This window comes from Mustelus asterias, unplaced genomic scaffold, assembly GCF_964213995.1.
Source record: "Mustelus asterias unplaced genomic scaffold, sMusAst1.hap1.1 HAP1_SCAFFOLD_441, whole genome shotgun sequence".
Lineage (NCBI taxonomy): Eukaryota > Metazoa > Chordata > Chondrichthyes > Carcharhiniformes > Triakidae > Mustelus > Mustelus asterias.
The window spans coordinates 293,533-365,621 of NW_027590394.1; the positions used below are offsets into that span (position 1 = coordinate 293,533).

At 47.2% G+C, this 72,089-nt stretch overlaps 1 pseudogene; it reads left to right on the top strand.

The window, feature by feature from the left end:
* The first annotated feature begins 9,680 nt into the window (after nt 1–9,680).
* Nucleotides 9,681–52,447, top strand: LOC144486741 (SWI/SNF-related matrix-associated actin-dependent regulator of chromatin subfamily A member 5-like; annotated as a pseudogene).
* Nucleotides 52,448–72,089: the final 19,642 nt, after the last annotated feature.

Genomic DNA, 72,089 nt, shown 5'->3' on the forward strand with positions numbered 1-72,089 from the left:
TGTTAACCCACTGTGCCACCGTGTCACTGTGAGGCAGCACTGGTAACCCACTGTGTCACCGTGTCATGATGAGGGAGCAGTGTTAACCCACTGTGCCACCGTGTCACTGTGAGGCAGCAGTGTTAACCCACTGTGCTACCGTGTCACTGTGAGGCAGCAGTGTTAACCCACTGTGTCACCGTGTCACTGTGAGACAGCAGTGTTAACCCACTGTGTCACCGTGAGACAGCAGTGTTAACCCACTGTGCTACCGTGTCACTGTGAGGCAGCAGTGCTAACCCACTGTGTCACCGTGAGACAGCAGTGTTAACCACTGTGTCACCGTGTCACTGTGAGACAGCAGTGTTAACCCACTGTGCTACCGTGTCACTGTGAGGCAGCAGTGTTAACCACTGTGTCACCGTGTCACTGTGAGACAGCAGTGTTAACCCACTGTGTCACTGTGAGGGAGCAGTGTTAACCCACTGTGCCACCGTGTCACTGTGAGACAGCAGTGTTAACCCACTGTGTCACCGTGTCACTGAGAGGCAGCAGTGTTAACCCACTGTGTCACCGTGTCACTGGGAGACAGCAGTGTTAACCCACTGTGTCACCGTGTCACTGTGAGGGAGCAGTGTTAACCCACTGTGTCACCGTGTCACTGTGAGACAGCAGTGTTAACCCACTGTGTCACTGTGAGGCAGCAGTGTTAACCCACTGTGTCACCGTGTCACTGTGAGGCAGCAGTGTTGACCCACTGTGTCACCGTGTCACTGTGAGACAGCAGTGTTAACCCACTGTGTCGTCGTGTCACTGTGTGGCAGCAGTGTTAACCCACTGTGTCACCGTGTCACTGTGAGGCAGCAGCGTTAACCCACTGTGTCACCGTGAGGCAGCAGTGTTAACCCACTGTGTCACTGTGTCACTGTGAGGCAGCAGTGTTAACCCACTGTGTCACCGTGTCACTGTGAGGCAGCAGTGTTAACCCACTGTGTCACCATGTCACTGTGAGGCAGCAGTGTTAACCCACTGTGTCATCGTGACACTGTGAGGCAGCAGTGTTAACCCACTGTGTCACCGTGTCACTGTGAGGCAGCAGTGTTAACCCACTGTTTCACCGTGTCACTGTGAGACAGCAGTGTCAACCCACTGTGTCACCGTGTCACTGTGAGGCAGCAGTGTTAACCCACTGTGTCAGCGTGTCACTGTGAGGCAGCAGTGTTAACCCACTGTGTCACCGTGTCACTGTGAGACAGCAGTTTTAACCCACTGTGTCACCGTCTCACTGTGAGGCAGCAGTGTTAACCCACTGTGTCACCGTGTCGCTGTGAGACAGCAGTGTTAACCCACTGTGTCACCGTGTCGCTGTGAAGCAGCAGTGTTAACCCACTGTGTCACCGTCTCACTGTGAGGGAGCAGTGTTAACCCACTGTGTCACCGTGTCAACCCACTGTGTCACCGTGTCACTGTGAGACAGCAGTGTTAACCCACTGTGTCACCGTGTCACTGTGACACAGCAATGTTAACCCACTGTGTCACCGTGTCACTGTGAGGCAGCAGTGTTAACCCACTGTGTCACCGTGTCACTGTGAGGCAGCAGTGTTAACCCACTGTGTCATCGTGACACTGTGAGGCAGCAGTGTTAACCCACTGTGTCACCGTGTCACTGTGAGGCAGCAGTGTTAACCCACTGTTTCACCGTGTCACTGTGAGACAGCAGTGTCAACCCACTGTGTCACCGTGTCACTGTGAGGCAGCAGTGTTAACCCACTGTGTCAGCGTGTCACTGTGAGGCAGCAGTGTTAACCCACTGTGTCACCGTGTCACTGTGAGACAGCAGTGTTAACCCACTGTGTCACCGTCTCACTGTGAGGCAGCAGTGTTAACCCACTGTGTCACCGTGTCGCTGTGAGACAGCAGTGTTAACCCACTGTGTCACCGTGTCGCTGTGAGGCAGCAGTGTTAACCCACTGTGTCACCGTCTCACTGTGAGGCAGCAGTGTTAACCCACTTGTCACCGTGTCAACCCACTGTGTCACCGTGTCACTGTGAGACAGCAGTGTTAACCCACTGTGTCACCGTGTCACTGTGACACAGCAGTGTTAACCCACTGTGTCACCGTGTCACTGTGAGGCAGCTGTGTTAACCCACTGTGTCACTGTGAGGGAGCAGTGTTAACCCACTGTTTCACCGTGTCGCTGTGAGGCAGCAGTGTTAACCCACTGTGTCACCGTGTCACTGTGAGGCAGCGGTGTTAACCCACTGTGTCACGGTGAGGGAGCAGTGTTAACCCACTGTGCCACCGTGTCACTGTGAGACAGCAGTGTTAACCCACTGTGTCACCGTGTCACTGTGAGAGAGCAGTGTTAACCCACTGTGCCACCGTGTCACTGTGAGACAGCAGTGTAAACCCGCTGTGTCACCGTTTAACTGTGAGGCAGCAGTGTTAACCCAATGTGCCACCGTGTCACTGTGAGGCAGCAGTGTTAACCACTGTGTCACCGTGTCACTGTGAGGCGGCAGTGTTAACCCACTGTGTCACCGTGTCGCTGTGAGACAGCAGTGTTAACCCACTGTGTCACCGTGTCACTGTGAGACAGCAGTGTTAACCCACTGTGTCACCGTGTCACTGTGAGGCAGCAGTGTTAACCCACTGTGTCACCGTGTCACTGTGAGGCAGCAGTGTTAACCCACTGTGTCACCGTGTCACTGTGAGGCAGCAGTGTTAACCCACTGTGTCACCGTGTCACTGTGAGGCAGCAGTGTTAACCCACTGTGTCACCGTGTCACTGTGAGGCAGCAGTGTTAACCCACTGTGTCACCGTGTCACTGTGAGGCAGCAGTGTTAACCCACTGTGTCACCGTGTCACTGTGAGGCAGCAGTGTTAACCCACTGTGTCACCATGTCACTGTGAGGCAGCAGTGTTAACCCACTGTGTCATCGTGACACTGTGAGGCAGCAGTGTTAACCCACTGTGTCACCGTGTCACTGTGAGGCAGCAGTGTTAACCCACTGTTTCACCGTGTCACTGTGAGACAGCAGTGTCAACCCACTGTGTCACCGTGTCACTGTGAGACAGCAGTGTTAACCCACTGTGTCACCGTGTCACTGTGACACAGCAATGTTAACCCACTGTGTCACCGTGTCACTGTGAGGCAGCAGTGTTAACCCACTGTGTCACCGTGTCACTGTGAGGCAGCAGTGTTAACCCACTGTGTCATCGTGACACTGTGAGGCAGCAGTGTTAACCCACTGTGTCACCGTGTCACTGTGAGGCAGCAGTGTTAACCCACTGTTTCACCGTGTCACTGTGAGACAGCAGTGTCAACCCACTGTGTCACCGTGTCACTGTGAGGCAGCAGTGTTAACCCACTGTGTCAGCGTGTCACTGTGAGGCAGCAGTGTTAACCCACTGTGTCACCGTGTCACTGTGAGACAGCAGTGTTAACCCACTGTGTCACCGTCTCACTGTGAGGCAGCAGTGTTAACCCACTGTGTCACCGTGTCGCTGTGAGACAGCAGTGTTAACCCACTGTGTCACCGTGTCGCTGTGAGGCAGCAGTGTTAACCCACTGTGTCACCGTCTCACTGTGAGGCAGCAGTGTTAACCCACTGTGTCACCGTGTCAACCCACTGTGTCACCGTGTCACTGTGAGACAGCAGTGTTAACCCACTGTGTCACCGTGTCACTGTGACACAGCAGTGTTAACCCACTGTGTCACCGTGTCACTGTGAGGCAGCTGTGTTAACCCACTGTGTCACTGTGAGGGAGCAGTGTTAACCCACTGTTTCACCGTGTCGCTGTGAGGCAGCAGTGTTAACCCACTGTGTCACCGTGTCACTGTGAGGCAGCGGTGTTAACCCACTGTGTCACGGTGAGGGAGCAGTGTTAACCCACTGTGCCACCGTGTCACTGTGAGACAGCAGTGTTAACCCACTGTGTCACCGTGTCACTGTGAGAGAGCAGTGTTAACCCACTGTGCCACCGTGTCACTGTGAGACAGCAGTGTAAACCCGCTGTGTCACCGTTTAACTGTGAGGCAGCAGTGTTAACCCAATGTGCCACCGTGTCACTGTGAGGCAGCAGTGTTAACCACTGTGTCACCGTGTCACTGTGAGGCGGCAGTGTTAACCCACTGTGTCACCGTGTCGCTGTGAGACAGCAGTGTTAACCCACTGTGTCACCGTGTCACTGTGAGACAGCAGTGTTAACCCACTGTGTCACCGTGTCACTGTGAGGCAGCAGTGTTAACCCACTGTGTCACCGTGTCACTGTGAGGCAGCAGTGTTAACCCACTGTGGCACCGTGTCACTGTGAGGCAGCAGTGTTAACCCACTGTGTCACCGTGTCACTGTGAGGCAGCAGTGTTAACCCACTGTGTCACCGTGTCACTGTGAGGCAGCAGTGTTAACCCACTGTGTCACCGTGTCACTGTGAGGCAGCAGTGTTAACCCACTGTGTCACCGTGTCACTGTGAGGCAGCAGTGTTAACCCACTGTGTCACCATGTCACTGTGAGGCAGCAGTGTTAACCCACTGTGTCATCGTGACACTGTGAGGCAGCAGTGTTAACCCACTGTGTCACCGTGTCACTGTGAGGCAGCAGTGTTAACCCACTGTTTCACCGTGTCACTGTGAGACAGCAGTGTCAACCCACTGTGTCACCGTGTCACTGTGAGGCAGCAGTGTTAACCCACTGTGTCAGCGTGTCACTGTGAGGCAGCAGTGTTAACCCACTGTGTCACCGTGTCACTGTGAGACAGCAGTTTTAACCCACTGTGTCACCGTCTCACTGTGAGGCAGCAGTGTTAACCCACTGTGTCACCGTGTCGCTGTGAGACAGCAGTGTTAACCCACTGTGTCACCGTGTCGCTGTGAGGCAGCAGTGTTAACCCACTGTGTCACCGTCTCACTGTGAGGCAGCTGTGTTAACCCACTGTGTCACCGTGTCAACCCACTGTGTCACCGTGTCACTGTGAGACAGCAGTGTTAACCCACTGTATCACCGTGTCACTGTGACACAGCAATGTTAAACCACTGTGTCACCGTGTCACTGTGAGGCAGCAGTGTTAACCCACTGTGTCACCGTGTCACTGTGAGGCAGCAGTGTTAACCCACTGTGTCATCGTGACACTGTGAGGCAGCAGTGTTAACCCACTGTGTCACCGTGTCACTGTGAGGCAGCAGTGTTAACCCACTGTTTCACCGTGTCACTGTGAGACAGCAGTGTCAACCCACTGTGTCACCGTGTCACTGTGAGGCAGCAGTGTTAACCCACTGTGTCAGCGTGTCACTGTGAGGCAGCAGTGTTAACCCACTGTGTCACCGTGTCACTGTGAGACAGCAGTGTTAACCCACTGTGTCACCGTCTCACTGTGAGGCAGCAGTGTTAACCCACTGTGTCACCGTGTCGCTGTGAGACAGCAGTGTTAACCCACTGTGTCACCGTGTCGCTGTGAGGCAGCAGTGTTAACCCACTGTGTCACCGTCTCACTGTGAGGCAGCAGTGTTAACCCACTGTGTCACCGTGTCAACCCACTGTGTCACCGTGTCACTGTGAGACAGCAGTGTTAACCCACTGTGTCACCGTGTCACTGTGACACAGCAGTGTTAACCCACTGTGTCACCGTGTCACTGTGAGGCAGCTGTGTTAACCCACTGTGTCACTGTGAGGGAGCAGTGTTAACCCACTGTTTCACCGTGTCGCTGTGAGGCAGCAGTGTTAACCCACTGTGTCACCGTGTCACTGTGAGGCAGCGGTGTTAACCCACTGTGTCACGGTGAGGGAGCAGTGTTAACCCACTGTGCCACCGTGTCACTGTGAGACAGCAGTCTTAACCCACTGTGTCACCGTGTCACTGTGAGAGAGCAGTGTTAACCCACTGTGCCACCGTGTCACTGTGAGACAGCAGTGTAAACCCACTGTGTCACCGTTTAACTGTGAGGCAGCAGTGTTAACCCACTGTGCCACCGTGTCACTGTGAGGCAGCAGTGTTAACCACTGTGTCACCGTGTCACTGTGAGGCGGCAGTGTTAACCCACTGTGTCACCGTGTCGCTGTGAGACAGCAGTGTTAACCCACTGTGTCACCGTGTCACTGTGAGACAGCAGTGTTAACCCACTGTGTCACCGTGTCACTGTGAGGCAGCAGTGTTAACCCACTGTGTCACCGTGTCACTGTGAGGCAGCAGTGTTAACCCACTGTGTCACCGTGTCACTGTGAGGCAGCAGTGTTAACCCACTGTGTCACCGTGTCACTGTGAGGCAGCAGTGTTAACCCACTGTGTCACCGTGTCACTGTGAGGCAGCAGTGTTAACCCACTGTGTCACCGTGTCACTGTGAGGCAGCAGTGTTAACCCACTGTGTCACCGTGTCACTGTGAGGCAGCAGTGTTAACCCACTGTGTCACCGTGTCACTGTGAGGCAGCAGTGTTAACCCACTGTGTCAGCGTGTCACTGTGAGGCAGCAGTGTTAACCCACTGTGTCACCGTGTCGCTGTGAGGCAGCAGTGTTAACCCACTGTGTCACCGTGTCACTGTGAGGCAGCAGTGTTAACCCACTGTGTCACCGTGTCAACCCACTGTGTCACCGTGTCACTGTGAGACAGCAGTGTTAACCCACTTTGTCACCGTGTCACTGTGAGAAAGCAGTGTTAACCCACTGTGTCACCGTGTCACTGTGAGGCAGCTGTGTTAACCAACTGTGTCACTGTGAGGGAGCAGTGTTAACCCACTGTGTCACCGTGTCGCTGTGAGGCAGCAGTGTTAACCCACTGTGTCACCGTGTCACTGTGAGGCAGCAGTGTTAACCCACTGTGTCACTGTGAGGGAGCAGTGTTAACCCACTGTGTCACCGTGTCGCTGTGAGGCAGCAGTGTTAACCACTGTGTCACCGTGTCGCTGTGAGGCAGCAGTGTTAACCCACTGTGTCACCGTGTCACTGTGAGACAGCAGTGTTAACCCACTGTGTCACCGTGTCGCTGTGAGGCAGCAGTGTTAACCCACTGTGTCACCGTGTCACTGTGAGGCAGCAGTGTTAACCCACTGTGTCGCTGTGAGACAGCAGTGTTAACCCACTGTGTCACCGTGTCACTGTGAGGCAGCAGTGTTAACCATTGTGTCACCGTGTCACCGTGAGGCAGCAGTGTTAACCCACTGTGTCACCGTGTCACTGTGAGGCAGCAGTGTTAACCCACTGTGTCACCGTGTCACTGTGAGGCAGCAGTGTTAACCCACTGGGTCACCGTGACACTGTGAGGCAGCAGTGTTAACCCACTGTGTCACCGTGTCACTGTGAGGCAGCAGTGTTAACCCACTGTGTCACCCGTGTCACTGTGAGGCAGCAGTGTTAACCCACTGTGCCCTTGAACAAAATGGCTTGCTATGCAATTTGGGAGGACAGTTAAGAGTCAGACATGTTGCTGTGGCTCTGGAATGGCATGTAGACCAGACCAGGTAAGGACGGCAGATTTCCGTCTCTGAAGGGCATGAGTGAAGCAGGGGGAGGATGAAGGTGTGGAGAGAGAAATTGAGAGTGCGTGGGAGTGATGGTGAAGAGAGTGATGGGGACAGGAAAGAGTGCGAGGGAACACAAGAAATTGATTGAAAGCAAAGCAAAGCAAGGGGGGGGGGGGGGGGGCGGTGCAGTGAAAAAAGACACAGAGTCTCCAGTGTGAGCTCAGTTCTCAGCTCCCACTCTTTGGAAAAAAGCCTCAGCCACAACCCACTGGGATTCCTGAATCATAGAAATAAACAAATGAATGGTGGGAGGCTGATTTCCAGACCAGACCACAGCCTGGTAAATCTTTTCTATTCCCTCTCCAAAGCCTCCACATCCTTCTGGTAGTGTGGCGACCAGAATTGAACACTATATTCCAAGTGCGGTCTAACTAAGCTTCTATGAAGCTGCAACACGACTTGCCAATTTTTAAACTCAATGCCCCGGCCGATGAAGGCAAGCATGCCGTATGCCTTCTTGACTACCTTCTCCCCCTGCATTGCCACTTTCAGTGACCTGTGTACCTGTACACCCAGATCCCTCTGCCTATCAATACTCTGAAGGGTTCTGCCATTTACTGTAAGTTTCCTATCTGTGTTAGACCTTCCAAAATGCATGACTTCACATTTGTCCGGACGAAACTCCATCTGCCACCTCTCTGCCCAAGTCTTGGACTGATCGATATCCTGCTGTATCCTCTGATGGTCCTCATCGCTATCCACAAATCCACCAACCTTTGTGTCATCAGCAAACTTACCTTCCCCCACCACCCCTCATCCCTTGCCCCCCGCAACCCCTCACCCCCTCCCCACAACCTCTCACACCCTTCAACCCCCCACAACCCCGCATCCCCTCCCCACAACCTCTCGCACCCTTCAACCCCTCCCCCTTGCCCCACTTCCCCCCACAACTCGCCCCCTCAATACCAATTGAGTCCAATCAATGTACTTGGACTATCAGCGACGATACCTTGTGTATTGATGTGTTTGTCCAGAAGCTTCTTCAATCAGAGAGTCCCTGCCTCCAGCAGCCACTCAGGCAGCGAGTTCCAGATTTGCAACACAGTCTGCTCAACATTCTGTCATGATGTGGAGATGCCGGCGTTGGACTGGGGAAAACACAGTCAGAAGTTTAACAACACCAGGTTAAAGTCCAACAGGTTTATTTGGTAGCAAAAGCCACACAAGCCTTCGGAGCTGCAAGCCCCTTCTTCAGCCCCCCTCAACATTGTCCCCACATCCCCTCTGAAACACTCTCACCTTTAACCTCTGCCCTTTGGTCAAACCCAGACCAAGATGGCACTGGGCATGCGCTCTCCTGACATTGCCCCTCACAAACATGGCACTGGGCATACGCTCACTTCACATTGCCCCTCACAAAGATGGCGGCAGCACAGGCGCACAGCCCCGCTGGAAACATGGCGGCGGTGAACTCGGGGCAGAAACGGGGAACAATACTGGGCTCCCGCTGGGTCCAAACGGGGAACCGGCGATTTCATTCTCTGAGTTTCCGCTGTACACAAACCTGGTTATGAATCCTCTCCGCCCACCCGCCGGATCCATCGCGCCCCCCGAGCCGCCATTCCACTCACTGACATCAAATCACCCATCGCTATCCCGCACACTGCGCATGCTCCACTCCCAGCCCCGCCTCTCATTCACTCCGATTGGTTGGAGGACCAGCCCCTCCTTCCTCATTACAGGAAGGATGTGGAAAAGATTGAAAGGGTGCAGAGGAGATTTACAAGGATGTTGCCTGGATTGAGTGGCATGCCTTATGAGGATAGGCTGAGGGAGCTCGGTCTTTTCTCCTTGGAGAGACGTAGGATGAGAGGAGACCTAATAGAGGTATATAAGGTGTTGAGAGGCATAGATCGGGTGGACTCTCAGAGGCTTTTTCCCAGGGTGGAAATGGTTGCTACGAGAGGACACAGGTTTAAGGTGCTGCGGGGGTAGGTACAGGAGAAATATTAGGGGGAAGTTTTTCACACAGAGGGTGGTGGGCCAGTGGAATCGGCTGCCATCAGTGGTAGTGGAGGCAAACTCAATAGGGTCTTTTAAGAGACTCCTGGATGAGTACATGGGACTTAATAGGATGGAGGGTTATAGGTAGCCTAAAAGGTAGGGATATGTTCGGCACAACTTGTGGGGCCGAAGGGCCTGTTTTGTGCTGTAGTTTTCTATGTTTCTATGTTTCTAAGCATGAACAGTGCTAAATTTGAGGCTGTCACGTATAGTACTATACACATTTGGGTACTATCCTGTATGTAGAAATATAGGTTGTGTTTGAAGAGCATTTTTGAATTTACTAGCACAAAGTGATATCTCAATTACAGAGGGAATGATTTAATAGCCCCAGAGCAGAGAGGGTTGTTTTTATTCTTCTTTCCCCACCTCACCCAAATGTTACTCAGTTGCCCAATTTACAAAGTAATACCAGGTGAAAGGCTGTTTTCCAAAGACACGTACTATTACGCCTCAATAAAAACAAATCTGCAGCCCCCACAAGGAGAACTGTAGATTGACTGTAGATTAAATGAGATGTGTTTGCACACTCTTGTCACGTTAATTCTCAATGCTTTATTTTCTTATGAACATTTATTTTTCTTGTTCGACAGATTTGATTATCTGCTGCAACAGACCGAGCTTTTTGCCCACTTTATCCAACCTACTGCACAGAAAACTCCAACGTCTCCTTTAAAGATGAAACCCGGGCGCCCACGATTAAAGAAAGATGAGAAACTACGCTTCTGTCGGTTGGACAGTAAGATATATTCCAGGCAATGTATTTTTGGATTCATGATGCAAATTCTGAGAGATTTCAACTTGGAAAGTGTTCCTGGTGTTTGAAGGCCAAAGAGGCGTTAATGTTGGGATCAAAGTAGAATGGTGGAAGTAAAGCTTTCATTCCTCCTTGAGGTTTTGGGGCCTCGGCTTTCAGTGATTTGGATATAACTCTTTACTGCTTCATCCAGATTTGCAGACTAGGTTAGGAGCAACCACAAATTGGGATCATATGATGGAGTTGCAAAGAGGGCATAGCCCAATGAGTGGGCAAAGCTGTGGCAAATGTAGTTCAGTGTGGAGAAGTGTGAGGCCACCCACTTTGGAACTGAGAAAGACAAATCTAAGTGTTTTCGACAAGAGAGATTATTGTGGAGGAGCAAAAGAGATTTGAGTTTCCATATATACAAATAACACGATATTACTGCACTGTTACAAAAGATAATGGAATATGCTAAGAGGAAGATGGCATTTATCTCAAAATAGTTTGGGATGAAAAAATGAGGAAGTTGTACAGAGCCTTGGTCAAACCTCAGCTGGAGAACTGCCTTTGGTTCTGGGCAACGAACCTCAGGAAAGTAATATTGGTCTGGCAGCGGGATGCTATCTGGTCTTAGTGTCAGGTTATGAGAACATAACATGTTCCGTAAATTTGGCTTTCATTCCGTTAAGCTTAGTGTATTAAAGAGTGACCAAATTGAGGTGTTTAAAATGATTAGGGGATTTGATAGGGTAGATACAGAGACTAATTTCTTTTGAGGGAAATCTGGTTCAAGGGGGCACATCTTAATATTAGAACGAGGTTCGTTAGGATTGAAAGTGAGGGCTATTTCGTTCCACTTGGTGGAAAGGTCTGCCCCAAATGGCTGTGGGTGTTAAATTTTCTGAATGGATTTTTTTCTTTGTTGGCTGCACTATCAAGTGATATGAAGCAACAGCAGGCATGATTTAATTGAATAAACAGATGTCTGAGGTTGCATGGCCTACACCTTTTCTCTGCCTTTTTAAAGTTGAAACAGCATCTTAGTCACCAAGTGTTCAAATATCCTGCATCCGTATAACAGGTGTGGAATTCCTGTCAACCTTGCATTCAAAACACTGATGTTATGAAATGTGTCACATGTATGATTAAAGAGTCTGTTGACAACCATTGGCACACAAGATTATACATGTGTAATTACCTAATTAAATGAAAAAGTACTAATATGTTGTGTAATCTACCAGGGTCTTGGGAGAGTATTTACATAACAGTAGATTTCAAAGTTTATGTTTGGAATCAACTTTAAATTAAAACAATGGCCACCTGCATGAATTGCAATTTTGAATCTTACTTCAATAACATGCTGTACGTAGGGCATGGTGGCACAGTAGTTAGGGTGGCAGTGTGGCAGTGGTTAGCACTGCTGCCCCACAGCGCCAGGGACCCAGGTTCGAGTCCCGGCTTGGGTCACTGTCTGTATAGTGTTTGCACATTCTCCCCGTGTCTGCGTGGGTTTCCTCCGGGTGCTCCGGTTTCATCCCGCAGTCCAAAGATTAGGGTTAGGTGAATTGGCCATGCTAAATTGCCCCTTAGTGTCAGGGGAACTAGCGAGGGTACATGCATGGCATTATGGGGATAGGGTCTGGGTGGGATTGAGGCCGGTGCAGACTCCATGGGCCAAATGGCCTCTTTCTGCACTTTAGGATTCTATGTCCTAATCTTCACCACAAAAGTGATGCACAATCTCCAAAATAATTTGTATGGTGCTGTTTATTCTGAAGTGATTGTGGATTTGAAATTGACTGCAGTAACAGCTCTTTTAAAATGGTTTGGAAAGTAATAGTAACCCCTCGCACAAAACTATTCACTTTTAATTCTCAGCTATCGGCATCGTCGTACGGAACAGGAAGAGGATGAAGAGCTACTGTCAGAAAACAGCAAGACAACCAATGTCTGCACAAGGTTTGAAGAATCCACATCATGTGTGTAAAGCCATTTTATTCATTATTTCATACATGAGCTCAGTTTTCACTCCCTTTTCCCAATTGCTTTCACATTTTCAGTCACCATTCATCGATGTGCAGTGTTCAATTTTGTCAAAATTAGACTTGTGGGACATTTGAGACTGATGGAATTAAATCTCCAAAAACAACACCTCCCGTTCTCCTGGTTTAATTGGCTGTGTTTATTTGCATAAGGGGTCTTTTTAATGGAACAATCTACTAATGTTGACAGACACCACGGACTCACTCCAGCCTAACTTGTAATCTGACATCATATTTTCTGACTGGATATTGTCGATATTGAGTATTTTGAGGTCAGATTCAGCATGAATAAAATGCAGGGTAAAGCTGAAAGATCTCCCTCATGCCAGTATGACATGTGTTTCATATATCAGCCTTTCACCTTGCTCTTTGTTTTGTTCAGCTTTGCCCTCTCAAAAAGTGCTCCCAAGGAACTGAGTTGAAACTGCTCCAACTTATTTTTCATGGGGTCCTAGCAGCCATTTTAACATGTTAGTGTGCGCCACATGAAAAGGAACCATCTGCTTTCATGAGGAATAATTGGATTATCATACAGATTGCATACATGTAACATGCTGTCCTTTTGGTGTTGAGAATCATGTATAATCAGTTCCTTACCCTATGAAATGGTGAGCTGAATGATCTGTTCTCCCAAATGGCATTTCCCCAATCAAAGAACAAAGAAAAGTCCAGCACAAGACAGGCCCTCCAGCCCTCCCAGCCTGTGCCAATCATGATGCCCTTACTAAAATAAAGAAAAACCCTTCTGTCCTTATTTGGGTCTGTATCCCTCTATTCCCTCCCTATTCATTTACCCGCTGAGATGCCTCTTAAATGTTGCCAATGTGCCTGCTTCCACCACCTCCCCTGGGAGTGCATTCCAGGCACCCACCACTCTGTGAAAAACTTCCCCCACACATCTCCCTTAAATTTTATCCCTCTCACCTTGAACCTGCGCCCCCTTGTAATTAACACTTCCACCCTTGGAAAAAAGCTTCTGACTATCCACCCTGCCTATGCCTCTCATCATTGTGTCCACCTCTATCAGGTCTGTCCTCAGCCTCTGTCTTTCCAATGAAAACAGTCCTAGTTTATTCAACCTCTCCTCATAGCCAACACTCTTGAGACCAGGCAACATCTTGGTGAACCTTCTTTGCACTCTCTCCAAAGCTTCCACGTCCTTCTGGTAGTTTGATGACCAGAACGGCACGCAATGCTCCAAATACTCATAACATATTCAAAATCCCAGTAATGTCCATGCAATGATTTCTCACAAAGCAGTCAAAGCCCAGGAACCTGGTTCCTCACCATCATTCCTTCTCTCTGCCCTCCCAATCTTGCTCATACTTGCCTTAGTGAAGTTTAGGTGCTCTGTTTAACAGTTTATGTTTCTTTATATACTTTGGCCTTGTTTTATTGGTCAATTTAGTTGCTATAGAATGGTAGTAGTCGTGGTGAAAATCACCACCTTCGTTTTGGAGCCTGCGTCTGAACGCTGACATTCTTTATGCAAACATTGAGACCCTAATACTAAATGGATTGTGCTGCTTGCTTTTTGTTGTCTCAAGCTATCATGTTGCTTTCAGTTCAATGGTTCCTGAAACAGTAATACTTTTCCTTTTGGTCATGGCACTGATTTCATTTCCCCTTGAGCTGTATTCTGTACAGACTCTTGCAACGGTTGAAGGCTCTAAATGTTTGGGGTCTCGTCCACAGATGTAAAAGGAGGGAAACTCCGCGACTATCAGATCCGTGGACTGAATTGGCTGATTTCTTTATCTGAGAATGGCATTAATGGTATCCTGGCAGATGAAACGGTATGAATACACATTGATTGTAGACATAACAAATGTTTGGTGTAGGCATGTGAGATGTTTAGTTTAAAGGATTTAATAAGATAAATGTCTCTGTAATGCACTGGTTATCACGTTCGCCTCACGTGAAAGGTTCCCGGTTCAAAACGGGGTGAAGCATTCATTATATGTATTCAAGAGGCGGCTCGGTAAAGCACTTGGGGTGAATGGGATCAAAGGTTATTGGAGGGGAGGGGGGAAGCAGGATGAGGCTATTGAGTTGGATGATCCGCCATGATCGTAATGAATGGCGGAGCAGGCTCGAAGGGCCAAATGGCCTCCTCCTGCTCCTCTCTTCGATGTTTCTCAATAGGGAACAAGTATCTTCTCCCCGATGTTCGAGGGTGTACCATTCAAAGATTAGCGGAAACCTGGAACGTTTGTTTTCTCCTCCTTCCTGCCAAAACCTAGCTTTTTATTTTATGGAAAACTTGAGGTATGGTTAGTCTGGACATGTCAAAACTGAGACGAAGGTTTTTGTTAGATTAGTGTGAAGGGAAATGGAACCAAGGCAGATAAATGGAGTTACGATGTAGATAAGCTATGATCGAATTAAATTGCAGAACAAACTTGATGGGCCGAATGGTTTCTTCCAGTACCTTTCAGAAATGCTTCAGGACAACAATGATGAAAAAAGTCTTTGATTCTAAGAGAATTAATTGTTTTACTTTGTTTAACAGGGTCTCGGGAAGACTTTGCAAATTATTGCTCTTCTTGGGTACATGAAACACGATAGAAACATTCCTGGACGTCACATGGTTCTAGTCCCCAAGTCTACACTGCACAACTGGATGCTTGAGTTCAAAAGATGGATACCGACTCTTCGAGCTATTTGTTTAATTGGTGACAAGGATCAAAGGGTAAGAACTGTGTTTTATGTTTCCAAAAATACTGTTGGAAAATACAACTGATGCATGGAGTTTAGTTTGAAAATGCATTGCACGTTGTGGAAGTAATCCGTGCAGTGCTTGTTGGATCTCCTGCCACATGTTGGCCGACCCCAGTGGGAAAGTACAAAGGCCGAATGGCCTCTTCCTGCACTGTAGGGATTCTATGGTTTGGAGAGTTGCCAAGAGCCAATTGCCCTTTGGCCCCTCTCCACCTTTGCCCGTCATGCCCTTGACGCTGCTCACTGCTGGCGGGGCTGGAAAACCCCAACGTCAGTGTTTTATTCAGTTAAATTTGTCTGATTCATGCCTGTGATCAGATCTGTTTCTGCTGCATCCCAATTGTCTTCTAGAAAAATAAATTTCTGGTGTTTGGAAAACTGAAATGTAACCCACTTCTTACTTTATCAGGCAGCTTTCATCAGAGATGTCCTCCTTCCTGGAGAGTGGGACGTTTGTGTGACGTCGTATGAAATGCTCATCAGGGAGAAACCTGTTTTCAAAATATTTAATTGGCGATATGGTTATGGATGAAGCCGAAAGGATCAAAAATGGGAAACCCAAGGTAAGTGTGTTTTCCCTTCATTTTCTCTGCTCTCTTCCCCATCCCGTCCATTACCACCAGAGTTAATGGCTACCATTGTAGTGAATGCTACATTTTCTGCCTCATCTTCAGGTGAATTGGGGAGAAACGCAGGCTTGATTTGTAGCATGGGGGCATGAGGAGGGGGCGACATGGTAGCTCGGTGGTTCGCACTGCTGCCTCACAGCGCCAGTGACCCATGTTCGATTCCCAGCTTGGGTCATCGTCTGTGTGGAGTTTACACGTTCTCCCCGTGTTTGTGTGGGTTTCCTCCGAGTGCTCCGGTTTCCTACCACGGTCCAAAAAAATTGCTGGTTACGTACGTTGGCCGTGTTAAATTCTCAGTGGACCGAAGTGTGGCGACTAGGGGATTTTCAGAGTAACTTCATTGCAGTGTATTTTTGAGCAAGGTGCAGTTATGTGTGGGACCAGACAGAAAATGAGGCACAGAAGTTTGCTGCACACTGTTCCCCTGGAGAGGGGAATGCAAAGACGGGGTAAGACGGAGTGGCAAAGAACAGTAAAAAATAATTCAGTGTGGATGGAAGTGACTGTTCTCTGGTGAATGAGATAACGAAGGACAGGAAGATTGGAACAAAAGTTTGGAGGGAAATCCAGGAATAGAGATTTTGAAATGAAGGAAAATGATACATTTTGAGTACTAATGGTTAATATAATTGTTATTTGCTGCTTTCACTGTTCCTTCACACTTCCGTCAAAGCTTTAAGAGCTAAATTAAAAGGGTTATTTATTGTCACAGATGGAATGCGAATCTTGAGGAAAAGAGCGCTTTAATCTCACAATCCAATGCAGACAATCATTTTTAAAGTTTAAGTTTATCAGTGTCACAAGTAGGCTTACATTAACACTGTAATGAAGCTACTGTGAAAATCCCCGGGTCGCCACACTCTGGCGCCTGTTCGGGTACACTGAGAGAGAATTTAGCACAGCCAATGCACCCTAACCAGCATGTCTTTCGGACTGTGTGAGGAAACCGGAGCACCCGGAGGAAACCCACACAGACATGGCGAGAACATGCGGACTCCACACAGTTACCCAAGCCGGAAATCAAACACTGGTCCCTGTTGCTGTGAGGCAGCAATGCGCACCGCTGTGCCACATTCAACCAAATTACTCCAGGGGTTCAGAAACTTCTGGGAAAGTTATTGCACCATCAATTATTGAGGCTCGATAGTTAATCTCTGGGTTTTAACACTGGTGGAAGAGTGGAGTGGAAATATTTGAATTGAAAATCAAAGATCAGATCTGCTTATTCAGACCGCAGTGTGCTCTTGTTTTAAAAGCTTTTTAACCAGCTGCCCCTTCCACAACCATTGCTTTTTAACCAGCTGCTCCTTCCACAACCATTGCTTTTTAACCAGCTGCTCCTGCCACAACCATTGCTTTTTAACCAGCTGCTCCTTCCACAACCATTGCTTCGATTTGAAAGAAATACCATTCAATTGTGGACGACTCTGGAAGTTTCCATATTCCCGTCTTGCAAGTTATAGATAACCGTTTGTAATCTTGATGTACTATTACTACACTTGCTTTTTGCTTCCTAATGCAAAGCATTTGGTGCCACTATATCTGAATTCATTGGAGAAATGACAGACACGAATACACACCTAAAAGATCAGCGAACTTTTAACTGCAGTCTGAATCTACAGTTGTGCCAGTCGTATAATTCGAACTTGTACCCAGTTTGTCCAGTCATGCTTTTAAATCTGCTAAATTTACAGCTCTCTGAAATAGTGAGAGAATTTAAAACAACAAATGGATTATTGCTCACGGGTTCACCACTTCAGAACAACCTGCACGAACTCTGGGCTCTGCTCAACTTCCTCCTCCTGGATGTCTTCAATTCGTCTGCAGTAAGTAATGAGAAAAGCAGCTTGACAGTGACTGTACCGTTTGTCTAAGGTTCAATGACAGTGTTTCAACCTATTTCTTTTTGGAAGGCATGAGAGAAAGCTGCAAAGTTGTGTCTTTTTCATTTTTGAAGCTAGTGTCCGGGGAAGCTGTCCAACTTGCTGGAGGGTGTTGTGTGACACCATTGTTCCTTGCATTGGGAGCAGCCAGGTCGCTAAATGGCCGCAGTCTGTGTATTAATTTGTCCACCTGCCCACATTTTGTGAGCACTATATTCACCAGATGTGTGCCGATGCAGAGTCCAATTGGTGATGTCTGCTCCTCTAACCCTTCAAACTGCTATTGACCATTCCTGATGCTCAGTGTCACATCTGCCTTACACTGCGAAGCGGATTTAACATGCTTGATGTTTCCTTCAGCAAAACTGTCACCTTGTGTCACAATTCTAAACTTACATTAAAAGCTTGCTGGGGTGAGAGCTTTTTCCATATCTATCTCAATCCACAAATTAGCTATCAGAAGTATTTTAGTATTTATTTTTGTTAAAGTAAGAAAAGCTATGTTTCGAACTGAATGCCTAACTGCCCATTCTTCCTGTGTGGGTGTCCTGTAGCTTGTTACAGAGATGGGAGTAGGTGGTCCAAGGGAAAAAAATGATTTTTTTCCATGTTAAGTTGCTCACATGCCGACCAGCTGAAACTGATTTGCAATTGTTATGAGCAGCTGTGCATCTGTTTTCTGATATAATTTGTGAACGATCTAATTTGGATGCTACCTTTTTTAAATTGCCATTCTTGTTCTTCTAGTGATAAACAATGTAATAATAGAAACCATTGGATGTGGCGTTGATGGAAGTAACACAATATGCTAAAACGTTTGGGGTTGGCATGAGTCGAGCCGCTTGTTGTTCTTTGCAGGTCTTTGATTCTTGGTTTGACACAAACAACTGCTTCGGGGACCAGATGCTGGTTGAGCGATTGCACATGGTAAGCTTCTTATCTTATCTGTATTCTGATGCTGGGACGTCATTAAAATGCAAAGTTATTTCGAGCCCATCGCCCTCAGAAATATTATTCACAAAGTTGTATATTTGTGTGATGAAGTGATGTGCCTTGAGAGTGTTTGGGGCTAATTTGAAGAAACAGCAAGGTTTCTTTTCTTCATTTACTGGGTGTGGATGTCGTTGACTAGACCAGCATTTATTGGCCATCCCGAGTTGCCCTTCAGAAGGTGGTGGTGAGCTGCCTTCTTGAACCACTGCAGTCCCTGAAGTTCCAGGTACATCCACAGTGCTGTTAGGGGAGGAGTTCCAGGCTTTTTGACCCAATGACGGTGAACAAGCAGCGATATGTTTCCAAAGTCAGGATGATGAGTGACTTGGAGGGAAACCTCCAGGTGGTGGTGTCCCCAGGTACCTGCTGCTCTTGCCCTTCTAGGTGGCAGTGGCTGAGAGTTTGGAAGGTGCTGCCTAAGGAACCCTGATGAATTCCTGCAGTGCATCTTGTAGATGGTACACACGGCTGTCACTGTTCATCGGTGGTGGAGGGAGTGAATGTTTGTGGAAGGGGCAGCAATCAAGTGGGCTGCTTTGTCCTGGATGGTGTTGAACTTCATGACTGTTGTTGGAGCTGCACTCATCCAGGCAAATGGAGAGTATCCATCACACCCTTGACTTATGCTTTGTATCTGGCGGAGAAGCTTTGGGGAGTAAGGAGGCGAGTTACTCACCGCAGGATTCCTGGCCTTTCACTTGCCCTGGTAGATTTAGAACTGTCAATTTATAGATTAAAAATGTGATGGCAAAAACTGAGGATCTATGTTCTACTAAATGTTTATCCGAGCAGTGTTAAATTTTGAGTTACTGCGTGTGAATTACAAATTAATTTGACTTTTATGAAGTGATAAAGAACATAAGAACATCAGAAATAGGAGCAGGAGTAGGCCATCTAGCCCCTCGAGCCTGCCCCGCCATTCAATAAGATCATGGCTGATCTGAAGCGAATCAGTTCCACTTACCCGCCTGATCCCTATAACCCCTAATTCCCTTACCGATCAGGAATCCAGCTATCCGTGATTTAAACATATTCAATGAGGTAGCCTCCACCACTTCAGTGGGCAGAGAATTCCAGAGATTCACCACCCTCTGAGAGAAGAAGTTCCTCCTCAACTCTGTCCGAAACTGACCCCCTTTGTTTTGAGGCTGTGCTGTCTAGCTTTCTTTCGAAGTGGAAAGAATCTCTCCACCTCTACCCTATCCAGCCCCTTCATTATCTTATAGGTCTCTATAACATCCCCCCTCAGCCTTCTAAATTCCAACGAGTACAAACCCAATCTGCTCAATCTCTCCTCATAATCAACACCCCTCATCTTTGCTATCAACCTGGTGAACCTTCTCTGCACTCCCTGCAAGGCCAATATATCCTTCCACAATTAAGGGGACCAATACTGCACACAGTATTCCAGCTGCGGCCTCACCAATGTCCTGTACAGATGCAGCAAGACACCTCTGCTTTTATATTCTATCCCCCTCGCAATATAGGCCAACATCCCATTTGCCTTCTTGATCACCTGTTGCACCTGCAGACTGGGTTTTTGCGTCTCATGCACAACAAGGACCCCCAGGTCCCTTTGCGCAGTAGCATGTTGTAAATTTTTCCATTTAGATAATAATCCAATTTGCTATTATTTCCTCCAAAGTGAATAACCTCGCATTTGTCAACGTTATACTGCATCTGCCAGATCCTCGCCCACTCACTCAGCCTGTCCAAATCTCTCCGCAGAACTTCTATGCCCTCCACACGATACGCTTTTCCACTTATCTTTGTGTCGTCAGCAAACTTTGTTCCCCTACACTCAGTCCCCTCCTCCAGATCGTCTATATAAATGCTAAACAGTTGAGGCCCCAGTACCGATCCCTGTGGCACGCCACTAGTTACCATCTGCCAACCAGAAAAGCACCCATTTATTCCGACTCTCTGCTTCCTGTCGGATAACCAATCCCCAATCCACGCAAACACCCTCCCCCCAACTCCGTGTGACACAATCTTCTTCAGCAAACTATTGTGAGGCACCTTAACAAACACCTTTTGGAAATCCAAAAACACCGCATCCACCGGTTCCCCTCCGTCAACCGCACTAGTCACATCTTCATAAAACTCCAACAAGTTCGTCAAGCACGACTTTCCCCTCATGAATCCATGCTGCGTCTGCTTAATCGAACTATTCTTATCCAGATGGCCTGCTATTTCTTCTTTAATGATGGATTCCAGCATTTTCTAGTTGGCACCGCTTCTTGCAGACATGACTTACCTGCGATCCACTGGAATTAAGTGGTGGCTCTATTCGTGTAACGAGAATGGTTTCTGAACAGTCCAGCTGCATCCCACTTAGAATGGATTAGAAATGTTAAAGGGCACAAAGCTCAATGAACATTTACCAGGTGTTCTTGCATTCAGTAAACAGTGCTTGAAGTAAACATGGCATTTAAGGTGCTGGAATAGGCAACTTAGAAATTGATGACACGAATAGATAATTATTGCCTTTCACTCGATGTAGGCAACTACCACAGGTGTTTTTAATTAGGGTGGACATTTTACCCAGATCTGAATAATTTGAATCACTTCAGATATTACATAATATGGTGAAGGGGGAGAGATTTCTTTCGCTTCATTTACTCTCAATTATTTTTTCTGTGGCCATATATTGAACTCCTCAGTTGACCTTGGTAACAAGGCCCATTCAGCATCCCCACGGCCTGTTCCAATTGCTGATACCGACCTTGATAAGAGCATTTCAATTGATGCTGGATCTCGAGTAGAACTGCTTCCTGATCAGGAAGACTTGCTAAATTAAAGTGTTTTTATCACATTTTGGGAGGTGCAGGGTAAGGGAAATAGAATATTTTTTGTTTGCTTCAATGTCTATCCCCTATTTGAGAAGCTGAAATGGGTTGGGGAAGAGGAGGAATGGTAGGTTACAATTACTCGGATTTATCTCCTCTTCTGTTCACACTACAAGCTCCATTTCCTAACCATTCACTCCAAACCTCTGTCTGGTTCCTGTCTGTCTGAGGCTTCACCAAACTCTTTGCAATTGTGATATCCTAATTGAGCCTGAACTACATTTCCAACCCCATATTCTCAATATTACCAATACCAGGACCATAATATCGCCCGCCCTTGTTCAATCCCTTAATTAGCACTAGGTTTTCCGAAACAGCCTCCCACCTTGCACCACGTGGAAGATTCGATTCATCAGAACTGCTGCTGACATGAACCAAGTTCTGTCCACTGCTCCATTTGTGCATCGCTGTTGGTCAACCTTCAGCTGTTTAGCCAAAGCACTGGAATTCTTTCCCTAAATCTCTCTGCCTCTCGAGCTCATCCTTATTGGACGGCACGGTAGCACAGTGGTTAGCACTGCTGCTTCACAGCTCCAGGGTCCTGGTTTCGATTCCCGGCTCGGGTCACTGTCTGTGTGGAGTTTACACATTCTCCTCGTGTCTGCGTGGGTTTCCTCCGGGTGCTCCGGTTTCCTCCCACAGTCCAAAGATGTGCGGGTTAGGTTGATTGGCCAGGTTAAATATTGCCTCTTAGAGTCCTGGGATGTGTAGGTTAGAGGGATTAGCGGGTAAATATGTGGGGGTAGGTCCTGGGTGGGATTGTGGTCGGTGTAGACTCGATGGGCCGAATGGCCTCCTTCTGCACTGTAGGGTTTCTATGATGATGATTTAAGAAACTGCTTTAAAAACTCCTTGGTCACCTCTCAATGGGTTTTTTGGTAGCTCGGTGTGAAATTTGTCTGATAATTGCCCCTGTGATGATCCTGTAGACATCTTATTATCATAGAATCCCGACAGTGCAGAAGGAGGCCATTTGGCCCATCAAGTCTGCACCAACCCCACATATTTACCCCGCCAATCCCACTGACACCAAAGGTTTATTTAGCATAGCCAATCAACCGAACCGCACATCTTTGGAATGTGGGAGGAAACCGGAGCAGACACGGGGAGAATGCACAAACTCCACACAGAGAGTGACCCGAGGCCAGAATTGAACCTGGGTTCCTGGCGCTGTGAGACAGGAGTGCCAACCACTGTGCCACCATGCCACCTATGTTAAAGGTGTTGTAGAAATGTACATTGTTGAGGAATGAGGAAAGTGAATTTAAGGTTACTGCATTTCTTTCTCATAAAGGGTTGGATTCCAAGGTCTGATCTGTTCTGTTGCAGAATAAAGCTGTTGACAATCTAATCTGAAGTTGTAGGTGTTTTCATCAAGTGAACATTCAGCCCACACCTGTAGATGTGCTTCAACCCATGGCTTGTTCAGCTGTTTTTGTTGAACCTGTGCTTCAGTCCACAGAACTGTTCAGTGCAGCTTTTGTAACATTGCATTATTTTGCTTGAACTTCTTGGGCATCATCAGTGTGTAAAAAGCATGTATTCTCACCTGAATTAGGTATTGAGACCCTTCCTCCTCCCACATATTAAAGCTGAGGTAGAAAAGAGCCTGCAGCCAAAAAAGGAAGTCAAAATGTATGTGGGCCTGAGCAAAATGCAACGGGAATGGTGAGTGCACAACTTGTGAATCTTAATGTGTTGCATTGTGAAGTACGGCATCATCTTGCAACAACTCATTGAAATTGTGCTGCACTTCAATCAACAATTAGAGCATTTGTAGAACTAAGGGAATAGATTCACCAGTGTAAGCGAGTGTGATTTTACCCAATGCACCAATAATAGGCTGACTCCCTACTATTGACCATCTTGCTTCCGTCTGATCTGTAAGATTTTTGTGTTTGGAATTCTAACTTCCCTCAATCATTTCCATTATTTTTTTCCCGAAACAGAAGATCATCATTGAATTCAGACTGGACGATTGCCATTCAAGTGTGATTATTACAGTGCTTTCAAACTACTTTGCTCTCAGCTTTGGGCTTTCTTCTTTCAAACCCCAATGCAGCCCATTATTGATACCCACCTGATCAGGTACTAGTGAGGTGTCCCCTCCAAACCTATTCACCATGTCGATCTAGTTGGTCAAGGAGAACGCTGCAAAGCCCTTCAAAATGAATCTGTACCCGATGCAACACAATGTCATTGCCTCACGGTGATGCCAGGATCGCTGCCATAAATATAAAATAGTCACTCATAAATCAAACAGGAATTTAGGAGAAGATTCAAAAAAGAAAGTGGCAGAGTGGTTCCTGTGGAACTCAATACCACAAGGAAAGGCATGACATTGATGCATTTTAGGGAAGTTTGTTAAACATAGAATGGAAAAAGAAATCGAAGGTGTGAGGAGACTCTTATCATGAACACTGATCTGGAATTGTTGATCGAAACGGCCTGTTTCTGCGTTACAAATACTTAATCCCAGAGTACTTCATATTACTCGCATCCAAATGACATGAAAAGGAATATTCCCATCCCTTCAAACCCTGGCCACCTGGAATGAATTGTACTTTATATCAAAGAACAAAATGTTGAGTGTGTATTAGTCGTAAGATATGGGTTTCTATCTCTGTGAGGCTTAGATGGAGCACCCTGTTCCCTGGTAGGTGAGAGTGGTTGGAATGTGGATCCTAGACTTTGTCCGAGGCACCTAGAGAACAAAGCATTCATTTTAGGTTGTAATTGCTTTCTGTTGAGCTCCATTAAAAAAATGAATTTATCTCCAATTTGTTGTGATGAGATTTAATTCTGGCCTTGCTGACAGGTACACCAGGATATTAATGAAGGATATTGACATCCTGAACTCCTCAGGGAAAATGGACAAAATGCGTCTATTGAATATCCTGATGCAACTGCGCAAGTGCTGCAACCACCCCTATCTGTTTGACGGAGCTGAACCTGGCCCACCTTACACCACTGACACTCACCTGGTAGTTAACAGTGGCAAAATGGTGGTACTGGACAAACTGCTGCGGAAAGTGAAGGAGCAAGGTCAGCCGCAGGCCTGGTCAAGGCTTTTGTTTCCCTTTCTGTCTTTCAATCTTTCTATAGGAAGGAGACATGGAGTGATTTGATAGTTTCGTGGATACTTGAGTAGCTCGGACGGGGTGGGGTGTGGCCAACATAAGGCATAAGGCCCAAATTAACGATTGCCAGGCCGTAAAGGGAAATTAATTGAAAATATTCCAAAATGTGTTATAAATTAATATGCAATAAACTCTGGAATCAGCAATGGTTTTAGTTATAGTAGGACAGGCAAAGAAGCTTACTGAGATATCCTTGAGGAGAGAACCAAACTAAAACACAATGCAAATTAGGTTTTTAGAATATGTTCAACAAATCTGTGATTAGAGAGTAAATATAGTAATAAAGTTCACGCTTTGTGAAATAGATGACATTGTCTCAATGGATTAAGAATTAGCGTAATGTTAAAGTTCCTATTTTGGGAGGATGTCGGTTTGGATTCTGATTCGATTGGAAATTCAAAGAGCATGCCAGTCACTCGAACTCGAATCCATGACCAAATTAGTTGAGACTCTGGAGACCAGGAGGAATTGAACAAAAACTACTGTGCAGTCCGATCCATATAGAAGGAAATCGGGTGGAGTGGAAAATCAAACATCCTGGTGTATAGATTGGCTGTAAACAACCGCCTGCATGGTTATTTGTGCATTTCCGAGTCCGATGTCAGACTTTGTCATGCTCTGGAGGACTCCTGTACCTGTGCTGCAGACTGATCAAAAATAGAACAGGATTTTTAGTAAATGAAAGGGGTTTGTGATGTTTAGCCTTCGTAAGCATGCAAGGATTTCCACGACGATGTCTGCAAAAGAATTTGAAAATGATGACTGATGACACCATGACAGCATTTGACCTGTGCAGCAAGGTACAGCAGATTGCATGCTGTGATGTTTTGGGTTACAAATCAGCACAGGTTTTAATGAGTTAAAAACAGCTGAAAATACTCAACTAATCTGGTAGCATCAGCGAAGGGTCAACTATGACTCTTCAGAACTCCCCTCTCCACAGATGCTGCCTGACCTGCTGAGTATTTCCAGAACTTTGCTTCCATCTATATAGCTTTTATTTCACAAGTTTTAGTGACTGTTTAAAACAATAGAGTGTCTTGATCTGAAATAGCATCCCGTTTTAGTTGTTCTGGCCTGCCACACGCCATCCACTGGGGCTGGGGGCTCCCAGAAACTGGCCGATTTACCATCAACTATTCTTCATGAGGAGAGTTGGATCACAGGCCTCTGCAATGCGTGATGGGCCCCATCCTCCTTCCGGGGGAATAGTTACAGGAGCCACATATTCTGAAAATTGGGGGCTAACGTGTTGGGAGAAGGTGAATGGAATAATTACATGGTTTGGGATTGCAGCTATTTTTTGATTAGGGTTTAGGTTTTGCTGCCCAAACTGCAGCACCGTCTGGAATCCAGCTGGAATATAAACCCTTTGAAATCATTCCCATCAATCAAGGCAGCTGGGTCACATGGACAGTTCACATTGTATGAATTATAAAATTGGAGTTGGTTGTGTGTGTTCATTTATGCCTCCTGTACTATCACTAGTTTACTAGATGACTCTACATCCTGCAAGTTACCAGTGAAATTTGGTTTCCATTATCCACATCAGTCGATGTAGATTTTTGAAGCATTTGTGTATCTGCGCTGTGTTCTTGGCTACCGATCAACCGATCACCCTGTTGAATGATCTTCTTTTCCACAGGTTCTCGGGTGTTGATCTTCAGCCAGATGACCAGGGTGCTGGATATCTGGGAAGATTATTATATGTGGAGAAACTACGAGGATTGTAGACTGGATGGACAGACACCGCATGAGGAGAGACAAGTATGTTTCTTGCCCTGTGCTTTCAAAACTGAGCTTGTTTGAGGAAAGTTCCAACCTCTTAAATTGATCTGAGGCTCTATTATCTAAGTAAGAATTCGAGACTTAAGGTTACAAAACTGACTCAAGGTTTTCAAACAAGAAATATGAATATTCAATTTGAATCTAGCATCTATTTGTATTTTTAAAAATGAAACTTTCCAACAATTAGTAAAAAGATTGGTCCCAATCGCTTGTTCAATTCTGGCTTAACTTTTCTTTCTCATCCCTCCAGGATTCTATTTCTGCTTTCAATAGTCCTGGGAGCTCAACGTTTATCTTCATGTTAAGCACACGCGCTGGGGGTCTTGGTATAAATCTAGCCACGGCAGATGTAGTAATCCTATAGGACTCAGACTGGAACCCTCAGGTAGACCTCCAAGCTGTGGTAAGTTACTGAGCGATTAGTTATTTGTGTTCTGAAAGCCACGTACAGTTGAATATATAACTATTGTAGCTGGTTTTAACATCCAAGTGCACTGATCAAGCGACATTTGGTATTTTACTGCCACTGATACCCCCTCAAATCTTCCGTGTGTTGCTCCCATGGTTTCTTTAAAACTCCACTCGACTGAACTGGTGGAAATATTTCAGCAAAGGCCTTCAGTTTGCTTCTCTTTATGTGAATGGAGCGTGCGGTTGTTTTCAGAATTGGCGTGGGATGATTTCAGCTGACTGGGCATCTTGTTCCTCACCAATTAACTTCCAAATCCAATTGAGAGTTTGGAAATGAAATCCATTTCAAGTTTCAGTAATGCTGAGGTGTCACTGTCAGGAACTGCCTTCCGTGATTCAGTTTCACACAAATCAACTGATGCACGGATTTTAATAAGTGCTTCGTGATTGCCTCGTGCACCAAGGGCTTATGAATTCAAATCTCACTCATTTGCGAAGTTTGAATTAAAGTTTATAGTGAGCAGCAAAAGGGAGCAGGGCTCCCCAGTTGTTCAGGTGCTTCACTAATATGCTTCAGGGAAGAGCATCTGTCAGTACTTGACTCCAATCCACAAACACAGCGGTGATTCTAATTCCCCTCCAGTGTGAAGTGGCAAGTTTCTCAATTGCTTCATTGATCCACCAGCCAGTTACCGGATTGCAATCAATGCATCTGAGAAATAATTAAATAGGTCCAGGTGCTTCCTTTGTTTTCTCGGCCCTCAGTGGGCAGAGAATTCCAGAGATTCACCACCCTCTGAGAGAAAAAGTTCCTCCTCAACTCTGTCCTAAACTGACCCCCCTTTATTTTGAGGCTGTGCTGTCTAGTTCTAGATTCCTTTCCAAGTGGAAAGAATCTCTCCACCTCTACCCTATCCAGACCCTTCATTATCTTATAGGTCTCTATAACATCCCCCCTCAGCCTTCTAAATTCTAACGAGTACAAACCCAATCTGCTCAGTCTCTCCTCATAATCAACACCCCTCATCTTTGCTATCAACCTGGTGAACCTTCTCTGCACTCCCTCCAAGGCCAATATATCCTTCCACAATTAAGGGGACCAATACTGCACACAGTATTCCATCTGCGGCCTCACCAATGTCCTGTACAGATGCAGCAAGGCATCTCTGCTTTTATATTCCATCCCCCTTGCGATATAGGCCAACATCCCAATTGCCTTCTTGATCACCTGTTGCACCTGCAGACTGGGTTTTTGCGTCTAATGCACAAGGACCCCCTGGTCCCTTTGCACAGTATCATGTTGCAATCTTTTTCCATTTGGATAATAATCCAATTTGCTATTATTTCCTCCAAAGTGAATAACCTTGCATTTGTCCACCTTCAGTCCCGTTAGTCTACCAAGCACTGCCTCCCTGGTAACATTAATTGTATTGATTACCTCGCCTCCTACCAACCCTCTATCGTTACTATTCGGTAAACTATTTGTGTCTTCCACCGTGAAGACCGACACAAAAAACTATTTAAAGTTTCAGCCATTTCCTCATTTCCCACTATTAAATCCCCCTTCTCGTCCTCCAAGGGTCCAACATTCACTCGAGCCACTCTATTCCTTTTTATACATTTGTAAATGCTTTTACTGTCATTTTTTTAATATTGAGAGCTAGCCTAGCTTCATAACCTATCTTTCCTTTCTTTATTGCTTTCTTAGTCGTTCTTTGTTGTTTCTTAAAGTTTTCCCAGTATATTTCCTCAGTGTATTTCGGTGCTTTGAGGTATTAACTTTAAATGGCAGCGTTGAACCTTTGGGGTCCCATGAGAAGTGTTAATCATTCCCAGCCTTCACTCCAGAATTTTATCTTGCATTCTTTTCTCTGACCGAGTTATGGCACGGATGTTAAAGCTTTGTGTTGGGGATTGTGAATACATTGGATCCTCCCTCAGTAACCTGTTCTTTTTCAAATACCGCAGAACATTTTAAAATTAAACTTCAATATTTTCACAGCTAACTTCTCGAATCGTCAATGATTTTAAAATGAATTATCATTACAATAGATTGGGACCTACCACCTGGAACTGTGCAATCTGGCATATGTGTTCCGGACTTTTGGTGAAATAGTCCTAAAAAATGCAAAAATGAACAGGAAACCCTCTGCAATCTTCCACAGAGTGTGAACAGCCAGTTAAAGTACGCTGTGCAACAAAGTGGGCTCAATAGTTTCCACTATCGCCCTTGTGTGTCTATTTATTCACATGTGAACCCGTCTCTTGCATTACTAAAAGTTTAATGCCCTCCATACCAGGATGTTGCCTGGTATGGAGGGCATTAGCTATGAGGAGAGGTTGGAGAAACTTGGTTTGTTCTCACTGGAACGACGGAGGTTGAGGGGCGACCTGATAGAATTCTACAAGATTATGAGGGGCATGGACAGAAGGGATAGTCAGAAGCTTTTTCCCCAGGGTGGAAGAGTCAATTACTCGGGGGCATAGGTTTAAGGTGTGAGGGGCAAGGTTCAAAGGAGATGTATGAGGCAAGTGTTTTACACAGAGGGTGGTGGGTGCCTGGAACTCGCTGCCAGGGAAGTGATGCACGTCAATCGAACTCAAGACACAAGGCTTCGGTAACTGAAGGCTTTTATTGCCTAACAATGGAACTACTAGAACGTAGGTACACCACCCCAGACTGACGAGGTCCCGCCCGAGCAGGGGGTCTTATACCTCTCCCAGGAGGCGGAGCCCGACTGGGATGTGCCACAACAGTAACAACCACAGGTGTATTAATCCCACCCTAGCCCAACAACAACATTAGAACAATCCCACACTGTGAACACCCTAGCCCAACAATAACATTAGAACAACCCCACAGTGGGAACCAACGATGGTTCACCACGTTCACCCCTCCATTGAGAACAAAGGCCGGCGGGGTGCGAAAACAGACTAAAAAAAAGTCAACAGATTATAAGTCCAGACGGTCTGGAGGACCGCACCATCGTTGTGACCTCCTCAATACCGGCGGTGACACCGGAGTAGGTGCTTGCGGTGGCTTTCTCTCCAAAACAGCGTCCGGCTGTCCTCTCGCGGACTCACAGGCCGGTTGACCCTGATGAAGCGGTAGTGCAGGGGATCCCGGTACATTCTCCGATGGCGCCGATCTCCGGGTCTCAGGCAAGCTGTACAGTGGAGTATAACTGTTATGCACTGGTCCCGGTGCTGACCGCGCCACGTCCGGGGAAGAAATAAGGGATAAGGGATTCGTCACTGGGGGTATGGGAGCGACAGGAGTTGCTCCGTCCCCTGCGGGCGCCAGGTCTCGGATCGAGACTGTGTCCTCTCGCCCGTCAGGATATGCCACATAGGCATACTGAGGGTTGGCGTGGAGGAGGTGGACCTGTTCGACCAAGGGGTCGGACTTGCGGGCCCTTACATGTCGCCGCAGAAGGACGGGTCCTGGGTATGTCAACCAGGCTGGTAAAGATATCCCCGAGGACGACTTCCGAGGGAATGAGAACATCCTCTCGTGGGGAGTAGCATTGGTTGCCGTACACAGGAGGGAGCGAATGGAGTGAAGCGCATTTGGGAGGACCTCCTGCCAATGGGAGACTGGAAGGCCTTTGGACTTCAGCGCCAATAGGACAGCCTTCCAGTCTGTAGCATTCTCTCTTTCCACCTGTCCATTGCCCCTAGGGTTGTAACTCGTGGGCCTACTAGAGGCAATCCCGTATGAGAGCAGGAATTGCCTCAAGTCATTACTCATGAACGACGAGCCCCTGTCGCTATGTATATAGCTGGGGTACCCGAACAGGGTAAAAAGATCACGGAATGCCTTGTTCACCGTGGCAGTCGACGTGTCCGCGCAGGGGACAACAAACGGGAACCGGGAGTACTCGTCTATGATGTTAAGAAAGTACACGTTCCGATCTGTTGAGGGAAGGGGGCCCTTAAAATCCACACTCAGCCTCTCGAAGGGGCGAGTGGCCTTGACCAAATGTGCTCGGTCAGGTCGGTAAAAGTGCGGTTTGCATTCTGCGCAAATCCGACAACTCCTTGTCACTGACCTGACGTCCTCCACCGAGTAAAGCAGGTTGCGGGCTTTGATAAAGTGGTAGAGCCGAGTGACCCCAGGATGGCACAGGTCATTATGGAGGGTGTTCAAGCGATCCTCCTGCATAGTAGCGCATGTTCCGCGCGAGAGGGCATCCGAGGGCTCATTGAGTTTCCCTGGACGATACATGATATCGTAATTATAGGTGGAGAGCTCAATTCTCCACCGCAAGATCTTGTCATTCTTGATCTTGCCCCTCTGCGTGTTATTGAACATGAACGCCACGGACCGCTGGTCCGTGATCAGGGTGAACCGCTTCCCCGCCAGGTAATGGCGCCAGTGTCTGACGGCCTCCACAATGGCCTGGGCCTCCGTTTCCACCGCTGAATGCCGAATTTCGGGACCTTGGAGGGTGCGGGAAAAAAACGCGACGGGCCTGCCTGCCTGGTTTAGTGTGGCGGCCAGGGCGAAATCAGATGCATCGCTTTCCACCTGAAAAGGGATGGATTCGTCTACCGCGTGCATCGTGGCTTTCGCAATGTCGTGTTTAAATGCCTTGAAGGCCAATTGGGCCTCTGGCATGAGTGGAAAAGTCGTGGACTTAATAAGCGGACGGGCTTTGTCCGCGTAGTTGGGGACCCACTGCGCATAATAGGAGAAGAAGCCTAGGCATCTCCTCAGTGCTTTTGCGCTAGCGGGCAATGGAAGTTCAGCAAAGGGGCGCATACGGTCGGGATCAGGGCCAATGACCCCGTTTTCCACTACGTATCCCAGGATGGCTAACCGGCACGTACGGAATACACACTTCTCCCTGTTGTAGGTCAAATTCAGGCGAGATGCAGTGCGTAAAAAGTTCTGGAGATTTGTGTCATGGTCCTGCTGATCACGGCCGCAGATGGTGACATTATCCAGGTACGGGAACGTAGCCCGCAGCCCGTTCTGGTCCACCATTCGGTCCATAGCACGCTGGAAGACCGAGACCCCATTGGTGACACCAAATGGAACCCTAAGAAACTGATACAGACGACCATCCGCCTCAAAAGCCGCGTAGTGTCGGTCCTCTGGGCGGATGGGGAGTTGGTGGTAGGCGGACTTAAGGTCTATGGTGGAGAACACCCGGTACTGCGCAATCTGATTGACCATATCAGATATGCGCGGGAGAGGATACGCATCCAGCTGCGTATATCGATTAATGGTCTGACTGTAATCAATGACCATCCGGGGTTTGTTCCCGCTCTTAACCACCACGACCTGTGCTCTCCACGGACTAACACTGGGCTGTATGATCCCTTCTTTGAGGAGCCGGTGAACCTCAGATCTGATTAAGGTCCGATCTTCAGTGCTGTAACGCCTACTTTTAGTAGCGATGGGCTTGCAGCCTGGTACCAGATTCTTGAATAAAGAGGGTGTGGTGATCTTTAATGTAGAAAGATTGCATGCGGGGCACTTTGGACAATTTGGAGACTGCAGCTGGTCCCCTACAGTCAGCGAAGGGAGTGGCCCACCGTACTGTAGGATCACACTCTTCATGTGGACCATAAAGTTTAGTCCGAGGAGAATTGGTGCGCAAAGATGTGGCAACACAAGGAGCCTGAATCGCTCGTAAATTGTGCCCTGCACTTTCAGAGTTACCACACAACGCCCTTGAACAGGGACAGACCGGGACCGTGATGCCATAGAGATTGTCTGTTTGGCAGGTTGAACCTGGAGTCCACACCTCTTTACAGTGTCAGGGTGAATAAAGCTCTCAGTGCTCCCGCTGTCAAACAGACAATAAATTGCACGACCATTTACCTTTCTGTCCATCATTGAACAGTCAAGCCTGTGGTGCTTCGCCTGGTTCAGGGTGATCGACGCCACCGTTGGCCCTTGAACATCACTGCAGGCAGCTGAGGTCGATGCTGAGGACCCCTGCTGGTCGCTCCTGGTCGTCGTCGACCAAAATGGCCGTCCGCATGAATCGCACATGGTTGAGGGCGCCAAGCGTAGCGACTCCTGGTGGTCATCCTCCTCCGACTCCGTCGACCACAATGGCGTCGTCCTGGACTCGCACGTGGACGAACCCCGTGGGTACTTCGACGTCGATGGTGATGATCCCCGTTCTGAAGGGTCACAGGCTGCACTGCCGTTCTTGGGCTAAGATCTGCACACCTTCACGTAGTGCCCCTTTTTACCGCATTGATTACAGACCACCGCTTTAGCAGGACACTTTTGTCGTGGATGCTTGGCGCCTCTGCAGAAGTAGCACCGCGGGCCGCATGGGGCTGCCGCCGTCGTCGGGTCTACATGGGAGCACGCCATAACACTGCACCTCGAGCCCGTGGGGCGAGGAGAGATTTGTGACTCCTCCTGCCACGTTGACTCCACGTGGTCCTCCGGATACAGGACCAAGCTCTTCGAAGCCGCCTCAAGCATTTCAGCCATCTCCATAGCTTGGGTCAGGTTGAGATTCCCCTTTTCCAGCAACTTGAGACGGATGTACGAAGACCCTACCCCTGCCACAAACGCATCTCGGGCGAGGTAATACATATACTGCTCAGCCGACACAGCTTTGCAGTCGCAGCCCCTGGGAAGCTGCAAGAGCTCATTGGCGTAATCCTCCATGGTTTCGCCCGACTGCCGACGTCGTGTAGCGAGGAGGTAACGAGCGTGGATCTCGTTGGGACGTCTCGTGTAGCGCTTTTTTAAAAGCTCGAGGGCCCTCGGGTCGGTGGTGGCCGCACGGATCGCGAGGTAGACAGTGTCGGTTACCCTCGCATGGAGGACCCGGAGTCTGTCGTCATCTGTGATGACCGCTGCAGAGGCTGCCAGGTAGTCCTCAAAACACTTCAGCCAGTGGTCGAAGGTGTTAGAGGCGCCCACCACACGTGGATCCAGCGTCAGACGCTCTGGCTTTAAGATTTGTTCCATACTCTCCTTTCCGTCGAGAGCTTAGTGTTAGGCAATAAAATTGATGCACGTCAATCGAACTCAAGACACAAGGCTTCGGTAACTGAAGGCTTTTATTGCCTAACAATGGAATTACTAGAACGTAAGTACACCACCCCAGACTGACGAGGTCCCGCCCGAGCAGGGGGTCTTATACCTCTCCCAGGAGGCGGAGCCCGACTGGGATGTGCCACAACAGTAACAACCACAGGTGTATTAATCCCACCCTAGCCCAACAACAACATTAGAACAATCCCACAGTGTGAACACCCTAGCCCAACAATAACATTAGAACAACCCCACAGTGGGAACCAACGATGGTTCACCACAGGAAGGTAGTGGAAGCAGATATGGTAGTGAGTTTTAAGGGGCGTCCAGACAAATCCATGAATAGGTTGGGAATAGAGGGATCTGGTCCCCGGATGGGTAGGGGGTTTAGTTCAGTCGGGGCAGCATGGTCAGGCAGGCTTGGAGGGGCCGAAGGGCCTGTTCCTGTGCTGTAATTTTCTTTGTTCTTTACAATTTCTTAACATCGAGACTGAATTCTTTCAGGAAGGTTAGTCGATCAGAATCTCAAGAAGCTGGGGAAAGATGAAATGCTGCAGATGATTCGTCACGGTGCTACCCACGTATTTGCTTCTAAAGAGAGCGACATTACAGACGAAGATATTGATGCGATATTAGTCAGGGGTGAAAGATAGGTAAAACGAACATCAGGAACGGGAGTGCCCCTTGCTCTGCGATTCCAATCCTGCAACTTCATGGCTCACCTGTTCAATACTCTTCTTACAATGCTGCTGCAACATTTTCATCGGCACAATAAGTCTCACTTAATCTGCATCTCAGAAAGTTCTGCAAACTGACTATCAAAAGCTCATTGCATTAAATGCATTGTCCTGTTATGGTTTTGTTCAGTCTCTTTTACTTCATACCATTGTCATTGTGCCAAGAGGAGATGATGAAACAATTGGATTCAACCCTTAATTTCAGCTTTGGAATTGTTTGTGTTTACAGCAAAATGTTTTTTTTTAAAGCCTTTATTGTGGGTTTTGACAAAACGATTGAACTGAGTTCATCTGTCTTGGTGAAGTTAATGCCATTGAATCAATCTTGCTATGCTAATGTGAAGTGTTTAGCTGGCAGCTAATACCCAAGTACAAATGTATATTCTGAAATGGTTGTCATCGGCTTCACACATCAATATCTTTGTTGCTAAACAAATAATTTTGGTGTTTATATCCATTGCATCACTGGAACTAGTTTTCTATGTAATAGGAATTACACTATCTAAAAGCAAAACTAAAGTCCCATTATTTGAAATCTCCTTGGTTTTAAATACGATGCTATTGCAGCTTCTGAAGGCCTGTGTAATATTAACAATTATTTAGAGTCATAGAGGTTTACAGCATGGCAACAGGCCCTTCGGCCCAACTTGTCCATGCCGCCCTTTCTTTTTTAAAACCTCTAAGCTAAGCCCAATTGCCCACATTTGGCCCATATCCCTCTGAACCCATCGTACCCATGGAACTATCTCGTACTTGTGTGGAACACAAGTCGAGACAAAACTTTGTCATAGAAGCATGGAAGGTAAGACAGGAGGAGTCAATTTGGCCCTTCGAGCCTGCTCCGCCATTCATTGTGATCATGGCTGATTGTCCAACTCCAAAGCCCAATCCTGCTTTCTCCCCATAACCTTTTTATCCCATTCGTCCCAAGTGCTAGATCGAGTCACCTCTTGAATGCATTCAATGTTTTGGCATCAACACCTTCCCGTGGTAATGAATTCTGCAGGGCTCACCATTCTTTGGGTGAAGAAATGTCTCCTGGTTTCATCCTAAATGGTCTGCCCCGAATCCTCAGACTGTGACCCCTAGTTCTGGACACTCCCACCATCAGGAACATCCTCCCTGCATCCGCCCTGTCTCGTCCTGTTAGAATTTTATAAGTCTCTGAGATCTCCCCCACATTCATCTGACCTCCAGTGAAAACAATCCTAACCTGGTCAATCTCTCCTCATACGTCAGTCCATTTTACCCACTGCACTAAGCTTTGATCTCAGTGAGAAGTCCCACAACACCAGGTTAAAGTCCAACAGGTTTATTTGGTATCACGAGCTTTCGGAGCGCTGCTCCTTCCTCAGGTGAGTCACCTGATTAAGGAGCATGATAGCCATGATGTGGATATGCCGGCATTGGACCGGGGCGGGAATGGTAAGAAGTCTCACAACGTCAGGTTAATGTTAATCAGGTGATGAAGGAGCAGCGCTCCGAAAGCTCATGATTCCAAATAAACCTGTTGGACTTTAAACTGGTGCTGTGAGACTTTTTACTGGATAGTATAGTGTCATCTCTTAAAGAAATCAGTTGCCGTTTTAGTTGAATTTTGAAGTTGCCAAAGTGGCACAAGGTGTGTGGCCCCAGAAAGTTCAATTCTAAAATATAACCTGCCACTGCACGGTGGCACTGTGGTTAGCACTGCTGCCTCACCGCGCCAGGGACCCAGGTTCGATTCCCGGCTTGGGTTACTGTCTGTACGGAGTCTCCCTGTGTCTGTGTGAGTTTCCTCCGGGTGCTCCGGTTTCCTCCCACAGTCTGAAAGATGGCCATGCTAAATTCTCCCTCAGTGTAACTCGAACAGGCGCCGGAGTGTGGGCGACTTGGGGATTTTCACAGTAACTTCATTGCAGTGTTAATGTGAGCCTACTGATGATACTAATAAATAAACTTTAAAACTTGACAAAAAGTGAACGCTAACGTTTTGCTCAAACTCTGATTAACTATTTTTTTTAAACTGCTGATTAATTTATTTCTTTCAAATGGGAGATCATGGCCAACTCTGAGTAATGCATTTTCTTCCAGTCAGCTGCAACATTCTTGCCTCTTGGTTCGATGATTATCATAGAAACTCGACAGTGCAGAAGGAGGCCATTCAGCCAATCGAGTCTGTACTGACAACAATCCCACCCCAGGCCCTATCCCACAACCCCACACATTTACCCCGCTAATCCCTCGACCCTACACATCCCTGGACACTTTGGGCAATTTAGCATAGCCCATCAACCTGACCCCCACATCTTTGGAGTGTGGGAGGAAACCGGAGAACCCGGAGGAAACCCATGCAGATACGGGGAGAACGTGCAAATTCCACACAGACGGCCACCCAAGCCGGGAATCAAACCCGGATCACTGGAAGTGTGAGACAGCATTGCTAACCACTGTGCCACCGTTCTGCTCCTATAGACTCAATTCCAAAGTCATACAAAAGGATAATATATAAGCAAGTTTTCTTTTATTTTAAACTTATATGTACAAGAGGAGGGATGTTAGTACTTGGGAAATAAGCTGGGCAGTTGTTGCTGTGTCCAGAACTTCCTTTTCAATATTATAATAAGGCATATGTACAGCAAAGCTCTCTCCAAATTGCCTTAAATTAATATCATCCTTCCATTCTCATCCCATGTTCAGTGTTGTGGTTAGTTTCCACTTTCAAATAATCTATTATTGTGGACTTCCCAAATAAGATTACAATTTGATGAATGCATTTAGAGACAGTATTCTTGGTGTCGCGCCCATTGAAAGTTGATTGGAAACTCAATCAGTTAATTTAGGATTCTCAACGCCCATCAACGGTGATAGATTTTCATCCCATAATCTGGGCTTCAGAAATTAAAGGTCAATGTATTAACAAATGGGATCGCACAATCTCCTTTCCTCTCTAACTGCACCCATTCCCAAACCAGAGCAGTATCTGATGAGAGAATGAAATCTTGAGCTGAAATATCAAAGAGCATTTTCAACAACTTACTTCTAGATGATGAAAAATTGAAGGTATATGTTCAGGACCATGAATATGAGTTCCAGGCTCTCCGATAACAAATTATATTCCAGGACCATAACTCACAGCACAGGGAGAGGCCATTCGTCCAATTGTAGCCATGCTACCTCTTTGCTAAAGCTAATTCCACTTCCCCTGCATTCTCCATTAAGCCTGCACCTTCCTCTGCTTCACATATTTATCTCATTTTCCTTCAAACAATGCAGCGATCTCTACCTGAACGGTTCTGTGCATCAAAACATTCCAAAAACCTTGAGCATCACGGTGGCGCAGTGGTTAGCGCTGCTGCCTGATAGCGCAAGGGACCTCGGTTCAATTCCGGCCTCGGGTCACTGTCTGTGTGGAGTTTGCGCATTCTCCCCGTGTCTGCATGGGTTTCCTCCGGGCGCTTGTCCAAAAATGTGTGTGTTGGGTTGATTGGCTGTGCTAAGTTGTCCCTCAGTGTCAGGGGGATTAGGACTGTAAATACGTGGGGTTACGGGCCCTGGGTGGGATTGTTATCGGTGCAGGTTCAATGGGCCGAATGGCCTCTTTCTGTACTGTAGATTCATTGGGTGGAATTTTATCTGCACAATGTTCATACGATCCTGCCCGAGGCCAACAGAGAATGCCGTTCTCCAGCGGCGCCCGCCCCCGAATTGGGACGGGCGTGCCGGTGAAACTCCGGCCAATGGATCTGAGTAAAGATATTCTTTCTCACCACCGCCCCCTCTCTCTTTTCACTATCATGCAAACTTTCAATTGAAGACCTCCTTATCAGTCACTCCTCAATGAGAGGAAACAGATCATGCCTACATCAAACATCAGAATAAAAACAATGACTGAAGCAAACATAATTTACCTAACTTCCTTCCTCCGATCACCTGGGCCATTGTCTTTGATCCCATTTACACTGAGGCCTAATAAGAGTCACACTGCTGCATCTCTTCCTTGTTTCTATTTTCACTTTCTCTACATCATCATCACTATTCAGACCAATTGGAAAATTATCTACAGTATTATTTGTTATTTATCTCTATACAAAATACAAACAACCTTCTTTGTACTCTTTGAAGTGGAAGAGCAAGTCAGTCGCAGAGCTCCCCCGACATTATTCCCAGATAAATTAACTAATAATTGGAACTGAGTAAAGAAAATAAATCAACGAAGAATAGAATCAACTGTTTAAAAGATTAAATTATCAGATAAATAAAGCAAATTGAGATGAAGAGAAAACTACTGTCAACATCACTTCCATTTTGTGGGATATATTTTAATAGACTTCACATTGGTGACGCCAGTAGAACAAATTGCAACCTTGGATAGATTTGCTTGCCTTCAACTTCAGGTAAACAAGGAGGCGAGGTGAAGAATTTAAAGTTTTTCAATTCGTGTCACAACTAAGCTTATATTAACACTGCAATGAAGTTACTGTGAAAATGCCCTCGCGGCCACACTCCAGCGCCTGATCGGGTACAATGAGGGAGAATTTAGCATGACCGATGCACCAAAGCAGCGTGTCTTTCAGACTGTGGGAAGAAACTGGAAGGAAACCCGCAGACATTGGGAGAATGCGCAGACTCCGCACAGACAGTCACCCAAGCCGGGAATCAAATCCAAGTCCTTGGCGCTGTGAGGCAGCACTGCGAACCACTGTGTCACACCGTGCCACCCTAAAGCTATTGGACAGGGTGCATTAATGACCATGTACTGATAACACCTTTTCTTTGCCAGGGATGTGGGTAGCAGTGACAGGGCAGAATTTATGCCCCAGCATTGCGTGTCCCGAGCATTAGGTGTCAACTCCAACGCTTTGGATTCGGGACTGTGTAAGGGCATTGCTTCCTTACTCTGAAGGGCATTAGGTTGGGTTTTTACAGCAAAATGACAACTTTTCATGGTCATTATCTGATGCCAGCACCACACCTGATCGGATTATGCAGAAAATGTCATCGCCACTGACCTCGAGGAGGGCTGCCCGTCGCTCACTGTGGCGTGGATCGGCTCTCTGTGGCAGTGCTCCGAAAGCTGGTGATTCCAAATAAACCTGTTGGACTTTAACCTGGTGTTGTGAGACTTCTTACCGAGCAAAGGTATTGGACCTGGATGCAACAGGAGCCATACATACATCAACACTTTGGCCCACATGGGGATCGAACCTGCGACCTTGGTGTTATTAGTGCCACCCTCTCACCACCTGAGTTAACCGGACAGAAAGGAGCCAAACGTTTTTAGCTGTTTCGCAGCTAAAGTGTTTGAAGACCATTTCACACCTCATTAGACCGTACTCGGTGGACTGTCTGCAGTTGTTAATGTCAGTGAATAAGCAATTGATGAGGCAATTGAGCAACATTGGATAGAGCTGGGATTTTGACACCTTGTTAAATTTACTGCTCTGTGGAGGAGTTGACTGTTTTCCAGTGATACACCTGGTTATTGGTACTTCCATTCGACCTTAAAAAGAAATCAACTCGAGTATCTGTCTCTGCCCCCACGACTTGCCTGGGTTTGCAAAATCTCACTACTGTCCCAGCTGGAGAAAATTCACACCTCTTTAACCTTTGCTTACCCTTCTCTCCACTCACATTGTCTGCACCTGTAAAGACTTGATTACCTGTTAAGACTCGCATTCCAACTATTATCTTGTAACTGAGTTTGTGTCGATATGTGCCCTGTTTGTGAAACACATCCTGCACTCACCTGATGAAGGGGCAGTGCTCCGAAAGCTCGTGCTACCAAATAAACCTGTTCGACATTAACCTGGTGTTGTGAGACAACTTACTGTGCCTACCCCAGTCCAACGCCGGCAACTCAACATCATCTCTGCCCCTTTTCACATTCAGTGTTACTTTCAGTCCTGTAGCTACTAAGTGCCAGGCCCAATGTGCATGGAGTGCCTGTCAAATGGGAATTCCATTAGGTACCAGTCCCAACATCCATCCCATAGGTGGCACCATATTTCAAATGGGTTTCCAACCTTTTGGCCAAATTTCTCTGGCTGTTCACGTCCCGCTCCCACTGCCAGTGAGAATGGGGAATTTGACACTCAGCCAAATTCTCCATTCACAGCAGCAGGACTGGAGAATCCGAGCCACGGTGGAGGTTGGAGAATCCAGACCTTTGGCTTTTGCCACATTCTCCGCACAGCCCACCATCAATCCTGCCACAGGCGACTTGGGAGAATTCCACCCTTGGTTTCAAAAATGGAGAATTCTGCCCCAGGTCCTCGCACTGACCCTTGAGGTGCATCACTCAGCATTTCTCCCCACCATGACATATATCCTCTCACCATTACTCCTTGTTTCCTGGCCTTCAACCAGTTTCTTACCTATTTGCTGGGTTGCCCTTGAATCCTTGCAGTTTTGAGTTTAATCATAGAATCCCTAAAGTGCAGAAGAAGGCCGTTCGGCCCATCTAGTCTGCACCAACCACAATCCCACCCAGGCCCTGTTCCCATAACCCCATATATTCACTGTTAATCCCCTGGCACTAGGAGCAATTTAGAACGGCCAATCCACCTAACCCGTACATCTTTGGACTGTGGGAGGCAATCAGAGCACCTGGAGGAAACTCACACAGACACGGGGAGAATGTGCAAACTCCACAGAGACAGTGACCCAAGACTGGAATCAAACCCGGGTCCCTGGCGCTGTGAGGCAGCAGTGCTAACCACTGTGCCACCAAGCCGTCGTAATGACTAGGCTTCTATGTAGAACATTATCCAAAGATATTCCGCATCATAGGGCCTCCCAAATTTTACTGGGGTTGTTCCTTCCTCAGAGGCACTGAGGATCCTGGACCTTACGCTCTGGAATTCCCTCCCTAAGCTATTCCTGGAGAAGCCACATTTTTCCCCTTCAGTCAGATTGAGCCATTGCACACTGCATAAGGTGGTTGAACAGGTAAATGCTCTGCATCAGTGACAAATTTGGCGAATGTGAGGCATTGCATTGCAATTTCTGAAATACAACATTGTTAATGTTTTACAGGCATTTTCCAGCTTCCATTATCACAATGAAACCTCATGAGATACCTGTGTTCTCAACCAAGATCCTCAAAACCCTCCTGTCCCTCTACCTTTACACTCACCTGATGAAGGAACAGCGGTCCGAAAGCGCATGATTCCAAATAAACCTGTTGGCCTTCAACCTGGTGGGGTGAGACTTCTTACTGTATCTTTACACTGACCAAGCACACCCTCCGCTGGCCTTTACTGAAATAACAGCTACATAATGCTGTCGCAATCACAATGCCTGTTACAATGAGCTGCATTTACATAGCATCTACAACATAGTCAAACATCTTAAAATGCTTCAAAGGAGGGTTAGCAAGGAAGACGTGACAGAGTCACCTAGTAGGACAGATGACCATAATCTTGATCAAATAAATAGGTTTTTTTGGCGTGACTTGAAGGAGACAGTTGGAGAGGCAGAGAAGTTTAAGGAGTGAACTCCAGGCCTTACACCACTCAGACGTTTTGGTTGGGTATGGGAGTCTCTTTGAAAAGAAAAAGATTTGGACACCATTGTGGCATTTAAAGGGACCATCCTCCTGAAAAAAGAGTGTCTTGCAAATATGGTTTCATGGACTGATCCAAAGGAGACTCATCAGGGCCCAGGATTTCTCTCCCAGATCCTGACCTTACGGCCGAGGTGGCCAAAGGGTCTCAGAACGCTGCCGTTTCATCAGCTGAGTCTCACCTGATGAAGGGGCAGCGCTCGCAAAGCTCAGTGATACCAAATAAACTTGTTGGACTTTAACCTGGTGTTGTGAGACTTCTTACTGCGCCCGGTCCAGTCCAATGCCGGCATCTCCATATCAGAGCCAAAGGTGTGGCAGAGAAATCAAAATCAGGAAAGCACAAAAGATACGGCACAGAAATATCAAAGGGTTGTCGAGGCTGAGGAGGTCACACAGATTGTGAGGGCTGAGACAATGGAGGAATTTGAACATTTCAAATTCAGGTCTGGTTGAATGTTGGCCAGTGGTGACAGACTTGGTGTGAACTATGATGATGTGAGAAGTATTGCAGCACTTTCTTTGGAATGTTGTATCAGTATTTTGGACCTCAGGTTTGCTGCTTCTGGCCTTCCGGATCTGTTGTCATTGGGGATTTTGTTGAAAGGCCTGGGACTGCGATTAAACAGAAACCTCACAGGAATCAAGGACTCTGGAATACTATGGATGGCATTCACCACTTGCCTACAGGAGTGGCTGAACGGTTCCACTGAAGTGGGTGGCACAGTGGTTTACACTGCTGCCCGGGTTTGATTCCGGCCTCGGGTGGCAGTCTGTGTGGAGTTTGCACGTTCTCCCATGGTCTGCCTGAGTTTCCTCCAGGTGCTCCGATTTCCTTCCACAGTCCAAAGATGTGCGGGTTAGATGGATTGGCCGTGCTAAATTGCCCCTTGGTGTCAGGGGGACGAGAAGGGTAAATACATGAGAACAAGGCCTGGCTGGGATTGTTGTTGGTTAAAGCTCAATTGGCCGATTGGCCCCCTTCCGCACTGTGGGGATTCTATGATTGTATCGAGTTAAAGAGGACTAATGTTGTTTTATGTGCAAAAAATGAGATGTGTCCCAAGATCTGTAGGTTAGGGGGATTCGCAAGGTAAATGCTTGGGGCAACGGGGATAGGGCAGTTTCTGGGTCTGGGTAACATGCTCGGTTGGAGAGTCAGTGCAGACTCGATGGACCAAATGACCTCCTTCTGCACTGTAGGGATTGTATGCTGAGCAAAGTTGCCAATTGAAAAGCAAAAGGAAGAATCTTCTGGCTATATCCTTGCCCCGTTCATGAGTGGAAATATCCCAGTTTGTCATGAATGGCACCAGATGATCTGTCACCCAGATCCACATCAAGGCAGGTGAGAGACCACCTACAGTGGGAAAGGCTGAGGTCGGGGACAAGTAAGGGAGAAAGGGAAAGAAGTGGAATGACAAAGGGGAGTGGATAGAGAGAAAGATACATTTTGACAGCAAAGGTGACCAAGGAATTAATAGAGAAAGGGAAACAATGATAGAAGATAGAGATTATGAAAAAAAGGCAGATGTACCGACAAGCAGGGACAAGCAGAAAGAGGGAGCAAGTCAGATCCACAGGAAAATACACAAACAGAGGCAGAGAGAAAGAGCGAGAGACCGTGCAAAAGGCAAAGGGACCAAATGACATTAAACTTTTTACGAAATGTGAGACAGAGTTGGGAAGAAAGAAAATATAATTAAAATGGAGGCAGTGAATTGTAAAACAAAAGATTTGATTTGTTTTGATTTATTATTGTCACATGTATTAACATGCAGTGAAAAGTATTTTTTCTTGCGCGCTATACAGACAAAACATACTGTCATAGAGAAGGAAAGGAGAGAGTGCAGAATGTAATGTTACAGTCACAGCTAGGGTGTGGCCAAATCTATGAGAAATTGCATGAGAGCGTTGTTAGAGAGTTTGAAAGAGTTAGAATGAAGTTTTAGAAGCACAGAACAAGAGTAAAATATAAAATTAGAAGCTGGGCACAGCTCACCTCACTCCGAAGAGAACAAGCATGGGCTTGTGAAAAGAAGGAATTAAACAACAACTGCATTTATATAACATCCTTAATGGAGTTGAAACAGGTGAAACAAAAACAAAGTCACAATTTCCCAATTCATGTGTTTTGGTGAAAATGAGGCAGTCGGCAAGGAGTTTGTGTGAGTCTGAGGGAGACCATGGCTCTGCATCACTGGAATACCAACTGTGTGCAACCTAACCAAGGGACAGAGATGGATATCACGATTGCATCAGGCATTTAGAACAGATGTTAATAATAACCTCATCACTTGTGTGCAGAACAGCTTTGAACAACAGAGATAAATATTACCCACATGACAATCGATGGCTGCATTACAAAATCCTGTACAATGTGACTTTCGTTGGTATGTTTTTGAATGCAAGAGTGAATCTGTCACACCTCCTCCAAACCCCAAAAATTCCCTATGTAATGATGTAGATGATAGCATTGCCCACTTCTGATCAAGTGGACCACATTATCCATTTCAAAGTGTCCCTTTTTCCAGAGTAGATGAATATGTCTGTGATAAATGCTTTGTGCACTTTTGCCATTCACCTCTGCTTCTCAATTAGGTCATAATGTGGAGATGCCGGCGTTGGACTGGGGTAAACACAGTAAGAAGTTTAACAACACCAGGTTAAAGTCCAACAGGTTTATTTGGTAGCAAAAGCCACACAAGGTTTCGGAGCTCCAAGATCCTTCTTCAGGTGAGTGGGAATTCTGTTCACAAACAATTAGGTTGCACACCAGTCACGCAGCGAGTATTCCAGGGATGGAAAGTGACAGTCTCCTTATACATACACAAGGTCCTTTTGTTGATCCTTTTATGGTGAATAAAACTATACATTTTCCATTCCTTCTTCTGTACACTCCCCATCGCGCGGTGAACCATGCTGCTGGCAAAAGCAATAAGATTTGTAGCACCAACAATCTCCATTAGAAAATTAACAAGCAGAGACGACAGCATGTCATAATATTTGGTGTTCTCCAGACAAGGTCTTTGCTGATCAGCTTTTATTTCAGTTGCGCACATAAATCAAGTTTGTGATGCCTTTGTATTCACTGGAGTTTCGACCTCCTGTGAATTGTAATAATTTCCGCAGCTAAGTTACTCGTTCAGTGCGTCCAAACCGCAAGTTGACCAAAACCAAGCACACATTTCGTTCCATGTGTTTCATTTATCAGATCAGGTTAATAGAAGGCAGAAAGAGAGACTTCTGCTGTTCCCAGTTGATAAAACCATAAGCACAGGCATTATGGAAACCAGGACTGTCCCATTGTATTTGCCACATGTGGAAATTACCAACTGACTCAAGAACAGCTTCTTCCCTGCTGCCATCAGACTTATGAATGGCCCCCCTCGCATCACACTGATCTTTCTCAACACCCTAGCTATGACTGTAACACTACATACTTCTCCTTTCCTTTTCTATGTACAATGTGCTTTGTCTGTATAGCGTGCAAGATGCAATACTTTTCACTGTACACTAATATATGTGACAAGAATAAATCAAATCAAATAAATTCCTCCTCCTACAGTTCCTATCAACTCCAAATTTCGAACAACAAAAGAAACTGGTCATTTGTGATTTCAGAAAAAAGAGGGGCAATTTTACAATGTGGATGTTTTCCTTTAATTTCTTTGATCCTTTTAAAAAAATGAATTGTCCTTTCTTTCCATGCCCTCACTAAAATACTGGGTGGAACTCAATGCGTTTTCCCGTGGTAAGTTTGGAGCTGGTGGGGAAGGCATTTAATCAGGTGGGAGAGTGATTGATGCGGACCCTGCCACTTTCCTGCCTCATGAATGGCCTTCCTGCCTGCCAACAATTGAGGCCGTTAGGTGGGCATTTAATGATCACCTAAGGGCCTCATCCTGTCACTGCCGGTATTCACCCAATGGTGGATGGGGGAACTTGTCATGCGGGGAGCCTGAAAAGTAAGCATTGATCACTCTCACACTGTCAGGTTGCTTGTGGGTTCCTGGATGGGGAGGGGGGAGGGCGGAGGTGGCTTATTTAAAGGCTCTGAAGTGTTTTATCAAAGAACCAGACATTAGGAAAGGGGAGCCAACTGAGAGCCACCCATCTGTCCTTGCTGCCAAATCTACTCCTCTGCCCCACAATCCAATTCCCGCCATCACACACCTGGATGCCCAGGCCTCTGCTATGGCACTGCATTGGTTGTAATCTGCTAACATTCCCGAGGTTCATGACAGGCCCAAGTGGACTGGAAACTGCAAAATGTAACAGCTCTACTCCATGAAGGAGGGAGTGAACCAGCAGGAAACTGTAGGCTGTGACTCCCTGGACGGAAATCTCCCACCCAGGTCTATGTCCCATGGTGAGAGGAGAGGAACTTGGTGTGTTTCCCGCTCTCGAGCTGGCGGGAAACCACACCATTTCTTCCAGCTCCCAACTCATTAATTATGCGCCCAGGGGTTTAACACCATATTCTATGGCAGGGCAAGTCTGATAGTGCAAGAACCACCATCATATCAGGGGACCATATTCTTTCTTCTGAGAAAGAAGATGAGAGTCGAGGAACACTCTGAGGCAGACAAATGGATTTCGTTGCTGACACTGAAGCTCATCTAATTTTCGTTTATTGCTCACTCTCCCTTTATTTGTTTCTTCCCGGTCTCCGACTCTTTCCATCTCACTCTCTTCCTTTCACCGACCTGTGTCCCCTCCAGTCCCCCGACCCAGTATCCCCACTATTTCCCCATCCCCTCTATTCTTTTGCTCTGCTCCGCACTGTGTCACCATTATTCACCCCTTCTGCACCACAACTATCCCCTCTATTCCATCCTGATCCCTCCATTCCCTTCTCTGTTCCCCCTCACTGTTCCCTCCATTAACCCCCATCGCCACTATTTCCCTTTCTCTATACATTGTCCCTCTAATCTAATTCCCCATCCTGCTCACCCCGTATCCCCGCTTCATCCTCATTCCCGTTGTCCCATATCTCCCCGCCCTCTCATTCCCCGTGTCCCAATCACTCTCACCCCCATTTCATCCTATTCCTTTATTCCCCATATCCCCTCTGCGCTTCACCCCCATATCCCGCCTCCATATTCCACAATTCCCCTCATCCTCATATCCCCCTCACTACATATTCCACATATCCTCACCCTATATCCCCAGCATATCGCCACCCCATCCTCCCATCCCTTCACCCATATAACTCCCATACCCTCAACCCCCATATCCCCACCCCCTCATATCCCCACCTCCCTCTCTAACCATTATTTTCATTTCTCCATATCTCCCGTACATTCCCATCGCCCTCATCCCTATAATGCCCCCATTCCCCATAACCCCAATCCTCTCATACCCATACCTCCTTCATTCACATATCCCTGATTCCCACATCCCCCTAATTTCCCATGTCCCACTCACCCCCACATCACCCTCACCCCTTTTCCCGGCCTCCATATCACCCTCACCCCCATATTTCCCTTATTCCCCATATCCCCACCTCCTCATTCCTCAAATCCCCATTTCCTTCATTCTCCATATCCCCCATCCCATATCACCCTGACCCCTTGATCCCCTGACTTCCATATCACCCTCACCCCCAGAACCCCCTCATTCCCTACATCCCCCATTCCCCATTCCCCTCATTCCCCAAATCCCCATCCCTCTTGTCCCCTCCTCTCTCTGGTCCAGAGATAGAGAATCTGGTGAACTGGTGCGATGACAATTATGTATCTTTCAATGTCAACAAAATGAAGGTGATAGTCATCGACTTCAGGGAACGTCGTGGAGGACATGCCCCTGTCTACATCAATGGGGATGAAGTGAAGATGGTCGAGAGCTTCAAGTTTCCAGGTGTGCAGATCACCAACAACCTGTCCTGGTCCTTCCATGCCGATGCGATGGTTAAGATGCCTCTACTTTCTCAGAAGACAATGGAAATTTGGCATAGAAAACCATAGAAAATTACAGCTCAGAAACAGGCCTTTTGGCTCTTCTTGTCTGTGCCGAACCATTTTTTGCCTCGTCCCACTGACCTGCACTTGGACCATATCCCTCCACAACCCTCTCATCCATCAACCCGTCCAAGTTTTTCTGAAATGTTAAAAGCATTTACCACTTCATCCGGCAGCTCATTCCACACACCCACCACTCTCTGCGTGAAGAAGCCGCCCCTAATATTCCCTTTAATCTTTTCTCCTTTCACCCTTAAACCCATGGCCTCTGGTTTTTTTCTCCCCTCGCCTCAGTGGAAAAAGCCTGCTTGCATTGACTCTATCTACACCCATCAAAATCTTATACACCTCTCTCAAATCTCCCCTCATTCTTTTACACTCCAGGGAATAAAGACCCAACCTATTCAATCTCTCTCAGTAACTCAGCTTCACAAGTCCCGGCAACATCCTTAAAAACCTTCTCTGCACTCTTTCAACCTTATTTACATCCTTCCTGTAACACGGTGACCAAAACTGTACACAATACTCTAAATTCGGCCTCAGCAATGCCTAATATAACATTACCATAACACTCCAACTTTTATACTCGATACTCCGATTTATAAAGGCCAATGTATCCAAGGCACTCTTTACAACCTTATCCACCTGTGACGTCTCTTTTAGGGAATTGTGTACCTGTATTCCCAGATCCCTCTGTTCAACTGCACTCTTCAGAGTCCTACCATTTACCCTGTACGTTCTACGTTGGTTTGTCCTTCCAAAGTGCAATATCTCGCACTTGTCTGCGTTAAATTCCATTTGCCATTTTTCAGCCCATTTTTCTTGTTGGTCCCTCTGCAAGCTTTGAAAACCTTCCTCACTGTCCACTACACCTCCAATCTTTGTATCATCAGCAAATTTGCTGATCCAATTTACCACATTATCATCCAGATCATTGATATAGATGACAAACAACAATGGACACAACACCGATCCCTGCGGCACACCACTAGTCACAGGCCTCCACTCAGAGAAGCAATCCTCCATAACCACTCTCTGGCTTCTTCCATTGAGCCAGTGTCTAATCCAATTTACTACCTCCCCATGTATACCCAGCGACTGAACCTTCCTAACTAACCTCCCAAGAGGGACCTTGTCAAAGGCCTTGCTGAAATCCAGGTAGACAACATCTGCCGCCTTCCCTTCATCCATTTTCCTGGTAACCTCCTCTAAAAACTCTAATAGATTGGTCAAACATGACCTACCACGCACAAAGCCATGTTGATTCTCCCTAATAAGTCCCTGTCTATGCAAATTACGTATAGATGCTATCCCTTATCACACCTTCCAAGACCTTGCCCACCATCGACGTCAAACTTACTGGCCTTTCATTTCCCGGATTTATTCTGGAACCTTTTATAAACAAAGGAACAACACGAGCCAGCCTCCAATCATCCGGCACCTCCCCCGTGAATACTGACATTTTAAATATGTCTGTCAGAGCTCCTTCATGTTCAACACTAGCTTCCCTCAAGGTCAGTGGGAATACCCTGTCCGGTCCTGGGGATTTTCCCACTCTGATTTGCCTCAAGACAGCAAGCACCTCCTCCCCTTTAATCTGTAAAGGTTCCATGACCTCCCTACCTGTTTTCTCTATTTCCGGAGACTCCATACCCGTTTCTTCAGTAAATACGGATGACAAAAAAACATTTAGTATCTCCCCCATCTCTTTTGGTTCCATACACAGTCTACCACTCTGGTCTTCAAGAGGACCAATTTTGTCCCTCACTATCCTTTTGCTCCTAACATATAGAAGCTCTTTGGATTTTCCTTCACACTGGCTGCCAAAGCAACCTCATGTCTTCGTTTTGCACTCCTGATTTCCCTCTTAAGTAGCTTCTTGCCCTTTTTATACTCCTCGAGCATCAGATCTGTTCCTTGCTGCCTGTACATTTGATATAACTCTCTCTTCCTCTTAATCAGTGTTACAATCTCCCTCGAGAACCAAGGTTCCTTATTCCTATTTACTTTGCCTTTAATCCTGACAGGAACATACAAACTCTGCACTCTCAAAATTTCTCCTTTGAAGGCCTCCCACTTTCCATTTAAATCCCTACCAGAGAACAGCCTGTGCCAATCCACACTTCCCAGATCCCTTCTCATTTCATCAAATTTGGCCTTTTTTCCACTTCAGAACTTCAACCCGAGGACCTGATCTATCCTTATCCATGATCAGGTTGAAACTAATGGCATTATGATCACTGGATCCAGAGTGTTCCTTCACTCTCACATCCATCACCTGCCCTAACTCATTTCCCAATAGGAGATCCAAAATCGCACCCTCTCTCGTTGGCTCCTCTGTATACTGATGCAGAAACTTCTCCTGAACACATTTTACAAATTCTACCCCGTCTAAATCTTTAACAGTATATGAGTCCCAATCTATATGTGGAAAATTAAAATCCCCTCCTATCACAACTTTGTGTTTCTTGCAGTTGTCAGCTATCTCTCTGCTGATTTGCTCCTCCAATTCTCGCTGACTATTGGGTGGTCTATGACACAACACCATTAATGTGGTCTTACCTTTCCTGTTTCTCAGCTCCACCCATAGGGCCTCTGTCGACAAGCTCCTCAATCTATCCTGCCTGAGTACAGCTGTAACATTTTCCCTGACCAACAATGCCACCCCCCTCACCTTTTATCCCTCTGCCTCTATCCCGCCTGAAACATTGGAACCCTGGAACATTGACCTGCCAGTCCTGCGCCTCCTGTGTCCAATTTTCACTAATGGCTATAATGTCATATTTCCCCATGTGTCGATCCACGCCTTCAGCTTATCTGCCTTCCCCACAATACTCCTGGCATTGAAATAGACACACCTCAAAAGGTTATTTCCACCACACTCTACCCTTCCATTTGTGATTTTGCTTGAACTAACCTGTCTTTTGACCACTGCTCACTATCTGCTCTGGCACTCTGGTTCCCATCCGCCTGCAAATCTAGTTCAAACGCTCCCCAATAACACGAGCAAATCTCCCTGCAAGTATATTGGTTCCCTTGTAGTTCAGGTGTAACCCATCTCTCTGAAACACATCCCACCTGCCTCAGAAGAGGTCCCAATAACATAGAAATCTGAAACCCTGCCCCCTACACCAGTCCGTCAGCCACGTGTTCATCCGCCCGAGCATCCTACTCTTACCCTCACTGGCACGTGGCACAGGTAGCAATCATGTGGCTCTCTTCATGTGGCTATCGAGATAAGCCTTAAATGATCCTAGCGTGTCTGCCTCAACCACCTTGCTTGGTAGAACATTCCAGGCCCCCACCACCCTCTGTGCAAAATACATCCCCCGCATATCTGTCTTGAACATTGCCCCCCTTACCTGAACTTGTGACCCCTTGTGTTTGTCATTACTGACCTGGGAAAATGCTTCCAACTGTTCACCCTATCTATGCCCTTCATAGTTTTGAAAACTTCTATTAGGTCGCCCCTCAACCTCCGTCTTTCCAGTGAGAACAACCCAAGTTTACTCAATCTCTCCTCATAACTAATACACTCCATCCCAGGCAACATCCTGTGAAACCTTTTCTGTACTCTCTCCAAAGCCTCCACCTCCTTCTGGCAGTGTGGCGACCAGAACTGGACGCAGTATTCCAAATGTGCCCTCGCCAACGTTCTATATAAGCGCAACATCAGACCTCAACTTTTATACTCTCTGCTCCGTCCAATAAAGGCAAGCATGCCATATGCCTTCTTCACCACCTTTTCCACCTGTGCTGCCACCTTTAAGGACCTGTGGACTTATGGACTCAATGCCCAGCTCCCTGTCTCTGGAGAAAAGTCTCAGTCACAGCCCTCTGAGATTCCTGATTTACAGAAATAAACAACTAAATAAACAAATAAATAAATGTTGGGAGGCTGATTTTAAAAAGTCTCCCCAAGGAAAGGACACAGCTTTTTCCCAGTTGAAAGAGGGGAGTTTATCTCTTTCTGTGACCGAGATGTTGTCTATTCAGACTCGGAATATCGTGTCTTGTGCTGCCAAAGAGACCTGTTGGCCTTTAACCTGGTGCTGTGGCCCCGCCCACCATCACACACCGTCACAATACCCGTCTGATTGACGGCAGCTCCGGACCAATAGGAGGAGAAGGGGGCGGGACTGGCGGACCGAGCGGGAGCGGCTGGTCCTCCAACCAATCGGAGTGAATGAGGGGCGGGGCTGAGAGTGGAGCATGCGCAGTGTGCTGATGGCGATGTGTGATCTGATGACAGTCACTCAGTGAGTGGAATGGCGGTTCGGGGGGAGCGATGGATCCAGTGGGTGGGCGGAGCGGATTCATAACCAGGTTTCTGTAAAGCGGAAACACAGAGAATGAAATCCCCTATTCCCCGTTTGTACCCAACAGGAGCCCAGTATTGTTCCCCGTTTCGGGCCCGAGTTCACGGCCGCCATGTTTACAGCGGGGCTGTGCGCCTGCGCCGCCGCCATCTTTGTGAGGGGCAATGTGAGATGAGCGCATGCGCAGTGCCATCTTTGTGAGGGGCAATGTGAGGTGAGCGCATGCCCAGTGCCATCTTTGTGAGCGGCAATGTGGGGAGAGCGCATGCCCAGTGCCATAGATGTGTGGGTTTGAACAAAGGGCAGAGGTTAAAGGTGAGAGTGTTTCAGAGGGGATGTGGGTACAGAATGTTGAGCAGACTGTGTTGGAAATCTGGAACTCGCTGGCTGAGTGGCTGCTGGCGGCAGGAACTCTCTGATTGAAGAAGCTTCTGGACAAACACATCAATACACAAGGTATAGTCGCTGATAGTCCAAGTCCATCGATTAGAGTCAATTGGTATTGAGGGGACGAGTTGTGGGGGGAAGTGGGGCAAGGGGTCGCGGGGAGGGGTTGAAGGGTGCGAGAGGCTGTGGTGAGGGGTTGGGGGGGGGGGTTGAAGGGTGCGAGAGGTTGTGGGGAGGGGGTGAGGGGTTGTTGGGGGGGGTTGAACGGGGGCGAGAGGTTGTGGGGAGGGGGTGAGAGGTTGTGGGGGGGGGGGCGTTGAAGGGTGCGAGAGGTTGTGGGGAGGGGTGAGGGGTTGTGGGGGGTGTTGAAGGGTGCGAGAGGCTGTAGGGATGGCGTGAGGGGTTGCGGGGGGGCAGGAGATGAGGGGTGGCGGGGGAAGGTAAGTTTGCTGATGACACATAGGTTGGTGGATTTGCGGATAGCGATGAGGACCGTCAGAGGATACAGCAGGATAGAGATCAGTCCAAGACTTGGGCAGAGAGATGGCAGATGGAGTTTAATCAGGACAAATGTGAAGTAATGCATTTTGGAAGGTCTAATACAGATAGGAAATATTACAGTAAATCATAGAAATCATAGAAACCCTACAGTGCAGAAGGAGGCCATTCGGCCCATCGAGTCTGCACCGACCACAATCCCACCCAGGTCCTACCCCCACATATTTACCCGCTAATCCCTCTTACCTACGCATCTCAGGACTCTAAGGGGCAATTTTTAACCTGGCCAATCAACCTAACCCGCACATCTTTGGACTGTGGGAGGAAACCGGAGCACCCGGAGGAAACCCACGCAAACACGAGGAGAATGTGCAAACTCCACACAGACAGTGACCCGAGCCGGGAATCGAACCCGGGACCCTGGAGCTGTGAAGCAGCAGTGCTAACCACTGTGCTACCGTGCCGCACCCAAATGGCAGAACCCTTCGGAGTATTGATAGGCAGAGCGATCTGGGTGTACAGGTACACAGGTCACTGAAAGTGGCAATGCAGGTGGAGAAGGTAGTCAAGAAGGCATACGGCATGCTTGCCTTCATCGGCCGGGGTATTGAGTTTAAAAATTGGCAAGTAGTGTTGCAGCTTTACAGAACCTTATTTTGACCGCACTTGGAATATAGTGTTCAATTCTGGTCACCAAACTACCAAAAGGATGTGGAGGCTTTGGAGAGGGAACAGAAAAGATTTACCAGGATGCTGTCTGGTCTGGAAATCAGCCTCCCACCATTCATTTGTTTATTTGTTTCTCTGATTCAGGAATCCCAGTGGGTTGTGGCTGAGGCTTTTTTCCAAAGAGTGGGAGCTGAGAAAAGAGCTCACACTGGAGACTCTGTGTCTTTTTTCACTGCACCACCCAGCCCCCCGCCCCCCCCCCTCCCCCCCAACGCCCTTTGCTTTTCGATGCTATCAATTTCTTGTGTTCCCTCGCACTCTTTCCTGTACCCATCACTCTCTTCACTATACTCCCTCGCACTCTCAATTTCTCTCTCCAAACCTTCATCCTCCCCCTGCTTCACTCATGCCCTTCAGAGACGGAAATCTGCCGTCCTCACCTGGTCTGGTCTACATGCCATTCCAGAGCCACAGCAACATGTCTGACGCTTAACTGTCCTCCAAAATTGCATAGCAAGCCATTATGTTCAAGGGCACAGTGGGTTAACACTGCTGCCTCACAGTGACACGGTGGCACAGTGGGTTAACACTGCTGCCTCACAGTGACACGGTGGCACAGTGGGTTAACACTGCTGCCTCACAGTGACACGGTGGCACAGTGGGTTAACACTGCTGCCTCACAGTGACACGGTGGCACAGTGGGTTAACACTGCTGCCTCGCAGTGACACGGTGGCACAGTGGTTAACACTGCTCCCTAATAGTGACACGGTGACACAGTGGGTTAACACTGCTGCCTCACAGTGACACGGTGACACAATGGTTAACACTGCTGCCTCACAGGGACACGGTAACACAGTGGGTTAACACTGCTGCCTCACAGTGACACGGTGACACAGTGGTTAACACTGCTGCCTCACAGCGACACGGTGACGCAGTGGTTAACACTGCTGCCTCACAGTGACACGGTGGCACAGTGGTTAACACTGCTGCCTCACAGTGACACGGTGGCACAGTGGGTTAACACTGCTGTCTCACAGCGACACGGTGACGCAGTGGGTTAATACTGCTGCCTCACAGTGACACGGTGACACAGTGGGTTAACAATGGTGTCTCACAGTGACACGGTGACGCAGTGGGTTAACACTGCTGCCTCACAGCGACACGGTGACACAGTGGGTTAACACTGCTGCCTCACAGCGACACGGTGACACAGTGGGTTAACACTGCTGCCTCACAGTGACACGGTGACACAGTGGGTTAACACTGCTGCCTCACAGTGACACGGTGACACAGTGGGTTAACACTGCTGCCTCACAGCGACACGGTGACACAGTGGGTTAACACTGCTGTCTCACAGTGACACGGTGGCACAGTGGGTTAACACTGCTGCCTCACAGCGCCAGTGAATTGCGTTCGATTATCGGCTTTGATCACTGTCTGTGTGGAGTTTTCACGTTCTCTCCGTGTCTGCAGGGGTTTCCTCCGGGTGCAGCGTATAATATGACCTCAGCATTGTAATTTTGGAATTCTGCAATCACCCTGTGTACACAAAGATCACCAAAATAGTGGGCATTTTAAAATTCAGCTTTCTCACAGTGGATCTTTCTCTCTCTCAGTTCCTGCAGGATTGCTGTAATGTCGAAACTGACAGCAGGCATATAGGTTGCAAATATTTTACAATTGAGGAAATGTTTACAGGTATCGACACATAGAGAGAATGAGGCAGAGAGAAAGAGAATGCGATAGACAGAGATCGAATAAGACTGAGAGAGAGATTGAAACTGACAGAGAATCAGACTGAGGGAGAGATTGAGACTGACAGAGAATCAGACTGAGGGAGAGATTGAGACTGACAGAGAATCAGACTGAGAGAGAGATTGAGACTGACAGAGAATCAGACTGAGAGAGAGATTGAGACTGACAGAGAATCAGACTGAGAGAGAGATTGAGACTGACAGAGAATCAGACTGAGAGAGAGATTGAGACTGACAGAGAATCAGACTGAGAGAGATTGAGACTGACAGAGAATCAGACTGAGAGAGAGACTGAGACTGACAGAGAATCAGACTGAGAGAGAGACTGAGACTGACAGAGAATCAGACTGAGAGAGAGATTGAGACTGACAGAGAATCAGACTGAGAGAGATTGAGACTGACAGAGAATCAGACTGAGAGAGATTGAGACTGACAGAGAATCAGACTGAGAGAGCGCGTGGGAAAAAGAGACTGAGACACGATCCCGACACGACCCTCAGAAGTAAAATGGAGGGTGTGTCCCTCATTGAAGCCCCCCTCCCACTAACAGCCTCAGTTTAACCCACCACATCCAGCTGTTTCCACATCCGCCTCGTTCTCTTCTCTCTCTCTCTCTCTCCACCTGTTTCTGCTGCATTTTATATCATGTTGGAATCTGTGAAGGAACCACATTTCCACCACTGTTTTCACACTCTCTCTCTCTGTCACCTTTCCTTCATTTCCTTCAATCACAAAGATACATAAAGGGACGCAGAGAGAGGGAGAGAGCGAGTAAAACCCTCAATAACATCCCAAAAGAAGAATTGAAGAGGCTGCTACAGTTTTTATTGAATAATTCATCCCATCCAATTTAGCACAGACACTGTTTGGGGATGAAGCAAATGGAGGAGGCTTCCTGAGGGCCCTGTGAGATTAGGGCTTGAATTGAGGACTAGTCATATAGGCTGCATTAAACCTTGGGGCAAAGAGCAGGAATCGCTCCACTCCAGTGAAACACAACAATCCTGAAAGCTGGAGTGACAGAGGCAGTGATATTAAACCCCTGTCCCGACCACCTGCCCCTGGCAATTTTCCAATTCACACCACCCCTTCTAAAAACACAATCCGGACTCTGTAATTGGGAATAAGTCATTTCCAAGGCCGGGGAATTTTAATTGCATCCCTCCCTCCTCCTTCCCAAGTGTTTTACAGTCACTGAGCCAGTTCCATTTTAAATTGGCATGTTTACAATTTGGAGTTCAGGAAAGGCAGCTGGTTATTGATGCACAGCCAGATCCCATGGGCAACAATTTGACAACATCCGGAGGGGACAAAGGGGAGAAATTTAATTTTCCCAGCCTCATGCCTGGTGTAATCCTCCCACCCAGCCACTGAACGCCATGTATATTCCGAGTCTGAATGGATAACATGTCAGTCACAGAAAGAGATAAACTCCCCTCTTTAAACTGGGAACAAGCTGTGTCCATTCCTTGGGGAGACTTTTTAAAATCAGCCTCCCAATATTTATTTATTTGTTTATTTAGTTGTTTAATTCTGTAAATCAGGAATCCCAGAGGGCTGTGACTGAGTCTTTTCTCCAGAGACAGGGAGCTGGGGACTGAGTCCATAAGTCCACAGGTCCTTAAAGGTGGCAGCACAGGTGGAAAAGGTGGTGAAGAAGGCATATGGCATGCTTGCCTTTATTGGACGTGGCATAGCGTATAAACGTTGGGGTCTGACGTTGCGGTTATATAGAACGTTGGCTCGGCCACATTTGGAATACTGCATCCAGTTCTGGTCGCCACACTACCAGAAGGACGTGGAGGGTTTGGACAGAGTACAGAGGAGGTTAAACAGGATGTTGCCTGGGATGGAGGGTATTAGCTATGAGGAGAGATTGAGTAAACTTGGGTTGTTCTCACTGGAAAGACGGAGGTTGAGGGGCGACCTAATAGAAGTTTTCAAAATTATGAAGGGCATAGATAGGGTGAACAGTTGGAAGCATTTTCCAGGTCAGAAATGACAAACACAAGGGGTCTCAAGTTCAGGTAAGGGGGGCAATGCTCAAGACAGATATGCGGGGGATGTATTTTGCACAGAGGGTGGTGGGGGCCTGGAATGTTCGACCAAGCAAGCTGGTTGAGGCAGACACGCTAGGATCATTTATGACTTATCTAGATAGCCACATGGACAGAGCCACATGATTGCTACCTGTGCCACGTGCCAGTGAGGGTAAGAGTAGGATGCTCGGGCGGATGCACACGTGGCTGAGGAACTGGTGTAGGGGGCAGGTTTTCAGATTTCTAGGTCATTGGGACCTCTTCTGGGGCAGGTGAAACCTGTACAAGAGAGACAGGTTACACCTAAACTACAAGGGGACCAATATACTTGCAGGGTGGTTTGCCAGTGTTATTGGGGAGGGTTTAAACTAGATTTGCAGGGGGATGGGAACCAGAGTGCCAGAGCAAACAGTGGAGCGGGGGTGAAGGTGAATGATGTTAATAGTTCATGAAATATCACAAATAGAAGGGTTGTGTGTGGTGATAATAATCTTCTGAGGCGTGTCTATTTCAATGCCAGGAGTATTGTGGGGAAGGCAGATGAGCTGAGGGCGTGGAATGACACATGGAATTATGACATTATAGCCATCAGTGAAACTTGGTTGCAGGAGGGGCAGGACTGGCAGCTCAATGTTCCAGGGTTCCGATGTTTCAGACGTGATAGAGGCAGAGGGATGAAGGGTGGGGGAGTGGTATTGCTAGTCAGGGAAAATGTTACAGCGGTGCTCAGGCAGGACAGATTAGAGGGTTTGTCGACCGAGGCCATATGGGTGGTATGACCACATTCATGGGGGTGTATTATAGACCACCCAATAGTCAGCGAGAATTGGAGGAGCAAATCTGCAGAGAGATAGCAGACAACTGCAGGAAACATAAAGTTGTGATCGGAGGGGATTTTAATTTTCCACATATAGATTGGGACTCCCATACTGTGAAAGGTCTAGACGGGTTAGAGTTTGTAAAATGTGTTCAGGATTTTTTTCTAAATCAATATATAGAGGTACCAAACAGAGAGGATGTAAAATTAGATTTCCTTTTAGGAAACGAGTTAGGACAAGTGACGGAAGCATGATAACGGGAACACTTTGGTCCCAGTGATCATAACGCCATTAGTTTCAACTTGAGATCCTAAATGAATACTTTGCGCCGGTATTCACAAAGGAGAGGGATGTGTTGACTGGTAGTGTGTCGGAGGGGAGCGTTGAACCGTTGGAGAAAATCTCCATGACAAGGGAGGAAGTGTTCGGTTTTTTTAGGGAATATAAAGTCTGATGGAATCTATCCAAGGCTGCTCAGGGAGACGAGAGATGAAATCGCTGGGCCTCTGATGCAAATCTTTGTCTCGTCACTGGACACAGGTGAGGTCCCAAGAGGATTGGAGGATAGCTAATGTGGTCCCATTATTTAGGAAGGGTAGGAAGGATAACCCGGGAAATTATAGGCCGGTGAGCTTGACGTCCGTGGTCGGGAAGTTGTTGGAGAGGATTCTTAGAGATAGAATGTATGCGCATTTGGAAAGGAATAAACTCATTAACGATAGTCAGCATGGTTTTGTGAGAGGGAGGTCATGCCTCACTAACCTGGTGGAGTTTTTTGAAGAAGTGACTAGAATGGTTGACGAGGGAAGGGCAGTGGATGTCGTCTCTGTGGACGTCCGTAAAGCGTTTGACAAAGTGCCTCGTGGCAGGTTGGTGCAAAAGGTTGGATCTCATGGGATAAAGGGGGAGGTGGCTAGATGGGTGGAGAACTGGCTTGGTCACAGAAGACAGAGGGTGGTAGTGGAAGGGTCTTTTTCCGGCTGGAGGCCTGTGACTACTGGTGTTACGCAGGGCTCTGTATTGAGACCTCTGCTGTTTGTGATTGAAATAAACGATCTGGAAAAAAGTGTAACTGGGGTGATCAGTACGTTTGCGGACGACACGAAAATGGCTGGACTTGCAGATAGTGAGGAACATTGTCAGAGGCTACAGAAGGATAGAGGATGGAAATTTGGGCAAAGAAATGGCAGATGGAGTTCAATCCCAATACATGTGAAGTGATGCATTTTGATAGAACTAACGTAGGGGGGGGGGAGCTATCCGATAAATGGCAGAACCACAAAGGGTGTCGATACGCAGTGGGACCTGGGTGTGCAAGTGCACAGATCCTTGAAGGTGACTTCACAGGTGGAGAAGGTAGTGAAGAAGGCATATGGCATGCTTGCCTTTATAGGACGGGGCATACAATATAAAAGTTGGGGTCTGATGTTGCGGTTATATAGAACGTTGGTTCGGCCGCATTTGGAATACTGCGTCCAGTAGCAGAAGGACATGGAGGCTTTGCAGAGAGTGCAGAGGAGGTTTAACAGGATGTTGCCTGGTATGGAGGGGCTTAGTTATGAGGAGAGATTGGGTAAACTGGGGTTGTTCTCACTGGAAAGACGGAGGATGAGGGGATAATTAATAGAGGTGTATAAAATTATGAGAGGCAGAGATAGGGTGAACGGTGGGAAGCTTTTTCCCAGGTCAGTGGTTACGTTCACGAGGGGTCGTAGGTTCAAGGTGAAGCGGGGGAGGTTTTACACGGATATCAGAATGACGTCTTTTACACAGAGGGTGATGGGGGCCTGGAATGCGCTGCCGGGCAAGGTGGTGGAGGCGGACACACTGGGAACGTTTAAGACTTATCTAGATAGCCACCTGAACGGAGTGGGAATGGAGGGATACAAAAGAATGGTCTAGTTTGGAGCAGGGAGCGGCGCGGGCTTGGAGGGCCGAAGGGCCTGTTCCTGTGCTGTATCGTTCTTTGTTCTTTGTTTTGTCCTTGATCATGGATAAAGATAGATCTGGTCCTCGGGTTGAGGTTCTCAACCGGAAAAAGGCCAAATTTGAAGGAATGAGAGAGGATCTAAAAAGTGAGAATTGAGACAGGCTCTTCTCTGGCAAGGATGTGATTGGTAAGTGGGAGGCTTTCAAAGGAGAAATTTTCAGAGTGCAGAGTTTGTCTGTTCCTGTCAGGATTAAAGGCAAAGTGAATAAGAATAAGGAACCTTGGATCTCGAGGGATATTGGAACTCTGATGAAGAAGAAGAGAGAGATGTATGAAATGTATTGGCAACAGGGAGAAATAAGATGCTTGAGGAGTATAAAAAGTGCAAGAAACTACTTAAGAAAGAAATCAGGAGGGCGAAAAGAAGACATGAGGTTGCTTTGGCAGACAAGGTGAAGGATAATCCTCAGAACTTCTACTGGTATATTAAGAGCAAAAGGATAGTCAGGGATAAAATTGGTCCTCTTGAATATCAGAGTAGACGGCTATGTATGGAACCAAAACGAATGGGGGAGATATTAAATAGGTGTTTTGCATCCGTATTTACTAAGGAAACTGGCATGGCGTCTATGTAAATAAGGCAAATACGGAGGGAGGTCATGGAACCTTTACAGATTAAAGGGGAGGAGGTGCTTGCTGTCTTGAGGCAAATCAGAGTAGCTAAATCCCCAGGACCGGACAGGGTATTCCCTCGGACCTTGAAGGAGTCTAGTGTTGAAATTGCAGAGGCCCTGGAAGATATATTTAAAATGTCAGTATCCATGGGTGAGTTGCTGGATGATTGGAGGATAGCTCATGTTGTTCCGTTGTTTAAAAAACGCTCATAACGTAATGCGGGAAATTATAGGCCGGTCAGTTTGACTTTAGCAGTCGGTAAATTATTGGAAGGAGTACTAAGAGATAGGATCTCCAAATAATTGGATCGACAGGGACTTATTAGGGAGAGTCAACATCGCTTTGTGCCTGGTAGGTCATGTTTGACCAATCTATTAGAGTTTTTCGAGCAGGTTACCAGGAGAGTGGATGAAGGGAAGGCGGTGGATGTTGTCTGCATGGAATTCAGTAAGGCCTTTGAAAAAGTCCCACATGGGAGGTTACTTAGGAAGTGTCAGTCGCTAGGTAAACATGGAGAGGTAGTAAATTGGCTTAGACATTGGCTCAGTGGAAGAAGCCAGAGAGTGGTAGTGGAGGATTGCTTCTCTGAGTGGAGGCCTGTGACTAGTGGTGTGCCGCAGGGATCAGTGCGAGGTCCATTGTTATTTGTCACCTATATCAATGATCTGGATGATAATGCGGTAAATTGGACCAGCAAATTTGCTGACGATACAAAGATTGGAGGTGTCGTGGACAGTGAGGAAGGTTTTCAAAGCTTGCAGAGGGATTTGCCAGCAAAATGGGCTGCAAAATGGCAGATGGAGTTTAATGCAGACAAGTGTGAAAGGACAAACCAAGGTAGAACATACAAGGTAAATGGTAGGACTCTGAAGAGTGCAGTAGAACAGGGGGATCTGGGAATACAGACACATAATGCATAAAAGTGGCGTCACCGGTAGTTAAGAGTGCTTTTGGTACAATGGCCTTTATAAATCAAAGTATTGAGTATAAGAGTTGGAATGTTATGGTGAGGTTGTATGAGACATTGGTGAGGCCGAATTGAGAGTATTGTGAGCAGTTCTGGTCACCTAATTACAGGAAGGATATTAATAAAGTTGGAACAGTGCAGAGAAGTTTCACAAGGATGCTGCCGGGACTTGAGAAGCTGAGTTACAGAGAAAGTTTGAATAGGTTAGGACATTATTCCCTGGAGCATAGACAAATGAGGGGAGATTTGATAGAGGTGTATAAAATTATGATGGATATAGATTGAGTGAATGGAAGGAGGCTTTTTCCACGGAGGCTAGGGGAGAAAAAAACTAGAGGACACGGGTTAAAGGGGAAAAGGGAAGATCAGGGGGTGGGGGGGGGGGGGGGCGGGGGGGCTTCTTCACACAGAGTGTGGTGGGAGTGTGGAATGAGCTGTCAGATGAAGTGGTGAATGCGGGCTCACTTTTACCATTTAAGAAAAGCTTGGACAGGTACATGGATGAGAGGGGTGTGGAGGGATATGGTCCAGGTGCAGTTCAGTGGGACGAGGCAGTCAATGGTTCGGCACAGGCAAGAAGGACCAAAAGGTCTGTTTCTGTGCTGTAATGTTCTATGGTTCTCGGTTCTAACAGACTGGGAATAGATCGGGGCAAACTTGGAGGGCCGAAGGGCCCGTTTCTGTGCTTTATTGTTCTTTGTTCTGAGCCCACACTGGACACCCCCCCCCCCAGATCCTGTGTCTCATCCCACCATCTCACTTCAACCCTCTGTTTTGCTGTCAATGTCTGTATTTCCCTTACCCCCGCGCTAGATTTCTTTGTTCTGTAACTCTCCCCAACGCCCAACCATTAACTCAGTAAATCCTGCCCTGATTCCATCTACCAAAATGCATAATCTCGCATTTATCTAAATTAAACTTCATCTCTCATTTGTCAGCCCACTGGCCCAATTGATCAAGATCCCGTTGCAATCGGAGATAGCTTTCACTGTCCACTATGCCACCAATCTTGGTGTCATCTGCAAACTCAGTAACCATGCCTCCTAAATTCTCACCCAAATCAATGTAACCCGGGACATGGAGAAATCAGACATTGGTATAGTTAATGCTGGTATTTAGCATCATGCTTCAACGCCGCTACCTTTCCCTGACCTGAAATAGATGCTCTATTCAGAAATTATTTAACACTCGGGTATTCCTGGAGGAACAGACGGACGGTGCATAGTGAAACTTTATGCTGTTGATGGCAGCCTAGAATCAGAACGATTGAAGGAACTCACAAGGTCAATCCTATTTTTGATGTGAGTGGGGTGAGAGAGAGAGAGTGTTGAGGTGAAGGGGAATTTTGATATGAGAGGGTCAGTGTTGAGGTGAGGGGTGTTGCTGTGGACGGTGGGAGTTGAAGTGAGAGGCGGTTGCTGAGGTGAGAGGGAGTGTGTTGATGTGAGGAGGGAGCATTCAGATGAGAGGGGAACAACATTGTGTTATATCAATACACACTGATCCGACGAACACTCCCAGGATATTTACTGCAGGGATTAGGTGCGAAGTCAGTCTGTCCCCTCACGCTGCCAGCCAGAGTGCGGAAGGAATGGTGACAGCCCTTAAACACGGAGGAAACATCATCTGCAACATCCCATCAAACACTCCAATGTCAGCTACAGAGGTCCAGTGTCACTCCCACCCCATCTTAACTGTGTGACCAGGCTGCTACATGGCTGCTAAAGTGAAGGTTCAACTTAGTCAGGCAACCTTCAAGCTCGATATCCGTAAGCTTGCGCCCATCAGACATTTACAAGGATAAGCTGATTCTACACTTGCCCATCAACTACCCTCATTGTAGATGCAGCACAGGCCCAGATACATAAACTAACTCCCTCTACACTGTCCAAACACAAATCTCCAGTGCAGGTATAGCAGAGGGTGAGATACACAGTGTGGACAGGTGAGAGGGGAAAGTGTTGAGGTGAAAGTGGGAGTGTGGAGATGAGAGGGGGAGAGTGTTGAGGTGAGAGAACAAAGAACAAAGAACAATACAGCACAGGAACAGGCCCTTCGGCCCTCCAAGCCCGTGCCGCTCCCTGGTCCAAACTAGACCATTCTTTTATATCCCTCCATTCCCACTCCGTTCATGTCGCTATCCAGATAAGTCTTCAACGTTCCCAATGTGTCCGCCTCCACCACCTTGCCTGGCAGCACATTCCAGGCCCCCATCACCCTCTGTTTAAAATATGTCCTTGTGATATCTGTGTTAAACCTCCCCCTCCTTCACCTTGAACCTATGAACCCTCGTGAACGTCACCACCGACCTGGGGAAAAGCTTTCCACCGTTCACCCTAACGATGCCTTTCATAATTTTATACACCTCTCTTAAGTCTCCCCTCATCCTCCGTCTTTCCAGGGAGAACAACCCCAGTTTACCCAATCTCTCCTCATAACTAAGCCCCTCCATACCAGGCAACATCCTGGTAAACCTCCTCTGTACTCTCTCCAAAGCCTCCAGGTCCTTCTGGTAGTGTGGCGACCAGAACTGGATGCAGTATTCCAAATGCGGCCGAACCAACGTTCTATACATCTGCAACATCAGACCCCAACTTTTATACTCTATGCCCCGTCCTATAAAGGCAAGCATGCCATTTGCCTTCTTCACCACCTTCGCCACCTGTGACGTAACCTTCAAGGATCTGTGGACTTGCACACCCAGGTCCCTCTGCGTATCTACACCCTTTATGGTTCTGCCATTTATCGTATAGCTCCTCCCTACGTTAGTTCCACCAAAATGCATAACTTCGCATTTATCAGGAATGAACTCCATCTGCCATTTCTTTGCCCAAATTTCCAGTCTATCTATATCCTTCTGTAGCTTCTGACAATGCTCCTCACTATCTGCATGTCCTGCCAATTTTGTGTCGTCCGGAAACTTACTGATCACCCCAGTTAGACCTTCTTCCAGATCGTTTATATAAATCACAAACAGCAGCGGTCCCAATACAGAGCCCTGCGGAACACCACTAGTCAGAGGTCTCCAGCCAGAAAAAAGACCCTTCCACTACCACCCTCTGTCTTCTGTGACCAAGCCAGTTCTCCACCCATCTAGCCACCTCCCCCTTTATCCCATGAGATCCAACCTTTTTCACCAGCCTACCATGAGGGACTTTGTCAAACACTTTACTAACGTCCATATAGACGACATCCACGGCCCTTCCCTCGTCAACCATTCTAGTCACTTCTTCAAAAAACTCCACCAGGTTAGTGAGGCATGACCTCCCTCTCACAGAACCATGCTGACTATCGTTAATGAGCTTATTCCTTTCTAAATGCGCATACATCCTATCTCTAAGAATCTTCTCCAACAACTTCCCCACCACGGACGCCAAGCCTATAATTACCCGGGTTATCCTTCCTACCCTTCTTAAATAACGGGACAACATTAGCTATCCACCAATCCTCTGGGACCTCACCTGTGTCCAGTGACGAGACAAAGATTTGCGTCAGAGGCCCAGCGATTTCATCTCTCGCCTCCCTGAGCAGCCTTGGATAGATTCCATCAGGCCCTGGGGATTTGTCAGTCTTTATATTCCTCCCTTGTAATGGAGATTTTCTCTAACGGGTCAACAATCCCCTCCGAGACACTCCCAGTGAACACATCCCTCTCCTTTCTGAATACCGACGCAAAGTATTCATTTAGGATCTCCGCTACTTCTTTGGGCTTCAAGCATAATTCCCCACTTTTGTCCCTGAGAGTTCCGATTTTTTCCCTGACAACCCTTTTGTGCCTAACGTATGAATAAAATGCCTTGGGATTCTCCTTAATCCTCTCTGCCAAGCACATTTCGTGACCCCTTTTTGCCCTTCTAATTACCCGTTTGAGTTCTTTCCTTCATTATTTGTACTCCTCCAGAGCTCCCTCCGTGTTTAGCTGCCTGGACCTAACATACGCCTTTCTTTTCTTTTTGACCAGTCCCTCAATTTCCCTGGTTATCCACGGTTCTCGAATCCTACACTTGCTATGCTTTTTTACAGGCACATGCCTGCCCTGTAGCCCTAACAACTGTTCCTTAAAAGACTCCCACATGCCAGATGTGGATTTACCCTCAAACAGCCTCTCCCAATCAAGAGCTGCCAATTTCTGCCTAATCCCACTAAAGTTAACCTTCCCCCAATCCAACATCTTACCCTTGGGACACCACTCATCCTTTTACATCACTATCCTCAAGCTAACAGAATTGTGGTCACTATTTGCCACATGTTCCCCCACCGAAATTTTAAGACCTGACCGGGCTCATTCCCCAGTACTTGGTCCAGTATAGTCCCCTCTCTAGTCGGGCTATCTACATATTGTTCCAAAGAACCCTGCTGTACGCATTTTACAAATTCCTCCCGATTCAGAGTCCCAGCTCTCAGCGATTTCCAGTCTATACCAGGGAAATTGAAGTCTCCCACGACAACAACCCTATTTTTCCTCCACCTATCCAGTATCTCCTGACATATCCGTTCTTCCACTTCCCTTCGGCTGTTGGGGGGCCTGTAGTATACCCGCAACATAGTGATTGCGCCCTTCCTGTTCCTAAGCTCCACCCAGAGTGACTCGTTGCACGACCCCTCTGAATCGTCCTCCCTCTGCACCGCTGTAATATGCTCTCTAACTAATACTGCAACTCCCCCACCTCTTTTGGACCCTCCTCTGTCTCGCCTAAAACACTTGTACCCCGGAATATTCAGCTGCCAGTCCTGTCCTTCTTTCAACCAAGTCTCTGTCACCGCAACCAGATCCAATTTCCTCGTGAGCATTAAGGCCCTAAGTTCCTCTGTCCTACCTGCTACGCTCCATGCATTGAAGTAAAAGCACTCCAGACCTCCAGGCCCAGTGAGGTCATCCTCCCCCAGAGTGCTCTTCTTCTTTGCCAGCCTTGTCCCAGCCCCAAGCTCGTCCCCAGCCTCTCCACTTGTAGACCTAATATTTTGATCCCCACCCCCCTCCGACATTCAGTTTGATCACGGATCATCATCAACTTCAATATCCTGATCGTCCCTTGCTCCCATATCCCGTGATCACTTTAGCCCCAAGAGCGATATATAATTTCTTCCTGAAATCACGAAAGGTTTTGGCCTCAGCTACTTTCTGTGGTAGCGAAGTCCATAGATCATCAGAGTGGAGAAATTTCTCCTCACCTCTGTTCTAAAAGGTTGAAGCTAATCCTCAAACCATGAACCCTCGTCCTCAACTCCCTGAGCATCGGGAACATTCTTTCTGAATCTACCCTGTCTAAACCTGTTCCAAGAATACATGTTTCACTCGAATGAACTCCAATGAATAAAGCCCTAACCGAATTAGTCCCTCTTCATATCACAGACTTGCCATTCCAGGAATCAGCCTGGTAAACATTCGCTGTACTCCCCCTATAGCGAGGATATCCTTCCTCAGATAAGGACACCAAAACTGCACACAATAGTCGAAGTGTGGCCTCAGCAATGCCCTGTACAACTGCAGTGACTCATCTCTATTCCTGTACTCAAATCATATCCCGATGAAGGGCAGCATTACAGTTGTCTTCTTTACTGCCTGTTGTACATGCGCGCTGACTTTCACTTACCGCTGCATACGGACACCAAGGTCTCGCTGAGTATCCACCTCTCTCAATTTACACCCATTCAAATAATAATCCGCCTTCCTATTATTGATGCTAAAGTGGATAACCTCACATTTATCCACATTTTACTGCAACTGCTTTGCACGTGACCACACATTGAGCCTGTTCCAATCACACTGAAGCATGTCTGCATGTTTCTCACAGCTCACCCTCACCCAACTTTTATCATCTGTAAATTTGGAGATGATACATTTCGGTCCATTTTCAGAATAATTAATAAATAATGTGAGCAGTTGGGGTCCGTGCACAGATTCCTGCAGTACCCCACTAGACACTGACTGCTAATCAGAAAAAGGCCAATTTATTGCCAACTCTTTGCTTTCTATCAGCGAACCAGCTTTCTATCCATCTCAAAACATTGCCTGCATTCCCATGTGCTTTCACTTCACTTGGTAGTCTGTTACATGAGACCTTGTCGAAAGCCTTCTGAAAGTCTCAATAAACCACATCCACTGGTTCTCCTTCGTGAACTCTGCTGATTGCATCCTCAAAAAATTGCAATAGATTCTTCAAACAAGATTTCCTTCCTGTATATCCATGCTGACTTTGTTCTCATCCATGAACCCGTCCAAGTTTTTCTTAAATGTTAAAAGCATTTACCACTTTATCCGGCAGGTCATTTGAACACCCCACCACTCCCTGCGTGAAGACGCCCCCTTTAATATTCCCCTTAAACTTTTCTCCTTTCACCCTTAACCCATGCCCTCTGGTTTTTTTCTCCCCTAACCTCAGCGGAAAAAGCCTGCTTGCATTCACTCTATCTATACCCATCAAAATCTTATACACCTCTATCAAATCTCCCCTCAATCTTCTACACTCCAGGGAATAAAGTCCCAACCTATTCAATCTCTCTCTGCAACTCAGCTTCTCAAGTCCCGGCAACATCCTTGTGAACCTTCTCTGCACTCTTACGACCTTATTTACATCCTTCCTGTAACTAGGTGACCAAAACTGTACACAATACTCTAAATTCGGCCTCACCAATGTCTTATATAACCTTACCATAACACTACAACTTTAATACTCGATACTCCGATTTGTAAAGGCCAATGGAGCAAAGGCAGTCTTTACGACCCTATCCACATGTGACGTGACTTTTAGGGAATTCTGTACCTGTATTCCCAGATCCCTCTGTTCAACTGCACTCTTCAGAGTCCTACCATTTACCCTGTACGTTCTACTTTGGTTGTCCTTCCAAAGTGCAATATCTCACACTTGTCTGCGTTAAATTCCATTTGCCATTTTTCAGCCCATTTTTCTAGTTGGTCCAAATCCCTCTGCAAGCTTTGAAAACCTTCCTCACTGTCCACAACACCTCCAATCTTTGTATCATCAGCAAACTTGCTGATCCAATTTACCACATTATCATCCAGATCATTGATATCGATGACAAACAACAATGGACCCAACACCGATCCCTGCGGCACACCACTAGTCACAGGCCTCCACTTAGAGAAGCAATCCTCCACAACCATTCTCTGGCTTCTTCCATTGAGCCAGTGTCTAATCCAATTTACTACCTCCCCATGTATACCCAGCGACTGAACCTTCCTAACTAACCTCCCAAGAGGGACCTTGTCAAAGGCCTTGCTGAAATACAGGTAGACAACATCGACCGCCTTCCCTATATCCACTTTCCTGGTAACCTCCTCGAAAAACTCTAATAGATTGGTCAAAGATGACCTACCACGCACAAAGCCATGTTGACTCTCCCTAATAAGTCCCTGTCTATCCAAATATTTGTAGATCATATCCCTTATCACACCCTCCAATAACTTGCCCACCACCGACGTCAAACGTACTGGCCTATAATTTCCCGGATTTCTTTTGGAACCTTTTATAAACAACGGGACAACATGAGCCACCCTCCAATCATCCGGCACCTCCCCCGTGAATACTGACATTTTAAATATGTCTGCCAAGGCCACTGCAAGTTCAACACTAGCTTCCCTCAAGCTCCGTGGGAATACCCTGTCCAGTCCTGGGGATTTATCCACTCTGATTTGCCTCAAGCAGCGAGCACCTCCTCCCCTTTAATCTGTAAAGGTTCCAGGACCTCACTCCCTGTTTGCCCTATTTCCGTAGACTCCATGCCCGTTTCCCCAGTAAATACGGATGCAAAAAAACCATTTAGTATCTCCCCCATCTCTTTTGGTTCCATACACAGTCTACCACTCTGGTCTTCAAGAGGACCAATTTTGTCCCTCACTATCCTTTTACTCCTAACATACCGAGAGAAGCTCTTTGGATTTTCCTTCACTCTGTCTGCCAAAGCAACCTCATGTCTTCTTTTAGCCCTCCTGATTTTCCTCTTAAGTAGCTTCTTGCACTTTTTATACTCCTCGAGCATCTGATCTGTTCCTTGCTGCCTGTACATTTCATTCAACTCTCTCTTCCTCTGAATCAGTGTTACAATCTCCCTCGGGAAACAAGGTTCCGTATTCCGATTTACTTTGCCTTTAATCCTGACAGTAACATACAACTCTGCACTCTCAAAATTTCTCCTTTGAAGGCCTCCCACTTTCCATTTACATCCTTACCAGAGAACAGCCTGTGCCAATCCACACTTCCCAGATCCCTTCTCGTTTCATCAAATTTGGCCTTTTTCCAGTTGAGAACTTCAACCCGAGGACCAGATCTATCCTTATCCAGGATCAGGTTGAGACTAATGGCATTATGATCACTGGATCCAAAGTGTTCCCTCACACTCACATCCATCACCTGCCCTAACTCATTTCCCAATGGGAGATCCAATATCGCACCCTCTCTAGTTGGCACCTCTATATCCGGATGTAGAAAATTCCCCTGAACACATTATACAAACTCTCCCCCATCTAAACTTTTAACAGTATGCGAATCCCAATCTATATGGGGAAAATTAAAATCCCCTACTCTCACAACTTTGTGTTTCTTGCAGTTGTCAGCTATCTCTCCGCTGAATTGCTCCTCCAATTCTCGAAGACGATTGGGTGGTCTATAATACAAGCCCATTAATGTGATCATACCTTTCCTGTTTCTCAGCTCCACCCATAGGGCCTCTGTAGTCAAATTCCCTAATCTATCCTGCCTGAGTACCGCTGTAACATTTTCCCTGACCAACAATGCCACCCCCCGCCCCCACACTTTTTATCCCTCTGCCTCTATCCTGCCTGAAACATTGGAACCCTGGGACATTGAGCTGCCAGTCCTGCCCCTCCTGTAGCCAAGTTTCACTAATGGCTATAATGTCATATTTCCATGTGTCTATCCACGACTTCAGCTCATCTGCCTTCCCCACGTTACTTCTGGCATTGAAATAGACACACCTCAAAATATTATTTCCACTACACTCTACCCTTCCATTTGTGATTTTGCTTGAACTAACCTGTCTCTTTACCCCTGCTCCACTATCTGCTCTGGCACTCTGGTTCCCACCCCCCTGCAAATCTACTTTAAACGCTCCCCAATAACACTAGCAAATCTCCCTGCAATTTTCTATATCAGAATATAGAGGTGCCAACTAGAGAGGATGCGATATTGGATCTCCTATTGGGAAATGAGTTAGGGCAGGTGATGGATGTGAGTGTGAGGGAACACTTTGGATCCAGTGATCATAATTCCTTGCAGGTTACGTGTAACCCGTCTCTCTTGTACAGGTCCCACCTGCCCCAGAAGAGGTCCCAATGATCCAAGAATTGGAAACCCTGCCCCCTGCACCAGTTCCTCAGCCACGTGTTCATCCGCCCAAGCATTCCTCAGCCACGTGTTCATCCGCCCATCATCAGAACCATAAAGGGTGTAGATACGCAGTGGGATCTGGGTGTGCAAGTCCACAGATCCTTGAAGGTGATGTCACAGGTGGAGAAGGTAGTGAAGAAGGCATATGGCATGCTTGCCTTTATAGGACGGGGCATAGAGTATAAAGGTTGGGGTCTGATGATGCGGTTGTATCGAATATTGGTTGGGCCGCATTTGGAATACTGCGCCCTGTTCTGGTCGCCACACTACCGGAAGGACGTGGAGGCTGTAGAGAGAGTGCAGAGGAGGTTTACCAGGATGGTGCTGGTATGGAAGGGCTTAGTTATGAGGAGAGATTGGGTAAACTGGGATTGTTCTCACTGGAAAGACGGAGGATGAGGGGTGACCTAATAGAGGTCGATACAATTATGAAAGGCAGACAGGGTGAACGGTGGGCAGCTTTTTCCCAGATCGGTGGTGACGTTCACGAGGGTTCATAGGTTCAAATGAGGGGGGGGCGGGGGGAGGTTTAACACGGATCTCAGAAGGACGTATTTTACACAGAGGTTGGTGGGGGCCTGGAATGCGCTGTCAGGCAAGGTGGTGGCGGCGGACACACTGGGAGCGTTTAAGACTTATCTAGAAAGCCACATGAACGGAGTGGGAATGGAGGGATACAAAATAATGGTCTAGTTTGGACCA